At 48.1% G+C, this 72,089-nt stretch overlaps 2 non-coding genes across 2 annotated transcripts; one reads left to right on the top strand and one right to left on the bottom strand.

Annotated features, from left to right (window-relative positions):
- Positions 1-56,018: 56,018 nt before the first annotated feature.
- TRNAG-GCC (transfer RNA glycine (anticodon GCC)) lies at positions 56,019-56,089 on the top strand. Its single transcript has one exon. It is a non-coding gene; the product is annotated as a tRNA-Gly (tRNA).
- Positions 56,090-56,617: 528 nt separating this feature from the next.
- Positions 56,618-56,688, bottom strand: TRNAG-GCC (transfer RNA glycine (anticodon GCC)). Its single transcript has one exon. It is a non-coding gene; the product is annotated as a tRNA-Gly (tRNA).
- Between the last annotated feature and the right edge of the window lie 15,401 nt (positions 56,689-72,089).

Genomic DNA, 72,089 nt, shown 5'->3' with positions numbered 1-72,089 from the left:
CAAAATAGACACTTGAGACAAGATTAAAAGAAAAAAAGGAATCCGTGGTACAGGTTAAACAAAAATTTTATAAATTCCCTTGTGCGACATTTGCAGAATGTCTATTTGTTTTTCGTCCAGTCCATTGAGCGCATGCGGTATGGCGTGTTTTAGTCGTTGTTTTCCGTACATTGTACGGGAAAATGGAATGAGCCATGGTGACTGATAGCGAAATGAATAGGTATTTGTTGGTTTTTGTAGTCTAGCTAAGGTCAGAAATGTCTCAGATTTTCCTTGTATTGCATTCTTGTACTTACTTAACAGGTTATAAGAGTACATATCTTCCACTTTTAGAATGCGATGTTTGAGAAAAAGGGGTCCTGTGTGTTCTAAAAATGATGTGTTTTCAATAATGCGGATGACCCGTTTTTGTATTAAGGCAAGTTTATTGATGTTTGACTTGGTGGTATTTCCCCAAAGCAGTATACAGTAGCGGAGTTGTGAATAGAAAAGGGCATTATATAAGAGCTTTCTTGTAGCTAGTGGGAGGGTGTGACGGTGTTTGTTTATTGTACCTACAATCCTACTTAGCTTTGTCGACAGATGTTGAACATGCTCGTTCCAGGACATGTGCTCGGAAAAGAACATGCCAAGCGTTTTCACACACGTTTCCAGCCCAAATGTATACGGACCGAAGGTAATGGTGGGAGATATTCCAGGTAGGACTCCGGGTGCACGAAAAAGAATACATTTTGTTTTGGATTCATTTAGTATCAGGCTATTTTTTCGGCACCATTCCTGTAGATTGTTGTAGATTGTAGGATCCCAAACAGTGCATGCATGCTCATGTTTTGGCCTAATCATGGTGTAATGTGTCAAATGTTTAACGTTAGGGGGAGCTTCTTTTAACTTGTGCCTAAGAAAACAAAGATTGCGCAACGACGAAGAGCATACTGTTTAAATATGTTTATTCCAACTAAGATTATTCGTTCGTGTTACTCCTAGGTACTTGTATTCTTTGACTCATGAAGGGTGCCGAGTGGGAAGCTTATATAAGAAATGACTTTCTTTTATTAGTGATCCGCATAAATACTGCCTTGTCAGCGTTCAGTTTCATCCCCCATTTAACGCACCATTCACAAATATTATGTACATTATAATTAAGTAAAATCGGGTCACCTGGAACTTTAACTTCATTCAACAAAACACAGTCATCGGCAGTCATCGGCAAAAAACCCAATCCGAACAGGAAGAGTGATGATGTCGGTGATGTCATTAATATAAATAGGAAACAGTAATAAGGGACTGGAAGTTTATTAGAAAAATGAACCTCGATACCAGCATATTTAAATCGGTTAGATAAATAAGCCAACCAAGTTAACAATAAAAGAAGGAAGAACTAGTTTCAAGGTTATGGGTAAGTTTACTGTGCGGAACTAAAACAAAGGCTTTCTTAAAATCTAGAAATATTACATCTATTTGGCCGGAATTGTCAAGAACCTGAACGAAATTGTGAATTAAGGATGTGAGTTGGGTGACCGTAGAAAAGTTTCCGAAAACCATGCTGGAAAGCTGATAATTTGTTGTTGTGATCAAGAAATGTTTTAATGTAATTCGCTACGATATGTTCAAGAAGTTTGCACGATGAAGAGGTGAACGATATAGGACGATAATAAACAAAGAATGCGGCATACACCTCCCATACACCTGCTTTGTGTATGGGAACGACACGGGCCACCCTCCAATCGGGTGGTAGGCATGAAGACAAAAGAGAAGCACGAAAAATGGTAGCAGGAAAGTGCGAAACCATCTCAAAATAACGATGTAAAAATGAGTTAGGTGTTTCGTTTTGGCTCAGGAGTTGCTTTTGTTTTAAGATTCAATAGCATTGCAAAAATACCATGTTGTGATGCAATATCGTGCACAGGCTGGGAACAAGAATCACGAGTTGTAAAATTATTTGCAGGTTGAGAAAACACACTGTGAAAATATGAATTGAACTTGTCAGCAATATTTATTTTGTTGGTAAGCAGCGTGTCCTCAAGCATAATCGCAGGCAGGGTTTTTTTTTTGTTTGCTTAAAAAATTCCAAAATTCTTGAGGAGCGTTACGAACGAAATTTCGAAAAATGTTTTGAAAGTAATGTCGCTTAGCAGGTGCAACAGCTTTGGTCAAAGAAGCCCGCTTCATTTGAATGATGCTGCGAGGGACATGTGCTCTTCTTAAGCGTGCAAGTCTTCTTTTGAGATGCAAGATTTCTCGCGTAATCCAGGGATTAGATTTGCCATTTTTTATGCGGACCATATTAACGTAGGTTTCGGGCCTTCGCGCGACGCCCGGCGGTGGCCACCATTGACCTTGAAGTGATGTCACATGATGTGACGTCACGTGATGACGTCACACCGGCTGCAGATGGGGCCTCATATCGCGCCGTCGGACGTCGCCCGGCGGAGGCCTCCACGCTTCGGTTCGCGCCGTCGCGTGCGACGCGGCGGCGGCGCCACCATCGCTGCATCACGTGATATGTGACGTTACGCCAGGGATGAAGCGGCGCGCGCCCGCCGTCGCTTCAGTCTCTGTGCCCGCAATCGCGCCAGCGTCTTTGCGCCGGGCGTGTATGCGGTCAAGATGCCTCCAAACGCTAAGGACGTTAATAATAAGAATGCAAAACGAAGGGTGCTTCTCATCCACTGGGCTTAACCTTGATAAGCCTCCAACTTTTTGGCTGTTGTTGAAATAAACTGGTCGATACAATGTGTGCACATGTCTTTAAACTTAGACCAGAGTTCAGATGTGTCAGTTCCGCCAAAGCTCCTGAGACACAGGTATAAACAATCTAATACACTCTCATCCCTGGCACACGAGAAATCTTTTGCAAGCACGGTTTTGGACCGTACGGCACATTTATCAGAGACGAAGTCGCAAGTGAAATACACCAACTCATGATCAGACAATCGTTGATGGATAGAAAAAGAAAACGTTTCAAGAGAGCGGGTCACAAAAACCAAGTCAAGAATGGAAGCAGATAAGCCATGAATACGTGTAGCTTGTCCTACTACTTTTTCAAATTGTGACACAGCATAATATCAAATAAATGTTCAGCATTTGTGCAATCTCGTGAGTTAGATGAGGCCAAATCCTAATTACTACCGGGTAAGTTAAAATCACCTACAGGAAATACGTTTTTATGTTTGAATGATATGTGTTCTGACAAATCGCGCAGAAACTGATGAGGGGAATCTGGAGCTCGGTAAACAGCGAATAGAAAGATGTAACGGCCCCTAAAAGACACTTTCAGGGAAATGCTTTCATGGTCATCGATTTGGCGAGTTAGAGTCGCATGAATATTGTTTTTCACGCCGATAGACCTGATAAGTTGGAGGAAAAACGTCTTTATTATCTATTTCATCCCGGAGCCACGTTTCAGTAATGATGATGATATGTGGATTGTAGCCAAGAAGTGCCTCAAACTGTTCGCTTTTGTTGATTATGCTCCGCGCATGTATGTTTATGTGTTAATTCCTTCTTGCTCCGCGCTCTACGTCATTCACTCTTTTGTGTGCTCCGCGATGGCAGTTTCAACCATGCGCTAGTGGTATAATCCCAAGAAAACATTTGGCCAGCAACGATCAACTTATCACTGATTAAGATCACCTCCATTTTGTTGTCTCTCTCAGTTTTAGCACCATTGCATAATAGTTTTCGCTTCCTGAGGGCTTCCTTGGAGTAGTCATTCTGAATAGATACATTTTTTCTTTTGTCAGTTGTCAGTTCCAGCTGATGGTATGCTGCTTTCAAATCCAATTTCGACAACCTAGTTGCACCTGCCAGCTGATGCAGCAGTTCTTCTGTGTGAGGAAGGGGGAACCCACGCATTATGACGGCCTTGTTCACCTCTCGTAGGTCAACACAAAGGCGTATAGTACCATTACGATACTCACGACGACGATAGCAGGCACCCATTCTGTGACGATAGCAGGCACTTTTTCTATAATGCCTGACAGTCCCGTTAGGCGCAATTCACCAGACACACGTTGACGTAGTGTAAGCGACGATTTTCGTAGCTTTACAGCAAAAGGCTTTACCGAAGGATGAACTTTGACTAGGTGTAGAAAACCTTTAGCTAGGCCAAGTTTCATTCATTCATTCAGAATTTATTTCAGACAACGGACAGGTGTCCAGGGTGTAGAAGTTCATCAGAGAACAGGTATGAAAATTCACCACGCAGGCGGGCTGGGAGCAGCGATGAAGGCTGTCACTGTTTGCATTCAAGACCGTGTACTCCCTTCAATACAAAGTTGTAGATTCTGTTTGGCATCAAGTTCCAGAAGCGATGTACCACGCTTCATGACATGGAAACGCGAGTACGAACCTTCTTGAAACCCACATTCGCCAGAAAGCAACCCTTCACCACAATCCGTTGCTTCGAGTAGTCCACCAGCCGCACTTAGGCATCCGTAAGTGGACAGCCGGGGAAGAGTTCTTGAAAACTTGCTTCACTCAGCACGGAGACAGAACGACCCAGTGTCGATGAGGACGCTCAGAGTAATATTATTCACATTTAAGTCGATGCAGATGCCTTTAACACGCATGTCGTCAGGACTGAGGTTTAGAACGGAAATTGCATTCGTCACGTCAGACGTGGCCTAGCTCTCCCGGTCCACCGGAGACTAGCACTTGCCTCTTCACCGGCACAAAGATGCAAAGTACCCACCCGATTCTGTCGCACTTTCGACACCTCGCCTTTTCAGTTCGGCATTCTCTTGCACTGGTACGATGATCGGTAGACCCGCAATGGTAGCTTGCCGAAAAGCGACTAGTCCTCCCACGTGCAGGCTTCTCAACTATTCTGTGCACGACCGAGTCAGTTGACAGCTCCTTGAGTTCATGTCGTGTCTGTTCGTTGTGTTTGCCAAGTTCCATAGCTCGGCTCAGCGTAAGGCTTGTTTCCTCGAAAAGCAGACACTCACGTATTTGTTGTGATGTTACAGCTTCAAGTATGTAGCTGGTCTCGTACAGCCTTCTCAATTTGGCCACCGAAGTCACAGCTTGCAGCGAGCTCGCGTAGTGCAGCGGCATACGCTTCGAAAGGCTCACCCGGCAGGTGGTGGCGCTGCCGAAAGCGGTGTCGCTCCATCAGCTCTTTGGTGCTTGTAGCGAAATGCAAACAGTGCAAGTGCCTCGTCGAAAACATCGATGTCAGGCTCGGTCTTGACATTTACGTTCATGAGCTCCGACGTGGTAAGTGGCGGGAAACTGTAACATATGCGCTGCCCCTCCAAGCCTAGTACATTCAGTAAAATCGCTTTTCTGCGTCGTTGCGTGAGGTCCTCACCCCCGATTGGCTCTAAGTGGTTGAGGAACGCAAGCCTTCACTGTCTCCACGGCACTGATGCAGGAGCCGGCGTAGCAAGAAACGGAGACGGTGGAGGGTTGTAGTTAAATAAGGCAGCCATGGCTTACCGGCGTAGAGCGAGGCGCAAGCGTCAGTAAAGCGGAGGGCGACACTGGCAGCGCACGAGGCGTAACTTGACGGTGCAACGTGGCGAGCGACGGAGACCGCTGGCGCGGATGACGCAATTCGAGCTCGCATGCTTAAACGTGACGAAGCTTCGGGCCGATGCCGCCAAGCGTGTGCCGTACACAACTGACTGTCTTACATCGTCGCCATTTATGTTGTATCGCAGCCAGAGGAAAAAAGGGCGCGGCAATAAGAGAAGACACCGGGTACAGAGCCGAACCTACAGTAACGGTCAACAAAAAAAAAGTTTATTTGCGGTAAGCGGCTTAGATACCCTCGGCTAGGGGCGCACAATTATAACTTGCACAGAACTGAGTTCAGCAGGTTGCCAACACGCAACAACCAAAAAGCTACACATGAACACATGAGAATGCCACATATTTCATGGCAATTTAGCTTAGAATCAGTTTTATAAAACGTTTATTTAGAACTTTCACAAAGTTTAGATCAACGATAGCTCCTTTAATTAATCGAAAGATGCGCGAAGTGGTATGTTGGGCTTTGCGCTACTGGTACTCAAAAATGCGCCAGGAACATAACTCCAATATAATTGTGCGCTCCAACATAGACAGCCTGTCCGACATGATGACGACCTCCGAATTTGACCTAGGTCATTCCCAAAATTTGCAACACGGTAAGTTGCCTGGCGAGTTGGTACATGATTTCAACGAAAACAGCGTTAGAAATATCGGACCGAGAATAGGAGGCACGCAAACACAGCACTAACAACTGAAGGTCAATTGCATTGCTCGCAATAAATACCAGAATAAAGAAATAATAATGGAACAATGTGACGGAAAGGGCGGGTCCATTTGTCACTTGTTGTCGTCATGGGTTTCCAAGATATCCAGTTTTTTTTCTTGTCACGGCCGTCGACGAGGCGCTTACGCACAGGCCTGAAGGACCGCCGCTTGCTAGGCTATTCGATGAGCTGTGCGCAGACCCGACTTTTTCTTCCGCTTGCGCTATGCTTGATATAACTGCCGCAGAAACCACCAGGGGACCCCCCAATGAAATCGGCGGATTTAAAAATTTATTGATTTGACAAAGTGGCAGCCTGATTTTTAGGCTCATGATGGAGTGGGACACAAAAGTAATAGAACGCTTGTAGCGCAACATGTAAGTTGCATAAAGAGCCGGACTGCTTTCAAGAAACTATATGACCAATCCGCACACCGCTAAAGCAAGCGAGATTGCGAGTAATAGGCCGCTCAAAAATTGCGACGAGATTTAGTAAAAAAATTTATACGCTTTGGGATGAGGAAGCAGACTCTTAGTTTTCAATATAACAGCAGTAAATGGACCCTTCTAGTAGACGTTTCAGTTTGGTTTTCGTGCTCTGTTCCTGTCGGTGATGGCGCCATCTCTTAAGGGCACTCTTCATAGCGCCTATAGCTACTGCTCTTTTTGCTAAAATTGTGCGGAGATGACTACAGTTGTAGGCCTTTCTTGGACCGTGGAGCACAGCACCAGCATAGGTGATCTTTGGTTACGAACAACCATAATTCAAGGTATTGTAGCTGACCCTCGTCTGGCAATTTTGTCAGTCAAATGTCTCCCATGTTTTCGGAGAAGAACTTGAACATGGCACCTACGTCCTTGACTGGGTCCTGTTAAGACATTTTGTAGATCACACGAAAGTCGTCGACAAAGCGAAAAGGCCTGATACGTTTGTGGTTGGCAAAGCTTCTTGCAGCCGACCATCAGAGCTTGCAAGGAGAAGATCGCTGAGTAGAGGTGCGACACAGGAGCCATTGCACACTCCCTCTTCATTAATTTTGATAAACTTAAAAGGAAGGTAGAAGGCGAGAACTTCGAGGAACCTATCCGTGCTGATTCCGCACGCCTTCTGGAACCTCACTGTACCCACTGTTTGGATGCCTTCTCTGATGGTTTCAAAGATGGAGGCATACAGTAGCGTATAGTGCAGAACTTTGCAATCAATGAAAAAGGCACTCCTTCGCATGTGATTTAGACGAAAGCGGAGACTTCTCCAGGCTTCTTGACCAGGAATGGGTCCTCGACGGCGAGCATGCAGAGAAATTCTTGTAGGTACCGCCCTATGGAGTGGTGCAAGTGCCCTTTTTAGCCACGATCACCCTGAAAAGCCAATACTCCTTATGTGTCTTCGCCGAGAATAAAGCATTTAGGTGCAGCCCTTTGCTTTTCGCACAAAGCTTCTCTGCTTCTTTCTTCATGACTTGAGGCTTGAACTTTTCCAGCTTGCGGATGTTCGTCAAGACGGCCTCACGTGCCTTCTCTCCGATCGTAGATGATGGCAGGACAAGAATACCTCCTTCTCCTATTTCTTTTCTTGTTAGTGCCATCGATGGGGTGCTTGTCGCACCTTTCTTTTCTATGGGGTAGGCACCATATAGCTCTCGCTTGTGTTGGCGAATGTATCGCCTGTGAATTTTGCATCGTCGTGAAGAAGGCGCCTAAACTTCGAAATTTATTTGATTCCTGAAACATGACCGGAGGGCTTGCTGGCCAATGTAAGTAGTGTTGTGATCGGGGTCCAGCCAGCGGAGACAGGCGAGCCCGGCCGCCGCCATATCGAGCTACCATGACAGAAAGCGCTGCTGTTCGGGGAAGACGGAAGAAACACTGGCGTGGGGCAGCTACTGGCGACGGCTGTCGGCGTGAACAAAGGCGTCTAATCCCCTTAGCCGGGGATGCTGAATGCGGCTTTGGTACCGAACTGCGCTCTCCTGTGGACTAGCAGAGGAGACAGCGAGCAGCGGCGGCGGCTCCAACCCATCGCCCGTTTGTCCCTGTGCGACCCGAAAAAGCGGGGGTGGACACGGCTGATTTGTCCCTTCCACCCACCTGAAGAGGTCAGCGGTGTGAGCCTCACCACTCGCGTCTCCGACGATCAGGATCGCCACACAGCTGCCAACGACCTTTTGGGCCTAGTCGGCCCGCGGCAAACCAGACTGCAAGGCGCCAAGTTACTCCTTGCCAGTGTGTCTGTGCGGTGTGCGCGGTCACGTGCTGAGGGCGGAGCCTAAGAAGAAGCTAAAGACCCTTTGGCCGCTCTACCGACGTCCGGATTCCCTGGTTAGGTGGCTAGGGAATATCAACTGTATTTAAGCAGCGATCTGTCGCGTGTGAAGGAGCTTCTTTCCTGATGTTACGTCTCGCTTTCATCGTGGGAAAGGAAACGGCATGGCTGCAGCGGAACGCCGACTAACCCCGAGACGCGCGTTGGGTGAGCGCCTGGATATCCACGGAAGCCGCGTCCGTCTGCCCGGTTGAGCGAGCGTTTCCCCTACACCGAGTGTGAACGCGCGTTCGAAATGCGCGGGAACGCCGCTAATGGACATTCCGGCGTCTGCGCTCCGTGTATGGCATCGTTCCCCCTCTCCCAGCGCGTGACGGCGGTGTGATCCCTCCGGAGTGAGAGTGTGTGTGTGTTGCGATTGGTGCAAGAGAGAACTTCTTTACCCTGCAGGCCCGGCCCCCATCTAGGGACCCTAGGGAAAACGAACTCTTTAAAAACCTCGGCAGCGGCACAGCCGAGGGGCTTTTTTTCATCGAATGGTCTCCTCATGAGCTGCCCTCATGCAGCGATCCTGCAACTCACTTGTAAATAGTGTAAATTTTGTATAAAGTCCTCTCTCATTGTCTTTTCCCGCAGCCTCGTCTCCGACGTCCCTCATTCCCTCTCCGGTACACGACCATGCTACCTCGTATTTAACAAACTGGTTGGCTGCGGTGGGATGCGAAACATCGGACGCCAGCGGAGAGTTGCGGACAACGGGACGCTGAGCAGCTGAACGGTGAGTCGGGGTCAGTGCAACGAGCCCTGTGTGTTGACTGGTTGCCTGCAGCGGAACGACTGCGCTGGATTCTTGGCTGCGAGGTTTGGTGAGTGCGGGACTTTCTTCTGCTGAGTTTTGCCAGGCTTTTGTTAGTGTCAGAAACAGAGCTGGTAATTGGGTTGTCGTTGCGGCTGGGTTAGTTGCAGCAAGACAATAGCGGGCAGTAGATAAGCATCACTCGGAGCAGCTATGGATTTGAAGACGCTGCGCAAACCAAAGTTACTGGAGCTTGCAAAATAGTTGGGTCTGGAGGTATCAGACAAACTCAGAAAAACAGAACTGCTGAAGGCTATTCTTGCGTTAGAGGCTGAAGATGACGAGCTTGCGGAATGCCTTGAAACCATTGAGGAGTTGGAATTGGCAAAAAGGGAACAAGAGGAACTTGAACGTAAAGAAAAACAAGAGAAAGAGGAACTAGAACGTAGAGAGCTGCGGGAACAGGAACGCGAAAGAGAGCTGCGGGAACAGGAACGCGAAAGAGAGCTGCGGGAACAGGAATACGAAATAGAGATGCGGGAACTCACGCGTGAACTTAACGCGATCAGAAGTATGAGAACGCGATCTCGCTTAAGTGTTTTCAGAAAAGACGAAAATTTCAGAACTTCTCTGGAAAATTTTGAGAGAATTTGCATGGAGGAGCCGCTAGACCAGAGTTATTGGCCAATTGTGTTGATGGGATTCCTCCCATGTGAACCCAGAAATGTCTGGGCGAAGTTGTCTTACGAGGATGCCCACAACTATGCGATAACTAAAAGTGCGCTCCTCCGATACTTTCGAATTCCCGCGGAGGCAGATTTCGAAAGCCAAATTGACGGTGGTAAGCTACACCGCGAGAGTGTCAGGGACCGAGTTAGAAGCTCCGCTCAGTCGCCGGATGACACGAGTGCTGTTCAGAAGTGGCGGCATAGGACACGTTTGGTCCAGGAAAGAAAGGCCACTTCGGCAGCGATGACCGATGAGTTCGGTCGAAAAGCAGCGAAGAGTGCAGATCCAAAAGCCGTGAGGGCTGGGGGATAATGTAGACACTAAGGCTAGCAACGAGGAAGAGTGCAGATCCGCCAGCCGTGAGGGCTCGGGGGATAATGTAGGCACTGCTAAAAATAAGGAAAGGGGCAATGCGTTGGTTTTGAGCCCAGAGAAGCATGCACTTTCCGGGAAGGAGGCTGATTGCTGCGATCGAGAAGGTAATACCCAAAACAATAACGCTACGTTAGCCGAACAGAGTCGCATAGGTCAAGTTCCGGGCAAGAGCGTTAGGGTAGTAGGATCGATTAGCAAGCTTCAGGAGAGCAAATTGTTATGCCCAGCAGAAAGTAAAGGGCAGTCGGGACACTTAACTGTTGCGACACGCAGTGACTCATCGCAAGAGCGAGCCGATAGTTCGAATTCTAGTAGAAAAGGCGGCTCGCTGCTGAGTAAAAAAGCTGATGAGAAGGCTGAGTGCCCCGCGAGAAAGGGAGACGCGCAGGACGGAACAGCTAGGAAAGTTTCCGGAAGGCAACCGCGCGCAAGGAGAGCCATGCGAAAGGGCAGTCTGGACAGAAAGGACAAAGGACGGGCCCAAAGCATCGTAAGGGTGAAGGCCGGTCAACCACGTAATGCTCCAAGACTGTCATCGCGGCACGCCAGATGCGATAAGCGCCGTACAAAAGCCAGGTTGGCTAGGCGTGTACAGACAGTGCGAAAGCCACCTGACGCATTGTGGCGACGCTGCGGTAGCAGAACGCGTGAAACTTGGAGCAGCCCACAGAGAAGAACGCCCTGCTACCTCACGAGGGAACGCAGCGGAGCGCGCTCCAGTCAAAAAAAGGAGGGAAGTGTACTCATGAATCGAGAGAGTACACGCAGGCGTTTCTTTCATGCGCCACCGTCAACCCCTCGCATTGAAATGTTCAGACGCGGCTCAGGTGTTGGAGACGTGCGGCCGGGGTGCGGAACAAATCAATGTCGCGTGGCGTCTAAGGCTAAGCCCTTCGAATTTTGTGAATTGGCGGCTGCTAAAGCCACTGTTGGTGTGCGACCGCGCAGGGCGCGGTTGAAGAATAGGCGACCCCTTTGAGCCGCGGCGCGGCTCGTTAGCAGCGGATTCCGAGGATGTCTCTGCTGTTTGCTTTCTCTTTTTTTAAACCATTCCAGCAGACAAAAAGTTTAGCAGAAAAAAAGTTTTGAGCAGGAATAGCTTTCCGACGAGTTGTTTACATTGTAAGGGTTTCATTTGATATGAAATTGTTTTGAAACATGCACTAGTGGTGCCCATGTGTAGCAGCGTCTGCTAAAACGCGAAGTGCTAGCCAGACGAACCATTGTAGGCCACTAGAATAACCGCCTGGAGTTGATTTTGTGGCATTACGGAAATTTATGGGTTTGTCTCTCATGTTGAGCGAAGCTTATGCATGGTTTGCAAAAAGGGGAAGTCTTAACGGCAACGCCGATGGCTCAAGTCGAGGTTCGTAATGCAAGAGTCAGCATCATAGTTGCAGTTTGCTGGTAGTTTTTTTCCTGGTGTAATGTGCCGATTTGTGGGCATTTTCTCAGTGCTTCTGAACTACTCCCAGGGATTAATTGGCTTTGTAAGAGGGAAAGAGCCTGGCATCGCTTAGTGGGGATTGTGTCGTGCTTGCTGACTGAGCGGTTGGGTTTTCGGCGTGGTTCTAACGCTAGCGGAGCACGAGTCACTTGGCAGTGCCCTTTGGGAGCCTGCACATGCAAAGGAAGCCTTCGGGGTGCGCTGAGCTCCAGAACCGCCGAGAGACAACCGACTGCGGTTCAGACCAGCCTCAAGCGACATCCCTCCGGACAGCGGATGTTGTCCCCTGTCCATCGGGATCTCCTTCCCCCGGCGGGGCAGTCTGTTATGTCTCGCCTTCATCGTGGGAAAGGAAACGGCATGGCTGCAGCGGAACGCCGACCAACCCCGAGACGCACGGTGGGTGAGCGCCTGGATTGCCACGGAAGCCGCGTCCGTCTGCCCGGTTGAGCGAGCGTTTCCCCTACACCGAGTGTGAACGCGCGTTCGAAATGCGCGGGAACGCCGCTCATGGACATTCCGGCGTCTGCGCTACGTGGATGGCATTGTTCCCCCTCTCCCAGCGCGTGACGGCGGTGTGATCCCTCGGGAGTGAGAGTGTGTGTGTGTTGTGATTGGTGCAAGAGAGAACTTCCTTCCCCTGCAGGCCCGGCCCCCATCTAGGGACCCTAGGGAAAAGGAACTCTTTAAAAGCCTCGGCAGCGGCACGGCCGATGGGCTCTTTTTCATCGAATGCTCTCCTCATGAGCGGTCGTCATGCAGCGATCCTGCAACTCACTTGTAATAGTGTAAATTTTGTATAAAGTCCTCTCTCATAGTCTTTTCCCGCAGCCTCGTCTCCGACGTCCCTCATTCCCTCTCCGGCACACGACCATGCTACCTCGTATTTAACACTGACCTTTGGTCTCTCTGTTTATACTGTAAATAATGTAAATAAACCCCCAAGTATGCTGCGACTCCTGAGGACTTCCCTCCGTAGTCTGCCTACCTCATCCTCATGCGGTGAAGACCTCGGTCCCTACCACCAAGCACATCAGTAGCGAGAAAGTTCAATGCTTGGAGATGGATCTCGCGATAGAAGCTTGCTGCCTGACGCGTGCTCCGCAAGACGGAGTGTTCAAGAACATTCACTACAAGTGAACGCTGTGGCCTGTAGACTTTTGACGAGGAGGATTGGGGGGACTGCTTGTTGATCAGCGCCATATTATGTACCAAATTGCTAAACTCACTGAGAATTGACACATGCGCAGAAAGCACAAGAGTGAAGGACCGCCGGTTGCTGGGCTATTTGAGGAGCTGTGCGCAGATCCGACTCTTTCTTCCGCTTACGCTATGCCTGATATAACTGCCGCAAGAACCACCAGGGGACCCCCCAGTGAATTCGGCGGATTTAAAAATTTATTGATTTGACAAAGTGGCAGCCTGATTTGTAGGCTGATGCTGGAGTGGGACACAAAAGTAATAGAACGCTTGTAGCGCAACACGTAAGTTGCATAAAGTGCCGGACTGCTTTTAAGAAAATATATTACCAATGCACACACCGCTAAAGCAAGCGAGATTGCGAATAATAGGCCGCTCAAAAATTGCAGTGAGATTTAGTAAACAAATTTATTCGCTTTGCGAAGAGGAAGCAGACTCTCAGTTTTCAATACAGCAGCAGTAAGTTGACCCTTCTAATCTAGAGTCTATCGAACTGCGTTTTACGTTTTTATTGTTGTGGTCCCAAATTTGTGCGGCCACTATTATGGGCGTGCGAGGAAAACGAAGAGAGGCAGAAATCTCATGACTCCGCTGTTTAGTTGTGGATCTGGTGCCGTAATCAATGAAGTGCTATTATATATTTTTCTTTGGTTTTTTTTATTTGTTCCTTCTCTTCAAAGAAAGCCGGTCAGCCACAGAAATTGCAACGTACAGGACCCCACGTCGACGATATAGAATTCGCCAACCGCTGCACGCACCGGCTAGCAATCGGCTGCGATACGTATACCTTGGGGAGGTCCGGTCGCCTATCAGCCAATGGTCTGGTCGCTTCTCATGGACACACATGAAACACGCGACTGCACGGTCGAACAGCAGCGACCCCTTCCAGAGGACCAAATGGAACCAAAATGGGTGAAGGACCTTTATAGACTATACCTTCGGCTTGGCGCATGATGGCCTTAGTTGCCTATGTGTCATAATACCCAACACAACATACGACACCTTTATGGAGTACGGCCCCTGACCTTCATCGAGCAGTTCTCGAGCAGGTATTCTACACCATGCAATACCCACTGAAAATGAGCACTGCCTAAATTGTCATATGAGCTTAGCAGACATAGCGAGCGCTTTTCTCGGAGCGCGTCGACTCTTCTAGTCATTTTATATTATGTGGCATCTGCCGCATCTAGAAAAAAGGGATGAAATTCGGTGACCGCGACAGAAGGCCCGTACGGCTTCGAGAAAGCTTTGGTGTGGGCATGTCGGCCGCCAGGGTTACACTGCGAACTTGAAAAGAGAAACATTAGGCTGGCGTTGCGTAACATGTTGAACTGCATTCAGGTTTAATTTAAAACACTTTTCTTTGAGTATTATAGCACAAAACTGAAAGGCCTGTTTCTTTGGAGGGTCGCTGTCGTCCAAGGCCGTCGGCAAAACCAGCGGGTAGCAATCAGGGTAATCGCTTGATTACCTTGGCTGATTACCTTGGATGTAGCAGCCTATGGCGTGGTAGCTAGAAGCTCAGCAATGAGGCAGGCAAGCAAACGCGAAACGCGCGGCCCGAGGAAGGGTGAGCGGTGGACTATAGAGGAGTGGGGGTCGAGCGCCCGTCCTTTGAGCTGAGCGTCGCCGTAGACTGTTAGCGCAACGGGCACAGCGAATGACGTTGACAGTGCAGTGCGCATGCTCTCTCCTCTTGTGCATTGATGGTTCGCCTTGAGCAGTACTGTCTGCATATTAGTGATGCAGCCAGCGTAAATACTTCGTTTCCCCCGGCTGCTAGCTGCACCGCCTGAATTGCGGCTCCGTGCCGCTGACTGCGGGATCCAGTGGTACTACATGCCGCCGCCGAGGGGATCCAGGAGTGCGGACTGTGCAAGCAGATGCCCAGCGGCTCTGCCGAGAAAGCCGGTCGTCCGTGCGGCAGATACTGAAGCCAAATCTAAAGAAACGCTGGCAGAGATTGCGTTTGGAAGTGAGATTTTTTTATCTGTACGTACATTAGACACAATTCGGTTTGGGAATGCGTATCTCAATTTTTATTTCAACTTATTCCGAAAAAAAAAACAAGCACTTTGACAGCTGCTCTGAAAATTCGAAGTGGAGGGTATTGAAATCGTCCCGTGGATTTTATTTTTCGCAGTGTTATCATTCATGCGGGCTACTTCTGCTCTCGTAAACACATGGGAACAAAAAGAACAAGCGGAAAACTTTTTGCAGAGGGCAGAAGACTGGACCGAGGAAAGACGGCGTCCGGTCGAGGTTAGCATACCTACTGAATAACTGTCACTGCGCGCATCGTGCACCATATGCTGAACTGCACAATAAAGTTCAGAACTGCGTGAATTGTACTGAATAAATATTGTTAGCCCCAAAATAATCTATGCTCCAAACTTATTTGCGTTCTCCCTGAATAGACAAGGTTCTTAGTTCACATCGTGGTTAAAGAGAAATCCTAGAGGTTTAACACCGGCTACACCCTAATCGAACGATCACCGTAGATTGATATATTTTCGGATTCAACTCGTCGAGACTTTTTCAGCGGTATATGAGTCGACAATGCAGCATAAAGTTCAATTTTTAATCACAATAACTAGCGGTGATTAATAATGACGTCTAAATAACACAGCCCAGTTGGACTAGACATAAGCTATACAACGTCAACCAATGGGGAGCGATCTGTGTACACGCGTCCGGCTACCTTCCCGAGCTAACGAGCAACCCATCTTTTGCCCAGATTGTCCTGCTGTACACTACGCATCTTGCGCATCGTGAACTCACTTCGTGACTGCTGGCAAGCGCGCAACGAAGGCACGTGCATTTGTGCTGCTAGCGTTAGCACACGGAAGTCCACCGCTGCCACGAAGCGCCACCATCAACCCATCTTTTGCCCCAGTAAAAGGCACATCTTTGTACCCACTTTTCAGCAAATGTGAATTTTAAGCCGCTAGTCTCAGATCGCTCATTTGGTTATGGCTCCCACTGTTGCTATTGTCGCTCAGCAACTCGAGGAACCTAAATTGTCCTTCTAAAGAAAACTGCAAAATCTCACTGATGTACTTGACACTGTGAAAAGTTCCGTCGCCTTGCGCAGTGATGATACTCTCAAGAAACTTCAAAATAAGGTTCATGAGCTGAAAAATCTCTTGAGTTCATGAGCAACGAGTTTGAATCCATAAAGAATCGAAACGCCAGTCTTGCTGCCGAGAACAAGAAACTACAGGAGAGCGATGAGGCCCTCGTGCGCAGGGTTGCCTTCTTGGAACAATATTCGCGTCTGAACAATCTATAAATTATACGTGTCCCTGTGACTCAGGGCGAAGATTGCACCAAGATCGTTGAGGTTCTCTGCAGCAATATTGACTGCCCCGTAAATTCAGAAAATCTAGATACCGTGCACAGGGTTCCAACACTAAACAAGAATGAACAAAAAATAATTGTTCGTTTCCTCTCCCGAAACAAGAAAGCGGAATTCCTGGCAAAAGCTAGGAAAACACATCTTACAACGACATGCATGTATTTCACTCAAAGGCAGGAGGCTCCTGTTTATGTCAATGAGCATCTTTCACCTGACAAGGACCTTCTTTCGAAGGCGCACAAGCTTAAGAAGGATAACAAATGGGCCTTCTTGTGGATATCGAACTGTGCTATTCTGGCTAAGAAGGAGCAGAACAGCACAGTGTTTCGGATAAATAATGTAGACGACCTTGAAATTTTCTTTGAATAGACATACTGGGGCGGACGTTCTACATCTTTCTAACCGCCATCATGGCATCATTTTCTCCGGAAGATGCTCGTTCGATCTTATCCGAAGCTAAAGGTGTGTCTGCCATACACTTCAATGCCCGTAGGCTACGGAAGAATCACGATAACTTAACCGCTTCGCTTTCTTTCCTTCAGCATCAATTTTCCATAATCTCATTTTCTGAAACTTGGCTATCATCCCTTGATAAACATTTGCGTGCTTTTCCTGACTATTCATCCGAATACGCACACCATGTTGATAACCCTACGGCGGTTGAAAGCACATTGCTTATAAAAGACGTTTGATTTGTGTTTTAATGTGAATGAATGCGAATCGGTTTCGATAGAAATTGATTGCCGATCTACTCGTGACACAGAGAAGGTTATATGCCTCTATTTATAGGTCCCATTCAAATGATGCGTCTGAATTCTGCCGGGCTTTTGAACTAGCACTACATAAACTATCACTAGAAAAAAAAATGTGTTCATCATGGGAGATTTTAATATCAATATGCTAGACATGAATAATGACATCTGCGTCCACTACACAACCTGTTTCTAGAGCTATGGCTATGCATGTTTAAATAACCTCTCTACGCGTTGTAGTGACCATGGCTCGCATTCATTACTTGATAATATTCTCTCGAATTTCACCACTGCTCCTCCGGTTGGTGTGATAGAGTGGGATGCCACTGACCATTTTCCAGTATTTCTTTACGCAATATCATCTCGCTGTAGTAACTACACGCCTACGAAGCAGTCAGTTTTTGATAGCGGAAAATATATTGAAACCATGTCTAATACTGATCTTTCATACATTTTGGGACTCTCGAACACAGAAGTGGCTATACATGAGTGGTCGAAAATAATTACATCAGCAATCAATAAATGCACATCGCTCCAATCATCCACGAGAAAATATGTTACCGCCATTTCCCCATGAATAACTACTGCTCTGTTAAACTCTCTGAAGAAAAAAGAAAACATGTTTAAGAAAACTAAACCACAGCCGATCAATCAGCGTCTGAAATTGAGATGTAAAAGGTATTCCAGTGTACTAAAATCGCTTCTAAAGAAAGCTCAACGATGTTATTATGAAAATCAGTTATCCAGACATACTAACAATTCTGAACGAAAATGGCAGCTTCTTGGCGAATTTCTGAATATTCGTAAGTCACCTAATCTTGTTCAATCTATTTTTCACGGTGGTGTTACATTATCTGATCCCGAGGAAATGGCGAATACATACAGCAATTATTTTTTCAATTCACCTAATTATCCTTTCTCTTCGTTGTGCACACCTCCTCTTCAGCGCTGCCCTCACTCCTTTTTTCTTACCCCCATGTGTCCAGACGAAGTTCTATCCGGAATTTCTACTTTAAAGACGACCTGCCCCGGCGTTGACAATATCGATGGAAAGCATGTGAAATGTATCCGATGATTGCTTGCACCAGCCCTCAGCCACATCTGCAATCTCATTTTTAAAACTAGCAATTATCCCAAGCAGCTCAAGATAGCGAAAATAATACCGGTCTTCAAATAAGGTGATCCAGCTCTGCCAAATACTTATCGACCGATTGCAATTCTTCCCTTTTTTGACAAAATTAAAAAAAACTAATTGAAGTAAGGTTGTCTAGTTATATTGCAAAATTTAACATATTGACAGGTAGTCAGCACGGCTTTCGGCGCTATCTACAGATACTGCAATAGCGTCTCTCATAGATTACGTTAGGCTGTAAATTGATAAAGGAAAGTTGTCAGGAGCAGTTTGCATAGATTTTAGCAAAGCATTTGATTCCATTGATCACACCATCTTGTTTCACAAACTGGAATCCTATGGTATCACTGGACCTCACATAATGCTCTTGAAGAGCTTTCACTGTGACCGAGAGCACATAGTCTTTATTAATGGCCATGCATCTAACATAGCTTTAATTAACAAGGGTGTTCCACAGGGCTCAATTCTACGCCCTGTATTTTTTTTACTCTACATTAAAGGGGTGGAGACACAAATTTTGAAGCTATAAAAAGCCTGATATCGGATTCCTATGTATGCAAGGGCATTCACAGCCAGGTGTTGGACACAACAACCGTTTAAAAACTATATTAATTCGGTTCCAAAGATTACCTAAATGCTCTCTTACGATTTAGACCCATCGCTAGCGGCATCAACGCTGCCGTCACAAGGTCGCTAGAAAAATTAAAGTTTTAGTGGCGTCATACCAAAATACAGTGACGTTGATGAGCGGGGCACAGCCGCGTGAGCGCAGTCGACGCACCAGCGAGCCGCATTTGCTGCTAACCGCCACTCACTCGGTTAGTTTTTATCAACGTATTGCCGGGGACACATGTGCGAAAAGTGAGCGCGATCTGCGGCGCGCCGTTGCGAACAGCGTCGCAACGTCCGATCGCAGCTCGTCGCCTGCGTCCGGCCAGCTAGATGTAAACAGCGGGCCGCTCGCGGCAAAAGCAACGACGGGAAGCGGCAGCCAATGCGAGTGCGGGGAGCTGCAGCGTCATGATGACATAGGGCGCACTCCTTGGAGCCGGGCGGCCTGCCAGTCTCCGTGCCGACATCTGAAAAACGCGACAGCATTGTTTGTTCACGTTCATAGCAAGCCCTGGGATATATGAATATCAAAAATGCATCGTTTCTGACGATCATTGGCAAATAGTTCCTGGTGGAAGTGATGACTACGATGCAAGCAAATTTCATCCCATAGCCGCTTTTATGCTGCTGCTACCTGGTGCGGTTCGCCTGCCGTCTGCTAGCTCCGTTGCTGAAGGCGTCGTGGAAATCGAACATATCTTTTATTATGGGACGAGTTCACAGTAAAGGGGCGCCGAGCGGAGCACGTTTCTGAGCGCTGGCCAGTCGCGAAGCGCCCTCAGCTTCGGTGTCGATGCGAAACCAGCTAGGCCTAGCGACGACTAGGGCAGTCTGGGACCAGCGCGCAGGTCGTCGCCCGGCGTTGCTGCAGGCACTGTCGTTGCCGAAAGATCCACTTTTCGCACAGCCATGCTGTCGTAGCTTGAATCTGGTAAGCATCCTTTCTGGAAGAATATCTATTTTTTATTTTCTTCTGCGGACGTAAAGTACGCCGAGCCTGCCGGCCGGTCGGCCAGCCTGGATCCCGTCTGCCGACGTTGTAAAAACGAGCTAAGGAATGTTCTGGGCGTAAATAATAAACCCTGGGACAAACAATGTGAAAAAAGTGACATACTGAGCTGCTGGTAGAGGTAACAACTGCGATATGAGGAAATTTCTTGCCACAACCGACTCGCAGCTGCCGCTGGCCCGACGTTGGGGTCAGGCTCGCCTGGCGCCCGTTGGCTCCGCTGCCGAAGGCGTCGAGAAGATTGACCATACTATTTTATTGCGAGATGATGCTGTGGACACTAACGCTATATGTGAAAAGTAGGCCTTTTATTATAGCGCAGGCGACTTCCGAAGCGCCGGCCGCTTGCGAAACAGACTATAGGCCTAGCGACGACCAAAGCAGCCAGGCAGCAGCAGAGCTCGTCGCCCGGAGGGCCCGCAAGCGGTGCCGTTGCCGAAAGCTCCCAACATAAGCAGGCATGCTTTGTCGCTGCTCGAGTATAGCTGGCAGTTCTGATAACAAGGCGGTCTTGTCTTTACTTGTGATAATTGTTCATAATCCCAAGCAGCGCTCAGGTACTGCACGGTGGCAAAGTGTGACACCGGTTCTGGGAGCAGCTTCGGTAGAGCAGCGCAGTGATGCTTACTGGCATTTTGCAAAGTGCTTCGCATCCTCACGCGAACCCGCGAAGGCGATATTAGCGTGCGATAAAAAAAAAAGTCGGTGTCCTCACTCATTGGAATCAGATCCGTCAGAATCCGAGCTGCTCAAATTGCGCACAGTGCCACACTCCAGAGACTATTGGACACCTTCTTTGCGAGTGCCCGAACTATACTGCTGAAAGAACAACATTGGAGGCGACCGTGAAACGACTGGACTCTCGCCCTCTCTCTGAGGAAACTCTTCTGGGCGCCAGGACGAGACGTTCTGATTGGTGCCGTGTGACAAAGGCCCTGCTCACCTTTTTGTGTGAAACAGGCCTGGATACTCGTCTGTGACCGCCTGTGCACAACCTACATGGTTAATGACATGTGTCGGTGTTTGTATTGCTGACACCAGTTTTATGAGTTTTATGTGCGTCTACTCACCGCGATGCGAGTGCCAGCCAGTGTGGTGTGTGTGGTGTGTGTGTGTGTAGACATCACCCGAGAAACTCATTGTATTATGCCATCATCAGCCTTCATTCGCACTTACCTTTTCCTCCTCTTCCCTTTCCCCTGTGTGGAGTAGCAGGCCAGGGCCATGTTACCACCGGCCGACCTCTCCACCTTTCCCTCATTAAAATTCCTTTCTCTCTCTCTCGAGCTGCTGGGACTAGCCGTGCCGTTTTTTGTTTTCATGCGCTGGTCAGCATGTGTGTGAGAAAGCAGACGATGCAGCAGTAGGTGCGTCACAACTTTTGTGGGCCCACGTGACCAAGAGAAGTAGTTGATCTTCTCCCTCTGTGACATCACTGTCCAACTCTGCCTTCCTAAACCGAAAATCGTTTACCTAAAAATGCGATAATAAATTATTCACTGAGAATATATGAATCTGAGTGTGCATCATGCTTCCTGGAGCCATAAGAAACGTTAGAAACTAAGAACGCGCCAACCACAAATTTGGTGTATACACCCGTTTAATGATTTACGATCCTGTTTAAAGAATTGAAATAGTATACTATACGCAGATGACTCTACCATGATATCATCGCACCAGGAAGTAAATCAACTGATACTTAATCTACAGAATGATCTTATTTATCTTGAGCGCAGGTGTCACATTAACCGCCTGTTCGTAAAAGTCTCTATGACTGTTTTAAGATTTTCCATCCCCCTCGGAAGCCATTCTTCACACCACTTCTATATCTCAATTCTGCTGCTCTTTCTTCGGAAGATGGAGCTTGTTTTCTGGGTCCTATTATTGACCCTCACTTAAAATTCCATCATCATGTAGCTGAAACGTGCAAGAAATTTTTTATCGGTTACGCGTACTAATTAAAGCCAGAAGCTATTTCCCAGTCCAAACTTTATCTCTTTACTACACATTCATCCACAGCCACTTAAACAACAGTATCTCATCTTGGGGTAACGCCTTTCATATTCATCTCTTCCCTTTAATAAAACTGTAAAAGCAAGCCATGCGCATCATAACCCCTTCCCCTCAGAAAAGTCGCTCGTTTGTAGCGGACAGGGCGCGTGTTGAGCGGAGTTGCCGCATAGAGGAGAGCTATCGGTCTGAAAATGGGGGATCTTTAACCTAGCCAAACCCAGTTGACGTGCTAAATTGTTTAGCCTAGTTAGATCATGGTTTTGATTTGCTGAGTGCGACTCGGGTTCAGTGATTGGCAGCAGTGATAGCAGAGAAAAGTAGACCGATATTTTATTTGTGGATTCAGCGCCGGTGGTAAAATCATGGCACCGTGCAACACACTTCACGACAGCAAAGCAATGTTGATCGTGCGGAACAGTTTGGAGACATGTCTACCAATCCCATTATCGCTTCTAAGAAGTGTGTCTGGCTGCTTCCCTTGTGGAAAACTGAATACTAGTACGGGTCAGAGTGACAAAGAAAGTGAAACAGTTTTCTTCAGGCCAAGGACTAAGAAATAGTAACGCTGCTTGAGAACCTGTTTAACACCTTTGGTAATACTTCACATCAAATACAGTCCATAAAGATCGTAGCGTATACCGAAAAGAAAAAAAGCCGCCATAAAGGCAAATGCAAGCAATGCACCCTAAAAAGAAGCGAAATGCCGAATTAAGTAAAGTTATGTATATTTCGAAAAGTCATAACAGACAAGCTTCCGGATGGATATGCAAAAAAGGATGAAAAAATTCCATCATTTAAGCTGGATAGCCAAAGGAAATACTTGAATAGCGATTTAAGATACGCAGAAGTAAATGTTCGGGAGATGGTACTCTTACACTCTGCGAATATTGTTGCAAGCGGCAATTACGCAGGTTGCAGATATGTGACACTCTACTACAATCACTTGTTAAGGACAAAGGAACAGCCTCTACAAGTCTTAGCCATGTCCGTGCCTCACCATATTTTACACATCAAAGAATGAACATTTCTTCACCGGATTCATTCCTGATCCTTTTCTACAGCCGTACACTTGAGAGAAAGTCGCAGAGCTCTGCACCATCTTGTTACAATCGACCCCAAGAGGGTTCTGTGAGCCCTGCCTCGCGCATGTCATAAAGCAGAGCGTTAGGAAAAATACCTTGTCTTCTGGAAGATCAGAACCTAGTGGAAGATGCTGCATACCGCCGAGAAGACGGGATGCTTTGAATGCGGAAAATGTGGTCTCAAGGGCAGGTATCTCCGGAAATATGCTTTTGTTGCCATTGCGCTCGGAGCATCTCTCTCTGGTGCGATACGACTGAGCAGTGGACTCGGACAAGATGGAGGGTACGATGCTTTTGTTGGGCGCCCATTTCAACCCCTCGTCGTCTATTGATCTCACAAGCTGCAGCGCCATGAGAAAACCGAGGCCACCGTAGAACATCGCGGCCGTTCCGTCATGGTAGTACGCAGGTGGGGTAGCGGCACCAAGAGCGATTTTGACATTGTTGAGTAAGTAGTCATAGGCAAAGTACAACGGAAAGTTGCTGCCGAGCAAGTCCTCGGCTGCTTTGTAGTCCTGCGTATGGTTCATTTGCGATGTGATATTGCGCGAGGTGACCCAGAACTCAAAAAGGGATGAATTTTCTGATATGTTCGAGTGGGTCTCCCCTAGCACAATATCGCTCAGCACTGAATCCGGAGGCCACATCTGCATCTGTACGAGTGTCAGTTTCTGGGCGACCCGCTCCTTGCTCTCGTTGTCCATCCAGCGGGACACATTGACCTTGCCCATAGCCGCGGAAACCAGGTTGATGAACGCTGTGCTGATTAGCTGGCGGTCTTTCAGCGTGATACGTGACACAGTGGCGAGGGACAGGACCAGTACTTTGAACGACGCCTCCACATGGTGTGCACAGTACAGCGGTCGAAGAGACTCCGCCTTGTGCTTGCTCCCGAAGCGTGCAGTCATGAGCGCGATCTCTGCGAGTGGGGAGTAGAATTGAACCAGCTGCCACGCCAATAGTGCCTTCAAATCCTGGTCGCCGTACATGACTACGAGGCTGTTGAAAACCTGAAGCAGCACGATATCACTAAGAAGGACCTCGTCATCGGGGGTCAACCGGCGCTGCAGCTGAAGACCTTCCTCAAAGCGTGGTAGCCAGTAGGCAGCAGAGGCGTTCGGGACACGCCTGTCGATTTCGCGAAAGGAGAACACGGACGGAGATCGCGTGAGAGACGTAAAAACGTTGTTGAGTTTGGAAAGCACTGTGTGCTCCAAGACACGCATCTCGTCGACGGCGGTCTCGTTCACACCGCTGTCCGCAGAGTAGGCGGCGTAGTACGATTGGTAGTAGAGCAGGTAGACTGGCGCCACGCGCAGGTGGTAGTTCAGGAGGATGGGCACGTAGGTACCGGGTCGCATGACGACGCGCCGCCGTCCGGATGAGCTGTCCTCGAACACGGTGACTGTGAACCAGAAGGGCACCTGCCACCGGTAGGCGAGTGACAGCGCCACGCTGAATGCTGTCAGCGTCGTATTGGAAGCTTTTGGCCACGCGAGATGTAGGTCCTGGAGGAAGGCTTCAAGCAAGGGAAGCTGGGACCCGTGGACAGGGCGGTGGCCGAGGCACATTTCGTACATGGCTATAGGCTTTCTCCCGGCTCGAATCTTCGTCGTGCCCACGCGCAGGGTCTTACCAAATTCTCTGTACCAAGTATGGCGCAGGCTCTCTATTGCTGACCTGGCATGCTCGCCAAACCTCGCTTGCAGAAATCCGGAACAAACGAAAGCTGAGAAATCATCGCAGGGGTCGATTGTTGTGTTGACGATTCTTCCGAGCAGACTGGCGTGGTAGAGACAGTCGGCGGTGTTGCAATACTTGGCGCCCTTCATGAAGTGAACGAGTACTGTGATTGAGACGGCGACGAGGGCGAGCATTCCTACGGCCAGGATCGCTCCTCCACCGAGGAGTGCCGGCGCTACCTTCTTTGGAGCTGTGATTTCGGCCTTCGGGCTTCGTCTCTGCAGTGAAAAATAAAGTAGGTGACAATCTTACACGAACATTTTAGTTTTTTTTCGTAGCCTTTCTGCGCTCAAACTCGATACCAAATTTTTCAGTGATTCCTTAAAATATGCGTAGAATGAGTTACCTTGTGCGGACCTCTGACTTTTTTATGGCTTCTCTGTAGACACAAGAGTGAGTAAATTAGGAAGACACTTCGTATATAGAGGGGAAAAAAAATTACGAGGAACTTTAGCGACTAAAGTGGTGAAAGGCGAAAGCCTGAGTGCTGCATTTGGTCAACACTGTTCCCACTTCGAGTTATAGATCAATTCGCTCTCGCCCTACCATAAGCTTGCCGTCCCGGTTAGCATAATTGGTAGAGCGACTGCTCCGGTGTGGCGGTGGTCCCGGGTTCGAACCCCGGACCAGGACGAATTTTTCTTTAACTACGAAGTTTCTGTGAAAGCTGTATAGCTTTCCTTTGTGGCCGTATGGCTGCGCTCGGGTGGACGTCAATGAGTAATTACTCCCTTATTACAAATCTACTCCACCTTGGGGGATTCCCCTAAAAATATTTGGTCAATTCTGCTACGCGATTGTTCACTGCACATTTTGTTGGTGCATTAATTAACTGCCAATTAATGACGCTTAAGCTTCGCCTTTAGGAGTGGAACGCGACAGCGTGTTGTAGCGCTGCCACGGAGTCCAAGGAACGCCACCGCCCGTTCGGCGCGATGCGTTGCCCTTTTGAACGCAACGCTTTTTGACGAAAGGAAATGGGGCTGGAATTCTCTGTAATGAAGAAAATGAAAATTGTATTTGAGGAAACAAAATTACATATTAACTGTCTCACATACCTCATTAGACACTAGTCGAAAATTGTATTTGAGGAAAGGATGTTGCGCAGTAACTCTCTTACACCCATCAAAATTCGCCCGCGCTGACGTCACGACAATTTGGACCAATCTGAAACGCGGACAAATACGCCTTGCTCGTCGGTAAATTGGTTTTTGAGGAAAGGAAATGTATCTGTCTGTGATATCTCGGTGGACACCTAAACCTCGCCGTAACGGGAAGGGAGGAATATGGAAGTGAATGAAGACACCGTATTCACTAGACGCACCTTTGTTCATTCCAAACCATCGAGCTGGCATGGCGGAGTGGTAGCGTGCTCGACTCGCACTCCGGAGACCGGGGTTCGATTGCCAAGTTCGGCCAATTTCTTATTCGGTTTTATTTATTATGCGAAGCGTACTCTTTAGCTACCACTTCAGCCCTTCACCGTGGTTATGCGCCTCCAAATCACGTGATACATGACGTCACACCACGTTACACGATGACGTCACGGCAGTGGAGAAACGGGAGCCCACTTCGCGCCGTCGCTGTGGTAGTGCGCCTCCAAATCACGTGATACATGACGTCACATCACGTGACACGATGATGTCACGAGAGTGGAGAAACGGGGGCCCACCTCGCGCCGTCGCTGTGGTTGTGCGCCTCCAAATCACGTGATACATAACGTCAAACCACGTGACTTGATGACGTCACGACAGTGGAGAAACGGGGGCCCACCTCGCGCCGTCGCTGTGGTTGTGCGCCTCCAAATTACGCGACACCATGATGCTTCGCATTCTCTAGGCTTAACCAAGTTAAGCCTCAGCCATTTTTTATCTGGTCTGACTAGAAACGTTAATTAGACTAATCGGTTTAGTAAGCAATTAACTCAACTCATTCCCACTTACTAGGAGCATCACTATACGATCCCTTTAATTGGTTGCATGGTTAGTAGCCAAAGTACAATTGGCCCCTTTGAAATTCGCGCACTGTGACGTCACGACATTTCGACCAATTGAATAGCGTGACATTTCTGTCGACAGCTCCTGCTTGCAACGATGAGGCATTAAAGGCTTCCGCCTTAATAGTGAGTGCCAGTGCTGCAGCTTGACTTTATTTGCTATTACTTATTAGCAATTATTTATTATATATTTATTAATTAGCTATTACTTCTTCCTCTCGTTAGCCAAGACTCTTCTTCTCGTTCATCAAAATAATCTGCGTAAGTTCTTTTCCTACTGACTCCCCCAAAAGACTAGTTTACGCTTATGAAGAAGTGGGGGCTGCATGTTGTTACGCGGGGGTGCTGCATATTAAGGCGGAAGCCTTTAATGCCTAATCGTTGTTAAGCAGGAGTTGTCGACAGAAATGTGACGCTTTTCAATTGGTCGAAACAGCCTTAACGTCACAGTGCGCGAATTTCAAACGGGGCCGATTTTACTTTGGTTAGTAAACATGCAGCATCATTGTGTCACGTGGTGCGACGTCATGTATCACGTGATTTGGAGGCGCACGACCACAGCGACGGCGCGAGGTGGGCCCCGTTTCTCCACTGTCGTGACGTCATCGTGTCACGTGGTGTGACGTCATGTATCACGTGATTTGGAGGCGCACAATCACAGCGACGGCGCCAGGTGGGCCCCCGTTTCTCTACTGTCGTGACGTCATCGTGTCACGTGGTGTGACGTCATGTATCACGTGATTTGGAGGCGCATAACCACGGTGAAGGGCTGAAGTGGTAGCTAAAGTAGTATGCTTCGCATAAAAAAATCTTCCAGGGTGGTCCCCTTCTGGTCAGGAGTCCACGGGCTTGTGCTTCACGTAAAGCCCGATCCACCAGCCATTTCTGGCCGGCGGGCTGAGCGGTCCGTAAAGCAGCCCCCCCGGATTGGATTGGATTGAAACAAACTTTATTTGTGCCTGCAGTTGGGCGCTCGCGCGCCCCGACGAGGGCCTACGTCGTCTACGAGGCTGCCGTTACTCGGCGCGGGTCTCCGCTCGCCGTTGCCGGCTCGCTGCCGCCGTTGCCTTTCGAGCGCCCCGAGGACCTGCTGGATGGCCCATAGCTGTTGGTCATGGTCGTTGCTCTTCGCGGCTGCCTCCAGCCGCGGCGGGATTGTTCCTGATCTTGCTTCCATTGGATTTCTGATGCAGTCCCACAAGATGTGCGTGTGATCCGCCGGCTCCCTCCGGCAGACTTTACACGTATCGGTCGGGTAGGTCTCGGGGTACATGCGATGCATCAGTCCCGGGCTCGGTAGCGATCCGGTCTGGAGCTGTCTCAGTAGTACCGCCTCCGCTCGACTCAGCCTCGGGTGCGGGGGTGGGAGAGTCCTGCGAGCCAGGCGGTAGGCCTTCGTGATTTCGCTGTAGTCGGTCATGCGGTCCTTGGCTCCAAACCACGTCGGTCGGTGTGTTGCCGGGGCGCGGTTGGTTAGCGCTCGCGCCGCTGCGTGTGCCGTCTCATTGTGGTTCGCACTGCGTTCCGACGCGTCGCCCGCGTGCGCCGGAAACCACTTGATTCTTACTCTTCTGTCTTGCAGTTTAGTCGCTCGTAGTACGCGCTCGGCCTCCGTGCAGACTTGGCCTTTGGCGAAGTTTCGCACTGCCTGTCTCGAGTCACTCAGCACCGTGTAGCAGTCTGCGTCGGCGATGGCCAGGGCGATGGCCACCTCCTCCGCTTCTTCCGCTCCGGCGCTTCTCACGCTCGCTGCCGTCCTCGTGGCGCCGGTCGACGCTTCTATGACGACCGCTGCGAAGGCGTTCCGTTGGTATTCGGCCGCGTCCACGTACCGCGCGTGCTCGTCGTTGGCGTGCAGGTCGATGAGAGCCTTGGCCCTCGCCGCTCTTCTTCCCTTGTTATACTCGGGGTTCATGTTCTTGGGTATGGGGTCGATTCTGACCTGGCGTCGGACCTCTTCGGGGACGGGGAGCTTCGTCTCCGCCTCGTTCGAGTGTCCTATTCCCAGGTCGTCCAGTATCTTCCTCCCGGCTTTGGTCGTGGACAGCAGCTCCAATTGAGAGGTCCGCTGCGCTTCGGCTATTTCTTCGAGCGTGTTGTGTATCCCGAGTTGTAAGAGGCGGGTCGTGCTCGTGGACTCGAACAGGCCCAGCGCCGCCTTGTACGCTCTCCTGATGATCACATTAATTTTGTTGCGTTCGTGTTGCAGCAATCTGTGGTAGGCTGCAACGTACGCGACGTGGCTGATGATGAAGGATTGGACGAGCCTGATTAGGCTCTCCTCTCTCATGCCAGCCTTCCGGGAAGTGACTCTTTTGAAGAGTCGCATAGCGTTGGCCGCTTTTGCGTGAGACGGGCGATGGTTTCGCCGTTTCTTCCATGCTTTTCGATGATCATGCCTAGGATCCTGATTTTGCTGACCTCGGGGATCACGTTGCCGGATTTGGTTACGATTCTGATTTTTTCGCATTCGCGTTGTCTGGTCTTGCATCTGCCAATGTTGGTAGGTGGGAGTATGAGGAGCTCCGATTTGCTCGGCGAACAGCTCAAGCCGGTGCCTTCCAGGTGGTCTTCTATCGCGTCGACGGCGGCTTGCAGAGCGCCCTCGATGTGGGCGTCGCTGCCGCCGGTCACCCACAGTGTGATATCGCCCGCGTAGATGGTGTGCCTGACGTCTTCGATGTCCGCGAGCTTCTCGGCCACTCCGATCATTACCAGGTTGAACAGCATCGGCGAAATGAGCGATCCCAGGAAGAATGAGTGGGATTGGGGAGGGGGGAGGGGGTACTGCCTTTGGGGAAGGACATTCCCAAAGGTAGTGGAAAAGTGTGGATCTGGGCACGCCACAGGTGGTACAATCAGGAGGAAGGGTGGGGTGAAAGCACGAGAGACGGTGGGGGGAAATAAAACAGCCTGTTTGTAATTGTTGGACTCTCTGGCAGCGTTGCAAGACGCTGTCGCGCTTCACTCTTAGAGACGAAGCTTAACATCTTAACAACACATCAGTGACAGAAGCAGTACCACCGCGCTTAAGTCTTTCGCCTCATCGGACTGTATGTCAACAAAGTGCCCCCCTGAATTTTTTATCGAGGTGAGGGGTCAACATACCCAAAATGTCTTCAGAAAGGGTTTCTCAAGGAAGAATGGTCGCTTTCAACGTATGTGGTCATTGAGACAAGGATGTTACCTAGCGTTTTTTGTAACCAATGCCCCGCAGTGAGCTTCAATAACTCGCACATTCCAAAGCCTTGACGCTTTCGGGTGCTCAATATTGCCTTTCTCATTGTAGAGAGTAGAAGTGAGCATTGAAACCATTGCAAGAACGGCCTAACGTTTTGTGTAGGACAAGCTTTTTTTCGTCGTATCCGCGCTCGGGTGGTAGTGAGGCGTTTTGGGTGCTGAACGTGCCCCGCCTTCATCCATTTGTGTTCTGCGAGCCGGGCAGCGTGTTTGCTTTACCTCCAGGCTACTTTCGCGGCGATGGGAGCCTGCAACGTCAGTCGTTATTCAAATGTCATCGCGAGGCTCCCTAAGCCGTACTGGCGACGTTACATGCCGCCACTTTGAACCGAATCTTTCTCAATGCTGCACAGCGCGTTTGACGTCTGTCGCTGATTCCGCTCTTTGACAGGCCGCAGCCATAGCTAGCTCTTCAGCGGCCTGAGACAAACAACAAACATTCTCGTCTCAACATAGGGATGAACGACTGACCCAAAACATTACATGGAAGACTAACAGGCAGAACACGCAGTGTGAAAGGCTGTAGGAATAACCAAGCTGTTCGAGGCATCGAGAAACGACGCTGTGCTGTTTACGGTGCTGCTACAGGTCTGAGGGAAGGTCTGGATCAGTAGTTTGACGAAGCTTGCTTTGTTTGTAAGCAGTCTGGCGGAAACGTTTGGAAAAGTTAGGCGTGGTTTATGGACGACGTTCCCCCTAGTTCAATGATTACGGCAGCTATAAGCATTTCATTGTGAAAAGGTACTTTGTTATGGCATCTTGAAAGGGCTAAAAATGCATTAGTTTTCTGATGCAGAACTATAAGGCGTAACATCGCGCTTTATAACACATATTAATCTTTATGGGGAAAGCTGGAGGTGCAAATGAGTAATAGATTGCAACAGAGAGGGAGCGAAAAAAGAGCGGTCTTTTTCTCTCATACTTCTCAACTTTACCTATTCGATATCTTGGGACAACGCATACAAACCTCATCTGTCGTGGATCCGCCATCCCAATTACATTAATCATCATAATCCAAGCTTCGCCCACTGAAGAGCCATCACCCCTCCATATATTTGCCATTAACCCTGTTCTATGCCAGCAGCGGCCGCCTTATGCCCGGAAACTTCCTAATCTTATCCGGCCGTCTCACTTTCTGCCACCCTCTGTCACGCATGACTTGTCTTAGAATGCACTGCGGTTTCCATAACTCGATTCCGAAGAAAACTACTATAAATTAGTGCTGGCAGTAAAATTGGCTCTGTGGCTTTTTCAAGGGATGCTATCGTTTCTCCTGCTGCAAGAAACCCGCGTATTGCCGAGAAAATAGTTTAGAAATTTCCCGCGCGTGATTCAGACTCGAACTCCATAACAAGGATGACTGGTGTCTGCGATTATGTGAATGGCGGTATATAATGGCTTTGGAATCACCCGCTAAAATTCAGTGTCGGCACCCACAGTTTAGTTGCGAAATTTTCCGGATTGGAGCATTTCGTTTTTATGATTTTCTAACTCGTAAAAGCTCTATTTTTAATTAAAATTGTCTGCTCGTCGTTATACTAGCATAGTCGATCAACACAGGACAACTTCAGTTCGTCCTCGGTGTCCCTAAACGAGCATCGTTTATCTTGCCTTCGGATTACACGCCCTGCCCAAGCCCATTTGTTCTTTATTTCGAATAGCACGTCTTTAAACCGCGTTCGTTCTCCGATCTACTGCGCTTTCTTCCTGTCTCCTAAAATTACGCCTATCATTTATGGTTCGCTGCGGTGTCCTCGATTTTAGCTCAACCCTCTTCGCAACTGCCCGCGTTTCTGCCCCATAAGTGAGTGCCGGTAAGACACAGTTGTTATTGAGTTTGCTCTTGAGGGATGCTGGTAAACTCTCATTCATCATCTATGAGTAACCGTCAAAGCCGCTCCGCCCCATTCTTATGGTCGTGATTTCCTCTCGTGGTCCGGATCTGCGTTTACTAACCGCTTTAGGTGGATGTATTGCCTTGCCACTTCCAACGCTTCTCTCCCTATAATAAACTGCTGCTCGCTTCCGAGACTGTTTAAGTACCATCATCATCATCATGACTACGTCCACTGCGGGGCAGTCCTGCAAGGGAACAGCAGTTTGCAATTGGTAGCGAGGTGCTGGGAGTAGTAATTCAATATGTCTATTTAGGCCAGGTAGTAACCACTAATGCGGTCCAATATTCCTCAAGACAAAAGTATACAACAGCTGCACCTTACCGCTACTCACACATGGGGCAGAAACGTGGAGGCTAACGAAGACGGTTCAGCTTAAAGGGGCTGCGAAACACTGCTTGGGGGGATACCGGCTATACTTCAGGTGGATTCTTTATGTCACACAGATACTGACTTAAAAAGAATTACAGGAATCGATGCAGAGGAACCGGAGTTATTCTATGAAGAAATTTCAAAATACAAGCAAACAAAACGCTGCCCTCAACTCGATTTTGGCGGGGCTTCCCACTCCTATTTCGCTCTCCCAATGACGGCACCTGGCGCAACCAATCAAAACAGCCTGCCAGAGCACGTCGCGGAAGTTTGCACTCCATGATTGCCTGCTTTCTGTAACTCGTTCTTGCTGAGACTGGCCACGTCGTTTCCATGCCAGAACCCCTGGCGGTGTATTTTGATTTTACTTGCTTTGCAGGGCTTTTATCTAAGACGAACAAGTTGTTTTTGTTGATCCAATATCAAACGCAGACAGGTGACAAAATCTCTCTATTTGTTCACACAATTTGGAGTACATTTACTGTTTGTCCAGTCATCTCGCTCGCGCCAGGGGGTGTCAAATCCGCTCTTAAAACCCGCAACTGTTTGGGGACACCATCAGAGCCATAAATTTGTTATTGGGAGCACATAAAATATTAAAAAACGGAATATACGCGGTATTACCGACGCTAATAGCTCCATTGTAACTCACTATATGCGATCAACAGGCAAAACAGTCAACTAAGATTGTGTTTCGGGGCCCCTTTAAGGACAGCGCAACGAGCTCTAGAAAGAAAAAAAAACAGGTGTAACGATAAGAGACCGCAAGCCGGCAAAGTGGGTGAGGGAACAAACCCGGGTTGATGACATCCTAGTTGAAATCAAGATCAAGAAATGGGCTTGGGCAGGGCATGTAATGCGAAGGCAAGATAACCGCTGGTCCTTAAGGGTAACGGAGTGGGATTAGAAGAGAAGGAAAGAGTAGCAGGGGGTGGCAGAAAGTTAGGTAGGCGGATGAGATTAAGAAGTTCGCGGGGATACAGTGGCCATTGGAGAGACATGGGAGAGGCCTTTGTCCTGCAGTGGGCGTAGTCAGCCTCATGATGATCTTGGTGCCCTGTCTTGAACTAAAGTTTAATTTGTTAACATCATTTCCTATAGACAGCATTTGCTGCACTATGATATTAGTAATGACTAAAAATGTATCGCCATTACATTTTATCCCCAACGCCTCCCAATTAATATTTACGAGCACCCCTTGTAAGTGCACGGCGAATGATATAGACAGATTGCGTCCCCCTGCTTGACACTCCTCCAGGTTGGAATTCTTTTTCCCTGCGTGACTATGGTGGCTGTGCAGCAGCTATATATATATTACAGTACTTTCACATATGTGCCTTCTACACCCTAGATTGATGCATTTCGATGGAGGCGAAATGCCTGAAGCCCGTATACTGTGCGATGTCAATGCTTGTCAAGAAAAACCAGGTGTTCTAAATTATGCGTACTCCTCCACTACGGCGTTCCTGATGACCTAGGTAACTTTGGAACATTCAACACCCTAAAACATAACACTAGTTTCGCAAAGCCTGTATTGCTGCTGAGGCTTCGACTGAGTCAAAAGCTTTATCGTAATGCATAAGGACTACATACAGAGGTTGGTTATAGCCTGCTCATTTCTGTATGCCTTGATTGATGCAGTAAATAGAGTCTACTCTCGAGGAGCTTTTCTTGAAGCCGCCAGTTCCATCGATTGATTCAAGCTTAAGGTAGCTGTCATCCTATTCACGTCTACCTTGGTAAAATAGCTTGTAGGTCAATGGAAATAAGCAGATCGGTCTGCAGTTTTTGAAGTCCTCGATTTCACGATTGTGGCTGCCTCGATGCCTTGAGAAACTGTGTATTCAGGGTGGCCAATTTTTCTAGCGCAATCTTGCCGCCCCCTTCCATCCTCCTCCAACAAATCTCCAGTAATATTTTAGCGCACATTTGTTTTAAGAACATGCTGGATTCTCTAGAATTACGGTTACTTATGTCAGTTATCTGCCTATTGCATTTTATCAGTGGGATTAGAAGTTTTCCCTCTTTGGCGTTTTTAATAGCTGCCTTTAGTCTTTTGAGAGAGCTTGCCGGTATCCTTTGTAAACACCCTGAATTGCTGTTCAATCTTACCGCTGACTGTGTTGATGGTGGGCTTCGGTAGTAGCCTCTTCATTGCCTCTTCAGGCCTCTGCTATTGGTAGCCTTACCGTCCTATGGTACATTTCACCTTGCCGAGCAGCTCCACATCCTGCACGGTTACAGGACCCGCGCACAATATAAAGGCTATTGCATTCTCAGTGTCGCTATTAGGGCTATCTACCGGCCACTACCGGTTGTCCGGTTCTCTCGTTAGAGGAGGAAAATACTGATCCGTAAATATTTCGTTCTTAGAAACCTACTTTGAGAAAGGTCGCATTTTAATTAAAAAACAAGTTACTGTCTTTGGAAACGAACTGTTATGAACTAAAACGGGTGAAATGACGGAATTCAGGTATCGTCAGCCCCAGCCGTCCTCGCATGCAATCTGCAGTAACATGGAGACAGTTTTGCGTGCTGAGATTTCTGAAGCTAGACTGCGCTGCCGTTCACTTCTGAACGGTTACTGCCAAAGCATTTTGGCGCTGCTCTCACGGGTTTGAATCTACTGGGCGAAAAAAACTTTCTTATTGTTAATCGACTTCCCTCAGCAATAACTGCGCCTTTGCTGCTGTGAAAACATCGAAATGTAACGCTTTAATGTTCTTCTTTGCATTAAAGAAAATAGCTTTAATGTTCTTCTCATCATATCATTTAAAAAAAAGCAATGAAAGCCTCTTTTTGAACGCATGGTATGTGTCGCTCGTCACGAAGTATAGCCTTCATGATATTATCTTTATGGAGGGGGGCTCGTTTTCTTTCGTTGGCTGCTTAAGTTGACGCAGTTTACTTAGACGACGGTGTACAAACATTGAGCCTCTGAAGGAGTGTGGGCAGCTCTTGAAGGAGGAGTCTGGGACAGGCTGTCATTCCTCCAAAGAGATATTTGAATGCGTAATTACAAGGATGGGGTTCAAACATTTGGAGACATTTGCGAGTAAGTTGCTAGAAAAGCATCAGAGCACTTACGATGTTAATCTTCTCAAAGAATGATTCGTCTAGCTGTGGAGGTGGAGGTGCCTTGATTCCAGGCATCTTGGAACGTCTGGACTGCCGACGCTTGACGGTTCTTTGTACCTCCTCCAGCGGGGAAGGAGACGTTGTCGCCGGTGCACTAGATTGTGCGAAATGGCCCCCCTTGGATGACGCAGGCTTCAGCCCACTCGGCTCTTGCAGCCCACTCGGCTCTTGCGGCTCTCGCGCTGTGGACGATGAAGCTGGTGTCGGCGACACGGATGTCGCGACTTGAGCCACGTCGACGTCTGGATGTTCGTTGGCCGCCTCGGTATTGCCAGGGCCCTTCGCAGAAGGCGGGTCTGCGTTTGCAAGAGCCGAAATCATGCTTGGGATTGATGTCGGATTCGCTGGCGATGTAACGGCGGAGTCAGCGCTTGCTCGGTCGTTCATGGGCTGTGCTGTTCCTTTCGCCGTCGTGGACTGCGAGGTTTGAAACGACATGTGTGCGGTGTATTTATTAGAAATGCGAGCATTTAAAGCGAATCAGCCGGAAGTGTGCTCATTCATTCATTCATTCATTCATTCATTCATTCATTCATTCATTCATTCATTCATTCATTCATTCATTCATTCATTCATTCATTCATTCATGCATTCGCGCTTTCTATTCATACGCCAGGGTGTACAGGAGGCCAAGGAAAAAGCCGTTCTACGATGGCATGAGGAGCCCCTGGTCTCCAACAACACAGTGGCAGCAGAAGCCACAAGGAGGGAGTGAAAAAAATTATTTCAGCCCATAATGGTAAGAAATAAGACCAAATTGTAAGCGCGTAAGCATGCACAAGTATAACAAAAAACATAAAAAGTTCTAAACACACAAATAAGGACACAAAGAAGAAAAACATCTAGGAATGTACAACCATATTTTGAATAGCTGTTTGAACTAAGAGAGGGTTAATTTCAGAATATCAGTGCCTAACCTATTGTACTCGTTTAGAAGGCTTGATGGCATATTTGCTAGCATTGATTTACCGCAGTTAGTACGATATTTAGGAACTTTCCAATGCTGTGTCCTTCTTTCCGGGATACGTCAGAATATTTTGTGATAAGCCTGCTATGTTTGAACGAAGAGAAATCGAGTGTTTTGCACTCACATAGTGCGGGCGAGACAATATGTAGTTGTGTGAATCATGTGATATGGTTACGCTATATTGTTTCAAAAAGGGGCAGAAGGTTCTGTGTATTTTACACCTGCTGTGACACGTAATTTTTTTTTTATATTTAACGCCCTGTACAAAATTTCCGCCGAAGTAGTGCCCCTGAATAAATAGCAGTAATGTAGGGAGGGCGCAAATTAAGAATTATAAATCATTAGTTTGACTTATTGTGCAAGTGATTAAAGTTGGTGATAAAGCATTCCGGTGACACAGCCTAACTTCTGTAATAATTTCTTCACATGATCGTCCCACTGCAGGGCTGTGAAAAACGCCGAGCACTTTAACAAATGCAACTATATCTATTTTTGAATTCTTAAAGATGATAGCCTAAATCATTAGTAATGCGTCTGCACTTGGAATGAAAAATTGCCGCCTTTGTTTTCTTAGTGTGCTATTGGTACACTCGCTACTGGTGTGCGAACATTAACATTTTTGTAATAGCGACTCGAATGCCATCTTTTCAATTCACTCAACGAATCAAGTAGTAGATGGTCAAAATTACTGGACGCTATTTGGACGTATGAAACAAGTTTTCAAACAATTTTGCATGAAGGAAATGCAGTAGTTTTCTCCTATGACTACTTCGAAAGCAGGGCCGATGCCACACACCATGCTGCTGTGATCTGACTGCGCAGGAAAGAAAGCTTAGTTCCTCGACACGTTCCCATTATGTACAGGCGCGGACAGAAGAAAACGGAGCGCGCCGCACAGGAAAGAACTGCGTGTCAGCGTCGCCTAGCCGAACCAGACGAAAGCTCAAAATCGCCGCGCGCATGTGCAGGCCCCCCACCGGCGCGACCCTCTCATTGCTCCGCTTGCCTCGCATTCGGCCCGTGCGATGAAGAGTCGCGATTTTAGTGACTACTACCAGAGGAGCAGGAAGCATTTGTTGGGTTGCAACGCATGTATTGTAAAACCGACTGACGTCTGCATGTAACCGGCAGCACGAAGTGATATAACTCGCACAGAGGAGTTAGGATTGCTGGCCGGTGTCTGTCGTAGCTCATTCTCTGATTAGTAAGCGATCACGGGTGCTTATATGCCGAATTTCGCATGCGCGGCTCGCACCAATGGCCGCATTTGTTTTTCCAGTCCCGGACTACTTGCTGACAGGTCTTGGCTGCCGCTCTGATAGGAAACAGCGTCAAGGTCACATGACCTACTTGCCATAGGCTGCTTTCGAACTCGGCGCCAAAGCCGGGCTGCCCCTCGGTTACCGTACCTGGACGCTGTCATCTAAAGCAGACGACGCAAGCCATGGCCACCACGACGCCGAAGCAACGCCCTGCGCTCAATTATGATGCTGAGTCGATTTGAAGACCGTACTGTGAGCTTAGCTTAAGTGCATTACAGAACTCAGCTTCGGAGGTGCTCGCCGCTACTGCTCGCCCCGAAGTTTCCACAAAGTAGCCCAACTCGTTGCTGATAGGCAGATCGACGAAAGCTTTCGCAAAAAATGTTGACAGCAAGCGCTACAGGTGCTCCAGTATACGAGTGGTTCACCTGCGATGCTTTGAGGTAAGCGCGCAGACAGCATGTCACAAAACAAGTGAACAAGGACCTCTTGACGACACGAGCAAACAATACGCGTTCGCAGCTCCGAATGCGCGTCCGTCTTCGGTGGATTTCAAGAAAATAGAACGAAGATGCAAAAACAAAGTCACGATGGCTCAGAGAGCAGCTACGGACCTCATGTGAAGGTTTAACGCACAATATCGTCCTCCATGCATGAACACGAAAAGTACGCAAAATGCGTGCAGCTGTCGTCTGCTGCCTCCCCGCAGCCCCAGGTAGCCTGCGAACTGCCATAGGCGAAAAACGAACGCGTTGCCATGGCGATGCAGGCAGGTGGGCGGAGCTTTCGGGCTGCCCGAGAAAAACAAATACCGGACTCGAGTCCGCAAGTAGTCCCGGACAGTCCGGGACTGAAAAACAAGTGCAGCCAGTGACGCATCACTGTCGCGGCATTCACGTGTGCGAGTCAGCGACTGCTTGTAGTCGCCCGAAGATCAGAAGGTGCGCGCAAGGTGATTACCCGAGCTTTGCTGCGCAAATGACAGCGCGATACGAGCAGGTTCCAGTACAGCGGCAGCGTGCTTCTCGGGAGACAGCGTGCCTGCATTGGTGCTGCGTCGGCGCCTCGCAGGGGCAAATTCAGTTATAGATGATAACTGCAGGAAATTAACAGGAAACTGCGGCACTGCGAGGAGTGTTTAGAGCGTCTTTGGTTGCTAGCGAGATACAGGTGAGTCCAAGAGGCAAAAAAAGTTGCGAGTTATTTGCAGCGTAAACGCGCCTCCAGCTGTCTCAGATCAAGCGGCATAATGGTAGAACCGTACCCGCGGAATCTACCTTATCAAGGCAGCGGTCTGTGCATTCCGAAAGGCCCGCTCGCTACACAGGAAGCGGCCATCCGATCGCGATCGTCATCAGCGTAATATAGACGCGGGCCGAATGCGAGGCAAGCGGAGCAATGAGAGGGTCGCGCTGGTGGGGGGCCTGCACATGCGCGCGGCGATTTTGAGCTTTCGTCTGGTTCGGCTAGGCGACGCTGACACATAGGTCTTTCACGGGCGGCGCGCTCCCCTTACTTCTGTTCGCGCCTGTACCGGCGTTCAAAAATCCCCCACGCGCACATCGGGCATTCAAGAGCGGTAGATGCGGCAATGTTTGCCAGGTTTAGCAAAACCCTGCCTCAACGTCTGACACTGGAGGCCTCGGCTGTCACCACATTTGATGTATTGAATTTCGATCAAGTGGTATGGGGACCCTCATGCACGCCCTCTCTACATTTTTGGTAATCTCGGCGGCGGTATACTAGTTCGCAAACAACGATATTTTCAGTTCGCGTGGTTTGAACCGGTATCTTGCTGGCCGGCAAAAAGAAAGGTGGGCGGATGAGATTAAGAAGTTTGCAGGGATAGGCTGGGTGTAGCTGGCAGAGGACAGGGTTAATTTGAGAGATATGGGAGAGGCCTTACCCTTCAGTGGGCATAGTCAGGCTGATGATGAAGGTTCGCCGTACTATTCGTATTCAATTGGGCAGCACAGTGTCACAAAATTCAGCATACTTTTGAAAAAAAGAAAAAAACAGCGCCGCGCGGACGCCTCTTGCCGGTGCGCGTCGTGAAACAGGAGAGAAGGAAACCACGGAGAGCGACTAACCTTGTGTGTGGCTACCCCGTCCACCTCCGCTCACCGACGCGAAACGCGAGGGTATTGCGTCATGACGTCGAACCTTCTCGAATGTCGGAGACGTTTCTACTCGATGTTGGCGGAGAGAGGGCGTAGCCTTGCGTGTATGCTCTCTCCCTCTTCACTCGCGCGTCGGCGGCGGCGCCAGACCAGAAAAATCTCGAAGCAACTCGAAGCCACTCCCGGCGTTTTGACCAATGGGGACGCGTACCCGGCGGGAGAACGAGAGGAAGACTGCACAGCCGATACTTTGTGTATGCGCGCGACTGCCTTGACGCGAACAACAGACAGACGTGGAGGAAGCCCATTTAAGAAGGGCGTTGACCGCTGCGACTAGCCCGACCCGCCGTTTAAGCTTCAGTGAAGCGCCAACTCGACTCCCGGGACAACACCATTCGCACAGCCGCGGTTCAACAAGGCAGCGCGCATCAGTCTGCGTCACGGCATCATCGTTAACCTCTGGTCGTCGGACTGTCGTAGTGCCCGGTGAACAAATTGTGTTTGCTTTGTTTGCCTCTCTCTCTTGTGTAAGTGCTCTTTAGGTGCAATAATTCTTTACCATTTTAATCCCTCTCGAGTGTATTTATGCACGAGTTGCATCGTTTAGTTAATCACTTTGTATGTGCTTGTACTACTGATTGTGAAATACTCTGCATCGTCTCATTGCTGTATAAAGTTTGTGTTGTTTCGGAACCTTTGGCTCCGACCCATTCTCTGGCTTGCGACCGGCGAAGGCTGGGCACCCAGCGACCAAAAACCTCTTAGCCCTTGGTAGATGGTCCCCGCTGAGCTTGCCACGCTGAGTCGAGGGATCTCTGAGTCCGAGACCGCTAGCCCACAAGCTCTAAGTGTGCCTGGGAACGCTCTCTAAAGTGCGCCAAGAGGTGACACACAGCTGCACTACTCGTGTCTGATTAGGCGACAAAAATGTCCTCTGGCTTTTAATGAAAGGTCACAAAAACTGCCTGAAGATCTATCGATGAGATACGCTAGATATGCCAGGTTGCCAGGAAAGAGCAACCAACACAGGTTTTCAAACCGCCGGCTGTGAGGTCAAAGACGACAATGCTTCGCTGTACATTTCGCCGAAGACTAGAGTTGCTGTTGGTGAAGTAGGAATTGAATGACATGTACCGTCTTTGTCAAAAGTAACCAGGCTGCATGGTTTGCTTCTAGCTCGTACAGTGGAGCCCTTAAAGCTTCCCTGAAGCTGAAATAGTCGTTAAAAGTAAGGACTGGGGGTCTTCTTGCCTGCCAACACGTTTTGATTTTTAGGAAAGCCACAAGGGCTCCACTATACAAGCTAGAAGCAAGCCATGCAGCCTGGTTACTTTTGACAAAAACGGTACATCCAGATATCAACCAGCGGTCAGCGCGATAATCGCCATTCATTACATGTCGCTCTGTAAATGCTCACTGAGATCGAGGTGCAACCTCCAGCAGAAAAAAGCCTTTTCCAAAGTTTGTGCACGCGCGGACATGGCTGTGTTCAAAGCTTTACCCTAAATAGATGGAAAGCATTTCTTACCGCCCTGTGCGCGTCGTGTAGCGACGGCGACGTCTTTGTAGAGGTGGGCTTGCAGGACCTTGCGGCCGTGGAAGTTGAAGGCTGTCCAGCAACATCCTCGTCGCGCTGCCCGGCCTGCGTGCCTGTGTTGGGCCAACGTTGGGGCGAGGACGTCGTGGTGTCCGACGACGCCGGTAGGGGAATCCACGGGGTTGAATGTGCGCCTGGCTCGCGTTCTGAAGACTGCTGCACCGTAACAGGAACATGCTCATGGATGTGCCGTTGCGGCTGCTGCTGGTTCCATGTGTCAACGGACGGGACAGCAGCTGGTGCTTGCCTGGCAGCCCCGTGAGCAGGAGAGCCAGTGCCTGACGGGCCGCTTGGTGTGGCCAGTGCGCTTGCTTCCGAGGCCTCGGTCCGGCGAGGGTGTTGTTGCCGGGACCTCCCGCCGTGCGTCTGCCTGGCGCTTTCGTTCTGCATCGCAGCCTGAAGGTCTTCGGAACGTTCAAAAGCACGTGAGGTCGGACCTCCACGCAAAGAGTGCGCCTAGGGTAATGATTAGACAAACGAGCCGAAAATAACGCTGGACGTCGTATCTCAATGGCGGACAACGGCGTTCTGCAGCACGCGCTCGCGGTTCGAGCTTGGCAGGCGACGAGAGCTCGTGACGGCCCGGACATGGAGGAAAAACTTCGTCGTCACCGCTGCACCGGTTCTGGGCGAACGTTGAGGGAACATTAGTAATAGTTATACCTGCTTAAATATCTCCATGTGTTAATGCCTGCAGCATATCTTATTTATTTCTTTTTATCTCGGCTGGGAATTCATTTCTCTAACTTACAGAGCAACAAAGGCAAACTATCATAGGGAAGAAGTGTGGACGAGTTAGCCAGGTTTCTAAAAGATGATAGCGAAGAAGGTTTTTACTTGTTTAGCGCAATAGCATTTATATTGGCCATTCCCCGCATTTGGGCGTTGTGTGTTTGTATGTCTTTTTTCTTGAAGCCGGTTTAGCGGCAGGCTGCTCGCCTGCCCGCCATGTCACGTGACAGCCCATTTAATCGTAAGAGGCTACTCGGGAAGAGCAACCTGGGTCACTACCCAAGCAACCCAAGTCCCACCGGTGACAACACCTGCCATGGCACCTGCCTTGCGCCACTGCTCACCTGCCCACCGGGTGTCTTACTTGCCAAGGTGTTGCCCGTGCTGACTACGCGAGAACCTGGGGCGCTAATTAGGTGGCACCAGCCCTTAGTGCGCCAAGCAAAGCGGAATGAGCAGCAGCGGTTGTTAGGAGGAGAACGTGATTGGAATGATGCTTGCATGGTAGCTAAACGGAAGAAGAACTGGAGTGGTAATTAGATGGAAGCGTTGTGCCACCTAGTAGGTCGTAGTAGGTCGGCATTGTCCAAGCAACACACATGCTGTTGGTTACCAGGGTATCGCTCCAACGCTTCCGCGCGTACCTGGCGACAACAGCTATGCTCTTCTCTGTCTGGACATGGTGCGGGGAAGGGGTCGGACCCGGAGGGCACGTCTCCAGGGTTCTGGCACTCCCTCCCTTTCCTCAATGTGGTAGTTGTGTTTGATGAGCAGCCGGTACAAGAGGCGGCGACCAGAAGTGGCCTGGGCAAGACGCGTGTATTGGTTGGCTAAGTGGGCTTCTCGAACCTCCCGGAATGTGGTCACCACGCCCAAGGCCGGAAGCCTCTGGTTGGACGTGGCGACCGGGAGGTCGAGAGCCCGCTTGATGACTTTCCGGTGGATGACCTCCAGTTGGTCATCATCGTGTTTGCGCAGGTACAAGGGGTTGAGTAGAGGATTCTATTCGTTATGGAAGCATGGGCAAGCTGCAGTGCATCCTTGCTTCGTAACCCGCCCTGCTTATTGGAGACCCGGCAGACCATGCGGCTCACCTGGTCTCCCACCATGCGAAGTTTGGCTAGGGTGGTGTGGACCCTACGTTGATGGTGCATGAAGAGGCCAAGGACGCGGATCTCCTTGGCCTCCCGGATCAGTCCCGAGGGGAGGCTGATGCGAAGCGGAGTTGGTTCCCGGAAGGCAGGGGCGTACGTGCACAAATTCTGATTTAGCTGGGGCGCACTGGAGTTCGAAGTAGGCCGTGGAGTCGTCGACTAGGGTCGCCGCTGCTTGCAGGCAGGATTCCTAGTAGCCCCGGTTGCCTTGCGTGGCCCAGATTGTAACGTCATCCGCATAAAGAGCGTGATGTATCCCGGGTAAAGAAGACAATTTGGAGGGAAGATGAAGCATTGCCAAATTGAAGAGCAGGAGAGACAGGACCGCGGCTTGTGGTGCGCCCCTCGAGCCGATGGTGTATGGCCCGTGTTCCGCATCTTGTATGCGTGGAGACCTCTCAACAAACCCGATGCCATAAACGCCAGCATAGCTTCCGCGCTGAACGAACGGGCAGCAAGCCGCAAGCTTCGTGGGGAACGCGCCTCGGATGTGCGCTGCGTTGTTCGCCGCTCACCGCGTGATTCTTGCGTCCCCGCCTCCCCGCACGGCCCCACTGCGCCCGAACGTGACGAGCGGGAGGCAATAGGAGGCGCTGCCGTCGTGCGCTATCTCTTGGGGCAGTGCGTACATTGCGTGGTCGAGGTTTTAGCTGGAGCCGTCTGATGGCGCTACGTGCGCGCCGAGGGCAGAGGAAAAGTAGCGGGCTTCTGGAACTTTTCGCTCACGGCCAACGCCAACGACACCGGCTTCTCTGCAACACGGGGCCGTTAACGCTGTCGCGTTAAAACCTGTGCAAAGAAGAGTCTCAAACCCGGTCTACAGCGATGGCAGCAAGCCAAGGTATAGTGGTGCCGAACAGCCCTGGTGTAAAATGATTAAACCAATATTTTGCGGACCCAGGAAACTGCATTAGATACTTAAATGCTTTGGCTTATAAGCAAATCCTTCGTTAAATTTCGTAATTTTATTGCAGCATGCTTACTGTGCTCGGTGTTATAACGGGGTCTGCAATGTTTGCGCGAATTTGCAAGCCTTGTTGCTGTCGCTGTAGCAGTGCTCACAAAACAGTTCCTTATGCTCAGCTCAGCCTCTCTCCTGAAGGATTGCTGGTTTTTTTGTGCCGCCTTTTTTGCTAGCCGCTTTCGTGGGGAGACGGCTGCACACCGATTGCGGGGACCCGCGCACATTTGAGCGGCAAAGGTTGGCGTGCGCTGAAAGGCAACAATCCTCAAGCCAGACAGGGACTTGGCGAACCCGGGAAAATGCTTGATAATCGGCATCAAAAACGCACGCAGTCGTGACGTCACAAATTAACTGCCCCCCCCCCCCTTCCAATTACCCAGGTGCACTGGGGAGCCCAATGAGCCGCCATGTCTTGAACATCGAGAGCCTAGAGCACGTATGGAAGGAATGTAAACAGCCAATAGGTCTTCTGATCGCTCAGAATATGTTCTTGAGTTTGTGGTGACCCAAGCGGCTGGCTGCAGTATTTTTTATAAGCGCGGTGGAATAGTTGCGGCCCCGGCTGTGTACAGCACTGCCTCTTCTAGCGAAAGGCTAGCATCTCTCTGAGCAATTCTTTAAGCATATTCCTCTATCAAGGGAATGATGGAAACAGGAGCATCCTTAAAGGATTGCACTAACTGCAATGCATGAGTTCTGGCAGAAATGCGTTTAGAAGAGAATAAATTACTTTAAAAAATACCTGCATCAACCGGGAATTGTACCAGGGCCACCCGCGCTGCGGGAAAGTACTATTCTACCACTGAGCCGTCGTCGCCCACGGTCCAGTTCGCCGGGCGCAATGAGTGCGCAGCGAGTGTTCCTACGGAATTCCCCTGCTTTATGGGTCACACGGCGGCAAGTGGGCGCTTCTGTACTGCGGACACCCGCCTCTTTGTCTTGCGAGAACAGCAACGAAGCTGTTACCCACGGCAGGTGCAATTGGCGTGAGTATAAATGCAGTTGGTGGTCCTTCACCACTCGGAGCGGATCATGCCGGTGTTTGAATGGTTCGTTTCAGCTTGAAGTTCATAATCGGAGCCTTCGAGGGAGGTGTGCTGTGTTAAACTGTCTTTCAACGCCAGGTTTTAAGGGAATGGTACAAATTTACCAAACATTTACAGTAAGGAAAAGTATACCAAGTGAACAGGATCTGGAGGAAATTGCCGCTAGAATAAAGCCTGGTTGCCTCCCGGCTGCGAGGAAGCTGCCGTTGCAGATTCAACCAGGTGGCTCTAGTCACTGCTAAGGTTGTTGGCTGTGTGGTATCATTATCATTATTTTTCACTCGTACATCATAAGAAGTCAAACTGTCGGAAGAGTGGAAAGCAGCCATAGTAATCCCAATAATAAAATCCTGAAACCACCACTGGCAGATCTATTTGACACTTATTGGATGCACATGAAAAATACAGATTTGGCAAATTCACGCAGAACCACACCTGCCTCTATGTGCTCTATGACTGACAAAAAATTTAAGACGTCTTGAACTTCACCTTGGCACATATCGAAAACTGTTGTGTTGGCAGGAACGTGCCCCCGTCTATTAAGATTTCATAATAGCTCTGAAGTTGAGACTCCGCTGCTTAGCACTATTTTCTGGCACCTTTGCAAGTCCTATGGCACCGAATGCGATTTCCGAAGGCAGTGTACAGTGTGACGCTATATCTTGTAGAGATCAGGCCAGTAGGCCTATCGATTTTGTGCTTTCTTCTTCACTCTATCATAGGTGCAGTGCTTAAAATCAGGGGGGGCCGCGGGAAGATTCGGACCCAACGCCAGTACTGACAAAAGATCTGGGAACTCCTGCGCTAGATGGTGGAGACTGCATGAATCTTAAGCAGGCAGCCATTTTTTACTCTTCTTGTCAGTGGTGACCGAAACGTTTCCTCAGTATCGTCTCGAAAATTTTGCCATGATTTTTAGTAAGAGTCAATAGCATATTTTCCAAAACTAGAGATGCATCAAAATGAAAGGTCGGCAGCACTACACGAAGGCTGATGAAAAAAGAGAAAGCCGTCACCTCGCACCACGAGTTAGTTCAGAGCTGGTCATTCAGTTGTAAGGCTACCACATAATAACGCAGAACGGAGTGGTAAGTGTCCACCAGGCAACTTTCATGAGTAAAGAAAGCTTCATCGTCATCACTAGCCTGTATACGCCCACTGTAGGGCAAATGCCTCTCCCATGTTCCTGAAATTAACCCTGTCCTTTGCGAGTTGCGTCCACCGTATCTTTGCAAACTTCTTAATCTCGTCCGCCCGCCTAATTTTGTGCCGCCCCCTGCTACGCTTGCCTTCTCTTGGAATTCATTCCGTTACCCTTAAAGACCAGCGGTTATCTTGCCTTCTGCGCTGCCCAAGCCCATTTCTTCCTCTTGATTTCGACTTGGCTCGTCTACCGAGCCGGAGTACCCGGGGTCGAACCCGACCGCGGCGGCCGCGTTTCGATGAGGGCGAAAAGCAAGAGGCGCCCGTGTGCTGTGCGTTGTCAGTGCACTTTAAAGATCCCCAGGTGGTCGAAATTATTCCGGAGACCTCCACAACGGCAAATCTTTCTCTCTTTCTTCTTTCACTTCCACCTTCCTCCCTTGGCTTACGGCGCTGTTCAGGTGTCCGCCGAGATATGTGAGACAGATACTGCGCAATTTCCTTTCCTCAAAAACCAAATTATTAATTAAACGGCGAGAGATCGTATGACACCACGCGGAACGGTGAACGACGAACGGTTGACTCAAAATATCACAAGAAAGTGGGTCCAAGGGAAGGAAATTGCTCAGTAACTGCTTACAAGGACACCTCAAGCACGCCTTAATGGAGGAGGTAAAGAGTCTGGGAAGGCATGCAGTTGAAAGTGCATATGTCGTCGATTCGAATTGGTGTCACAAGCTAGCCTCCAACCTGAGTAGCATATGTAAGCTGTATGCAACGAGAAATCGCAGGACACCACCGCGAACGCCGTGCGACAAGCGTTTTCTCGCTATTTTTTAGGAATCTAGTCGGGACACCTAGCGCAACATTGAGTTCGCCATGTGGGGGCACAATGATCGGCCAGAAAGCGACAAGTATATGATTTTTTTAAATGGCGATTCTCGGTTTGCTGTGTGCTTATTACGGCCGCTTGTTGACGTCACCCTAGTTTTCTTGCCATCGCTGAGATTTTCTCTGTCATCTGCGAGTACACACACTAACTACATACACACACCGCAGTTTTTCTCGTAATGGGTCTAGTAATGCTTTCGCATTCTTAATAAAAGTGGAGGGATCCCGCACCTGACGGATTTAACGCGGGCTATTGGGCTATTTAATGACTTGTTACGCGTACAATGCGCTTGATGACAGATTTGTTGGTATTTTTGCTTTCTTTTTTTTCCTACCACTCCTGTAATGACCCTTCAGTAGGGTTAACAGTATCAATAAACAAACAAACAAACAAAGGTCGATTAGGCCTTCGTGGTTCACGGCTCGGCCTGAACATCAAAGCTGTAATGCCGGGACTCTATTAATCATTCCTCGCATCAGATGCTCGGCAGGCATCTCCGGTTCTTAGTCTAAACAGCGAGTAGTTTTATCTCTCTATGGAGTCGAGAATACGACTTTTAGCACTGACTGGTGTACAGACGGTCCTCTCAGTGCCGGGAAAAATACGTGAATCTGTCCTGGAAGATGATTGCCGGAAAACCTTGTTTCACAACGAGCAGCCGCGCATCTCATTATGGTGAGAAACTTGCTCAGGAATGAGGAAGCCACCTGTAGCTTCCAGGTAAGCACACTAAAAGAACGCACTCGTCACCCGATGCGGCGTAGATAATTGTCGAAAATAAATTGGGAATTATTTCCTTAAGTTTTCACATGAAGTCCAAAGCAATTACTTGCATGAATTTAGTTTTTTACTTGGTATTTTGTACTGATTACATCCCCCGTGCTTCCCACTTTTAATGATCAAAAGCGGGTATGAGTGCGACATAAATTGACTGTAATAGCTATTATATGCGTGCTGTATGAGAAAATAAGTTCGTATGATGATCAAATTACGCTGAATAATGATTTTGCGTAAATAGTTTCTTGGTGTGAGAAGTGGCAAATATCAATTAATTTTGAAAAAAAAAGTATTTATGAGAATAACACCTAAAAAGAATCCTCTTATATATCACTACACTGCTAATAATAATTTTCTTCATGAAGTTACAGAGTATAAGTATCTAGGCCTATGGATTTTTGAGAACCTCTCTTGAACCAAGCATGTCGACTGTGTTTCAGCAAACGCTCCCCGAAAGCTTTTTTTCTTGCGACGAACACTTATGTTAGCGACCCCTTTTACACGCCTCATTGCCTACAACACTATTATTATACCAATCTTAGAATGTGCAGTAATTACCTGGGACCCTTTTACGAAGGTATACATAAATAAATTTGAAAAATCCAAAAGAAAGCAGTAAGGTTTCTACATAACACTTACGGGCAAGCATCAGTCAGTGACCTCCTCAAAAAAAGCGGCTTACCCTCTATTCCTAACAGAAATCGCCTATGTCGCTTAAGCGTTTTCTTTCAATGAATAAATAATAATTCCATTGTTGACTCCTCTAATAACCTTACCTATTCCTTGGGGTACCAAACTAGAAATCGCCATTCTCTTTCCATAACACCATTAAATTAGCGAGTTAATTGTTTTAAATCAGGGTGTCGAACCGGAACCGAACCCGAACCCGAAACCGGAACCGAACCCGAATTTTCGCCCGGAACCGGAACAGAACCTAACCCATATTTTTTTCGCCATCTTGGAACTGAACCCGAACCGGAACGATTCAAAGGAACCGTTCCGAACCGGTTCGGGACCCGGTTCAGCCCCACTTTTTTGCATCCCGGCATACCTCATATTTACGCACAAAATGAGATGATCTAGCGCATAGATTTACCCATCCGTAGCTCTCTGCACTGGGAAGTGCGAAAATGGTACCCACTATATGCGACAGCAAACTTACAGGAAGTCTGGTGCCTGGGAAGAAGCCTAATTGACGTTTCTGTAATGTACTACCGCCAATTCTAAAGACTTGTACGTCAGGTTTATGTGAAATCTTGAGTTATTACCCCTCCCTTTTACATATTTGTTTAAATATTTAATCAGGTTGTTAGGACTGCTCGAACTCAATAAAGTACTATAGACAAGAAATTTTTCCTTGCGTGATTTCTTCTTTCAAACGATGCGTTAGACATTGGGGTACATGGAGCACCCCGTGGTATCCACCAAAGACATCATAGATAATTTATATTTGAATTTCTTCTTGACCCTGTTTCGGTTTAACCAACATAACGGTGGCTGTGACGTGTAGTGGAAATTAGGTGGTGTGAGGGGAAATAAAACGGCAATATAACTGCTGATACGTCGTTCGTTGTAATTATAGGTCTTGGAGCCGCCGGCTGATTAAAGTGCTATAGTCAGTCTAAACAACGTATCAGCGTTTGTATTAGTTTTCCCGTGCCTCTCGTGACCTAATGTTGAACTCAGGTCACAGCCATCATTTGGTTGATAAAACCGAAACAGCATGGGAGAAAAAATTATTTTCTGAATTATTTATTGGCAGTAGGGGAATACCACACGGTGAACCATGTATTCTAAAAACTATGGCGTCATTTGAAAGGAGAAAACACGCAACAAAACTGGGTGTCTATAGTCATTTCAGCACCGATTGAGAATGCCTTCCTTTTCTTTGCGTCATTTCCCACAAATAGATGAAATATTAGCGCGAGGACCCAACAACGTTGTGATAGTGGTTTTTGAGGAAAGGAAATGGCGCAGTAACTGTCTCACTTCTTGATGGACACCTGACCCATGGGTGAAAGTGAAAGAAGAAATACAGGCGCAGTAGGGGAGGGCTCAGCAATAATTTCTACCAGCTGGGGATCCTTAACGTGCACTGACATCGCACAGCACACGGTACCTTTTGCGTATCGCCTCCATCGAAACGTGGCCCCCGGATCCGGGTTCGAACCCGGGTACACCGAATAAGTAACCGAGTGCCCTAACCACTGAACCAGCGCCGTTGGTAGTGCAACATTTACTTTTATAAGCGCTCATTGTCTGACAGCAGGTTCTAAATAAAACCCCTCACGATGGGTCTGTAGGGCAATAAAGGAAAAAAAAAATGGCTCAATGGCTGTGGAGCTCGGCTGCTGATTCCAAAAATACAAAAACCAATGTGTTCTGTCGCACGTTGCAAATCCCCAGCTGGTGTCGTCAATCTGGAGCCCGCCATAACACCGTCTATCCTATAGCCCCAATGTCTACTCGACACGTTAAGCCCGAGATATTGCTACTAGTGTTAACAAAAGAAGAATGTATACATTGGTGCAGTTTCTTTTTTTTTTTAGAATCCGCATATTCTTGTTTGTGCGCGACGGAAATATGCAACGAAAGGCGGGCCCTTGGCAACGGTGGAGATGTACTAATAAGAAAAAAATTAAATACCGATTGCATAAAAGGGCAATGCGGAAATACATGCGCTTGCTGGCATGCGATAGTGATTACGCCCAGAAAGATGCTGCAATGAAATGTAACTGCGATGAAGTGATTTCGTTATGCCGATTCGCTGAAATCGTTCTGCTTCTAAGAAAAAATATCTGCCAGTCGCCAGCGCGCGGCTCAAAGCCTCATGCCAGCATAACTCCCTTTCTCCGCCCGCACATGGAAATTCCAGACGGCTCACACGTCAAGAAAGGGGAACCAGTCAGGAGGTTGAACTTGCGCAGCGTATTCCTCCTGCATTAAAGTGCACTGTTATCTGAACAGTGACCTCGTTGGACGCGGCGGTTCTGCGTGTTCATCCATCATGCGGGTTTTCCACACGCTAAACAGTCCTATGAACATGAAGAGTTCGCACGGAATTCAGAAGTTTTTCATCGCAGCCATAAATGTTATAATAAAATGTATGATGTCATTGGGTTTTTTAAGAGACTGCTTAAGTATGTCCTAAAAGAACACAGCATCGCGACAAAAATATCATTTTATTGCTCAAATTGATTCTCGTTGCTCGCACAGGTAGAAATGCACTGACCACGGCACAAACGTCCATTTGGCGTGAAGGTACTGTCTTTTGAAAAAGTTTACAGCCCACCACACCATTGAAATAAACGGCGCGGTGGGCTGTAAACTTTTGCAACTGGCGGTACGTCCTAACATGTAAGGCCGATGTCTGAAGCGTGAAAAAGGTTTTTGTGGCCGATTGAATCTACAGTCGAGGCCAGTTCTAACGAACCTGACGGTCATGCGAGTTCAGTTCGTTATATCTGATGTTCTTAGCAAGTGGATGCTTCTTACAACAGCCAAAAACACTAAGGCCGCTAAAAGTGGCGTTTATTTCTTATAAAACTGCGGCGTACTTGTGCAAAGCAGAGACTGTCGCAGCTCTTTCCAGGCTATCTAGGGCGGTCATTTAATCCTCGTCGAGACCTTGCTGCCAACTATCAAATTCAGGGACGGGGTATCACTAATCATGGATGAAGTGTGCATGGAAACTGGTGGCAGGTCGGCCACATAATTGAGATTCCTGGCAGTAGGGAGAGCTCGCACTTGGTGTTCAACGTCTCCGTCAGAGCAGGAGCTTGTGCGATTTTGTGGTCCGCAGGAACGTAGTTATCCGAGGAACTATCTGGTCGGCCATGGATCCACGAAGCGCGTTGCCACAAATCTGCATGTTCCTGGTCACGCGTGTTTTCGAGCTTCTTCTACCGTTCCTGGGTTGATGCAGGGACGAAGTAGCGCAGCGCTTGTGGCGCAGAATGCATCCGTTGCACTGTCCGCTGTATGACAATGCCTGCACATAGTAGCGGCGCTAAAGATGGAGACGACTGGGCAGGCTATGCTTGCCACGGGACCGGCATGGCCAGCAAGGATTTCAGAATTGTGAAATCGTTGCTGTTAGTTGATCCGCGACCATGGTCAGCAGCTTCGCTTTCGACGATGCCCCTTTCTCACGCGCACCGCGGTTCTTCCATTCGGGATGCTTTGCCCAGCAACACGTAATGTTTGCCCTCGTAAGCCATCGACGCGGGTTTGGCCGGCGGTTACTTACTATTTCAATAGAGAGTTATAGCATATCGTTACCGTGTTTACTTCACCGTTTACATTGCTACCGGATGCCGGACTTTCCGGTTAGCGCTGCGCACGCCAGTGCCGCCTTTTAATTCCATTTCTGGGTTGACATGTTCTTTCCGGGGCGGTGTCGTGAAGGTTGAGAGGCGCTATTTCATCTGCGTGCTTAGCGGAAGAACTACCTCTACAACTTCAGGGTAGTTCACCGCGCCACCTCGTTCGCTGTAACCCAGTGGAGTGACCAGAGTTGTTCGCTGTATCTGCGATGAATTTGCGTTGCCCTTATGCATATTTTCACAGGAGCACCAAACCCGCTCGTAATAAGCGAGCGTTCGTTATATGTGCGGCCATTAAAGTGGGCTGCACAGTATATCCGGAAAGTCTAGGTAAGGCTGTATATGTAAGGCTAGAGGAAGTAATGACCGATCGCAACATTTGCCATCTGCTTTGTGGAGAGGCCGTACAGATAAGTAAATGCGAAGAGTGAGAAAAGCGAATGAATCAGCACAAAGCTTTCTCGCGAGCATGTCCCGGAAATGTAGGCGAGCACTTAGTCGCCTATTAAGCACAGCTTCCAGAAAGGGGTTGTTTGTAGCTTTGAAAATGAATGGCTGAAACAAGTTGGTAGAAAAATGGTGCAGGCCAGATTAACCACTCTATATTACTCCATCAAGGGCGCCAAAAATTCTGTTGGCACAAAGGTTGCCTTTGATAGCGCCCCAGGAAAAGTCACAAACATTCTATGTAGTGCAAGTATATCTACTTCCTCGCACAATGCTGCACTTGCAAGAATGTTGCAGCTCAACGTCGCAATGAAGATGTTGCCAATTTGTGTCAGTGCAAAAACGAAGCTTTCTCAACCCATTCAAGCGTGTGTGTTTTTATCATACACTTGTTATCAGAAAAAAAGAGGTTGACGTCACCATATAAGCCAATGTCGTAATTTCTTATTGCATTATAGTGAGAAGCTACGATTAGCTGCGTTTTTGAAGATACTGAGCTATAGAGGCCCGGGATATATAACGTTAGTCACAAAGGTGATGTCGAATAGGTGATTTAAATAAAATATATTTGCTAAGTTGTGGATGTTAGGGAGAGCCAGTGCTCCCACGAGGCTCTCGTTGGGCGGCGGATGGGCGGTGGAGGGACTCTCGCACATTTTTTTACCATGCTATAGTGAAGGAGGGGGGGACTGACAAGTCGGTTTCGGGGCGACGGAAAGGTCTCTGTCTGTATGTAGGTGCCGCTACATGACAGTTTCGTTTCTCAGTAGTGCGCGGGAACATACAGGGCGCGTGCGGCGGAAATTTTGGGGCCCTGTAAGTAGGCTGCAAACAATAAGGTCCCAACTGACTCAAGCTTCAGGGGAAACCTATTACTCGCGCGACGGGGTCTCCCAAACTGCTCAAGCGGGAGGGCTTTGTAGATGCAAAATCCACCGTCTTTTCGCATTGCACCTCATAAGGTGGATTATAACGTATACATAGCCGATTTTCATTAATTTAGAGTTCATTTCATTTGGCGGTTGTTGCCGTAAACTCATCCTTTTGCTGCGGACAATAAAATAAAATGGGTAAATTGAGAACATCTCGCATTAAACAATTTATTCATGCTTAAGTAACGCACTAAACACGGCAAAAGGAAGACGGGAGACGACACGAGCGCTGACTAACAACTGGTTACTTTTTCTGGGAAAAGTACATAAAGGCGCAGGACACAGTGAACAACCCCAAAAAACAAAAGAACAAAGGTTAAAACTTAAAAACCATACTGCGCATGCACATCACAGTCGAGTCATGATGTCTTTTTCAACGAAATTCGAAGACTATCTTCCATAGTAGACAGCGCTCTCCTATCTCCTGAACCTCACACAATTGCCAAGAAAGCCTGACTCCTTATCTACAAAATTGACAGATGATGAAGCAACACACTCATCTGCTTCCTTCCTGATCATAAAGGCCTCGACTAACTCCCTACAAATGCAAACAGGGTTATTAAACAGGACACTTGTCTTCTTTACTGAGGGAAGCAATTGTGGCACTCAGGGCAATGCAAAGCCAAGTTGTACGACACCGCTACTTTTTTCACCCATCTGTGATGTTCGAAAAATGTCCACTGCTTCCCCACTTAGAAAGACGTCTTCTGTTTAATCACCCTGATCGAAATTGTAGGGAGGTGGTGGAGGCCTTTATGATCAGGAAGGAAGGTGGTGAGCGTGTTGCTTCACCATCCATCAATTTCGTAGATAAGGAGTCAGGCTTTCGTGGCATCTGTGTGAGGTCCGGGAGATAGAGGAGTGCCGTCTACTATGGAACACAGTCTTCGAATTTTATTGAAAAATATGTCATGACTCGACTATGATGTGCATGCGCAGTATGGTTTTTTAGTTTTAATCTTCGTTCTTCTGTTTTTTGGATTGTTCACTGTGGCCTGCGCCTTCATATAATTTTCCGAGAATGTAATAACCAGTTGTTAGTCAGCGTCTGTGTCGTCTCCAGACTTCCTTTTGTCCTGTTTACTGCGCTGCTTAAGCATGAACACTTACCAACTAGCCCAGTTTTATGTTCTCGTAAACAAATATTTGTATACCTGAAACCCATATGCGTTCTATTTTTTTTTGTCCTGAACCCTTTTGAACCCGTTTGAACCGGTTCGAGACGGTCCGAACCGGTTCGAACCGGAACGGAATGGCCCTCTGGAACCGAACCCGGAACTGAACCCGAAAGGCGTGAACCCGAACCCGAATCGAACCCGAAAAAATGCCGGTTCGACACCCTGTTTTAAATATACTTTTTTTTCCCAAGAACTATCACTGATTGGAATAACCTAACTGATGGTGTTGTCAGGCAGACATCATTGCATTTGTTCGAAGAGCACTCTAAATGATTGTTGGTGATGACTTTGCCGCGTTACTTTCTTGCTGATTTTCTATGCGCAATTTTGTTTTCTTTGTATGTGTCTGTATTTTTGTTTCTTAACACACTGCTTCCCACCTGCTATGATCTTGTGTACAAGATCACAATGTCCATAAATAAATGAATGGATAAATAAATAAATAACTGCGGTGTCATAGTTTAGTGCACTGCGAAATAGAAAGCTTGTCGCGCCATATTTCAATGTCACTGGATAGCGACACTGTCATGCATGTTGATGTTTATTTCTTTTCCTTGGTGCGAGTGGTGTATGTTCGTACGGTACTGCCGTTTACCCGTTTTCACGCACGCTATCATGCAGGTACGACGTGCTGTGCATATTCGCTGCCAGTTGGCGCAGCCCAGTATTGCTTTAGCAGGTCTGGGATATGTTGGTGTAACCTATATTCTTATGCTGCTGAAGTGTTATTGATATACCCACTCACTCATAGTGGAATGCACTTTCGGGCGCACCGTTCGTGAACGTGAATTGATTATCGCAGCGAGAGGCGCGCAAATATTAGCTTGTTCTCACATCTACACTCTAAGCAGAAATGAGTAAAGAAGTAGGCTGTCCTCTGCCGTTCTCCCTTTTTGTGAAAGGGAGTGCTCCAGAGGACAGCTTATTCCATTTTTACTCCCATATAGGCGTATTCGTGTTGCTGCCGCAAAACAACGAGGCGGGACTCCCTCACCAGGCGCTCGCCGCCGCAGTGACCCACATAAAGACCGGATATTTCGCAACCGGCCTCGCTATGTGTAGAATGCGCTTGACCGCTCCTTTCCATCGGCGTCGGTGGTTCAGTGGTAGAATACTCGCCTGCCACGCGGGTGGCCCGGGTTCGATTCCCGGCCGACGCATTGCTTTTTATATTTTTTGAATTCGTGCTGCTGCCTCTTTCCGGCGAAAGATTTAAATTAAGTTCCACCCGCACTCACGCATGCCCCTGTTTTGAACTAAGGCACACATATACCTTTTTTCATCATATCTCAAGACGAGGCGAGAAAAACTTTTTTTATCTGTTTTTGTGTCCTCCGCTGAGGGGCCCATCAAGGGCTGGAGAAAAAAACACAAAAACAGAGGAAAAAAAATATTTTCTGGCTCTGTTTTGAACTAAGACACGCATATACCGTTTGTCATCATATCTGGAGAGCAGGCGAGGAAAACTTGTTTTTGACTGTTTTTGTGTCCTGTGCTGAGGAGCTCAGCAAAGGGGACACGAAAACAGATAAACAAAAGTTTTTCTCGTCTCCTCTCCAGATATGATGGCAAACGGTATATGCGTGTCTTAGTACAAAACACAGCCAAGCGTTAGTGCGGACGGAGCTTAAATTAAAACTTTCGCGTTAAAGAAGCAGCACAGGGAATTTAGAAAATACAAAAAGCAATGTGTCAGCCGGGAATCGAACCCGGGCCACCCGCGTGGCAGGCGAGTATTCTACCACTGAACCACCGACGCCGACGGAAAGAAGCGGTCAAGCGCATTCTACACATAGCGAGGCCTCTTGCGAAACTCCGGTCTTTATTTGGGTCACTGTGGCGCCGAGCGGAGTCCCGCCTGCTCAACTTCCCCTTGAGTTATCTCCTGCTCTAATCTGTCTTTAGTTTCGTCGTCCAGACGCGGCATCTCGGCTAGAAACGCCTCCTTAAATGTGATAGCATCCACCGGATGCGATGCGAAGAGCGCCTGGTAATGCTCGAAAAAAGCTGCTTTGATGTGGTCGATGTCCGTTTTTAAAACACCTCCCCATTCCATTTCGTTAATGTGATTTCTTTCGGCACGGGCCTTTTCTAAACCAAGCGCTCGTTTCGTTGACGCTTCCCCTGCAGCCATGTCTTCTGCCCTTGCCCTCACCAATGCTCCCCGATAACGTTCTTCTTCGATACGCTCTAGCTTTTGTTTGGTTTTTCTTATGTCTTCAATCCATTTACCAGGCGCTCGGCATTCCTGTTTTATCATCTTCTGAAGCAGTGCCTTTAGCTCCATTTCCTCTTTTTTTTCCCTCGTGACGTATACAGGTGGCTCTTTCTATGGCTTTTAATTTTAAAGTTTCTTTAGTGAGTTCCCACTACAAACTGGGTTCAAGCTACTGGGTTCAAACTAGACAGTTTGAACCCAGGTAAGTCGCCTGGACCCGACGGGTTCTACAAAGAATTTAAACTTGTAATTTCCCCGGTCTTGAAGGTTATCTTTAATGAAGCCTTTAAAATAAAAGCACTGCCTCCATACTATGGTTCGTCCCATACTGTGCTGATTCCCAAAACGGACGACATAGACAGATTACGTTTGGTAACAGCATACCGACCGATAGCACACACGAACGTCGAGTACAAAATATACATGAAGGTTCTGGCGCGAAGGTTGCAGACCGTGATTCATTACTTACTTGGTCCGCGTCAGACCTGCGGGATTAAAGGGCGGTCTATTTTTACAAATATTCACGTTGCGCGCAGTGTCTTAGAATGCTGTGATGACACTAGTGGCCAGGTGGCAATTCTCCAGATCGATTCAGAAAAGGCATTTGACTGCGTCGTCCACGAACTTTTGTTTGCAGTATTAGGCCACGTTAATGTAGGTTCTGTTATCCGCGAGGGGGTGGCCCTGGCATACCGGAACTGCACGACGAGATTGATCGTTAACAAGAGTTTGGGGCCCTCATTAGCGTGCAGCGTTCCGTGCGCCAGGGCTGTCCCCTCAGCCCCCTTTTATTTTGTATTTATGTGGAGACCCTTTGTTTGAAGATACTGAAAAACAGGAGTATAAACGGATTCAGTTTGCAGGCAGCCGAAGTTAAGCTCTTAGCGTACGCTAATGAGATTGCAGTGTTTGCCGTGGACGAGGGAGGCATAAGCGAGGCAGTTAAATGTGTTCGCGATTTCAGCCAAGCTACGGGAAGCGTGGTTAACTGGTTGAAGTGCCTCGGGCTGTGGCATGGCGGGTGGGCGTCTACGCCTGAACGGTTCGCCAGTGTGCCTTGGACGACGACACCAGATAAGTACTTGGGCGTTCCGCTCGATGCGTACCGTGATAGCGAAACAGTATTGGGCAGGGCAGGTCAAAGAGATACGGGAGAGAGCTGATAAGTGGAAAGGGACGACCTTGTCAATTTTTGGTTGGTTGGTTGGCCTCAAGTAGAATGGCACATACCCACTACGGGGGAGTGGCCAAGACACAGGCGGTGAACTGTTGGAATGATTAGGAGCTTTAGAGGAAAAGGAGAATTAATAGGGTATAGGCTGACAGATTGGACGACGCAACGAAAGGGGTCCTGTTAGATGGGAGATCGAAGATGGGACGACGGCTTTGTGTGCAAATTTGAATGCATCATATGGAATGGTTCAATTTTGTATTGACTGAAAGAGACAGAAAAAATAAAATAAAATTAAAAATATAATAATAATAATAATAATAATAATAATAATAATAATAATAATAATAATAATAATAATAAATGAACTGTTTAATAATCAGAAAAATGAAAACAAATAGAAAAATAAATAAATAAAATTTACATTAGCATGGGAGTCGCTGTGTTTCTACAAGAAATTTTTGAACTGCACAGCGCGCACTCCTGTTGCTTCGTCCCAGCGAAGTAGCGCCAAAGGAAAGAACAACCTCAGTGGTCACAGGCAGACCCAGCTGGTGAAACGGAATTTCTAATAGGCGCCTCCTCAAAGAAGAGAATCGGCGGCAGAACAGCAGGTAGTGATCCACTGTCTCAGGCTCGGCACAAAATGGGCACAGTGGAGAAACCGCCAGACCAGATCTGTGAAGGTAGAAATTTAGCAGAGGAACTCGGCATCGCAAACGCGTGAAAGAGACCTCCAGTCTGCGCGAACTCCAGTCTTTGCTGCTCCAAGGGTGCAGAAGGTGGTTATATTCGGGAGATGAAGTAAGCGCCGAGGCTGAAAATTCCTGAAATATTGTGTAACTGCGAAACCTCACCGCAGCTGTATATGCGCAGGTTGGCAGGACAGCAATTATTGGGCCACAGAGAGAGGCCCTTGCTAATGAATCAGCAACCTCATTTAACTGAATGCCCACATGACCCGGTACCCAAAGCAACCTCACCGAATTTAGATGGAGCGGGATCAGCTGCTTAAAGAGGCGTAATGCCCGAGACTCAGAGGGTGATGATAATGAAAAGCAAATAGAGAGTCCGTCATAACCATGACTTGGGAAACGGCAGGATCTAATTTACGTAAGGCTAGAATGACAGCTAATAATTCGGCCAGATAAATTGGAGTGAAGTCAGGGAGACGGAGAGAAAAGGACCATCCCAATGAAGGTGAAAAAATGCCCACACCTGCCTTTTCACGATCCTGCGAGGCATCGGTAGCAATGAGAATATGAAAAGGAAAGGACCTTAGGTGGTCATGTAACAAACCGTGAAGGAGAGGAAAGGGCGGGAGCTTGGCATTCGATGGGAAAATGTTATCAAATGCAATCTCGACTGAAGGTGAGATGTTATGCAGTGGATGGATATCTGTGAGCTTAATGTTTAAGGGATCGAGGAGAGACTGCACGAAACATATCTGCGGAGTATGCAAACGAGACCAGGTGGCATTTAAAAAGACTGCGGGTTGACTAAGAAATATTACATTAGATGTGTGGAGAGGAGAGTCGCACAATTTTAAAAAGGTTTGGACTGTTAAAAGGCGAAATCTGGCTAATAAAGATGGAATTCGCGCCTCAAGGTGCAGGACAACATTAGCTACATACTTTGGAAGTCCCAAGCAGAGGCGCAACGCCTCACGCTCCAAAAGCACAAGCGGTCGAAGTTTATAGGCAGGAGCTCCTGAGAACAAAACACATCCGAACTCCAAAATTGGGCGGACGTACATTTTATAGATCAGCAGAAGTGTGTGCCTTCTCATCCCTGACCTAGCGCTGCAAAGCCGACGCAGGATGCCAATGGCCCGAACTGCTTTTACAGAAACTTGCTCAATGTGAGCCCGCCAGGAAAGAGTAGAGTCATATATCACTCCAAGATACTTCACTGTTTGAACCTGAGGAATTATATGATTTCTATAAGCAACGCAGATATGTGCAGGATGAGAAACCGGGAAGACCAACAAGGCGCATCTGTTCACATTGAGGGACAGATGAATACTTCCTAACCAGTTGTCAAGAATATTGAGGTAATCCTGCAAGATCTGATACAGAGAGTGAGTATCTTTTGCAGAAGCAAAAAATGCGATGTCGTCAGCGTACACGTAAGTTGTCACATTATGGATGCATGGAATGGAGCTTAGAAAAATGTTAAAAAGAACAGGGGAAAGAACTGAGCCTTGCGGTACACCTCTTGTCTGTCGAAATTTCCTTGAAGAAACACCATTTCGGCAGCAATAAAATTCTCTGTTTTCCAGGAAAGCAAAGATCCAGGCTACGAAATAGTTTGGGAAATTAAGGACCTGTAATCTGTGTAACAGCATCGAGTACTCGACGCTGTCGTAGGCTTTACTGATATCCAGAGTAACAAGCGCGGCAAACTGTTTAGTGCTGCGAGCTAATTTAATACGGCTCTCAAGGTCAGTATGAGCACACCAAATCGAACAGCCCGGCCTGAAACCAATTTGACAAGGATTCAAGATATCATTTGCAGAAATGAAATACATGATACGACGAAGCAGGACCCGTTCCACCAATTTCACTAAATTCGATGTTAATGAAATCGGGCGTATGTTGGCAGAAGTGAAACCCTCCCCTTGTTTTTTAAGTAGTGGAACTATTTCCGCAAGACGCCACTCATGGGGAATCCATGGACCTTTAAGGGAATGGTTAACAAGAGCCAATAGATCTTCAGGAGATTCGGTAAACAAAATTTTAATCATAGATGTAGTGACCTTATCGGGGCCAGGAGCCGCTGGTGATAAGCGCAGAAAGATTTGCGAAAGCTCAGGCATTGTGACCTCAATGAAATCACTTGAGATGCATGAGAATGTAGGTGGAGAATGAAGTGCAGATGTGAATCGACGTTCTAGGCCACCCGCAATTCCCTCTAAGGCCTTAGCGATGTCAGCAGGGGATTGAACGAGGGATTCAATATTGACAGCCGGTGGAATCACTTTCCTTCTCCTCATAAAATTAAACAAGGCCCGTTTATTCCCTGACTGAGAAAGGAAATCATAATGACTTGTAATATACTCCTCATTTGCGCGGGAGATAGTGCGCTTAAATGTTGCTGCGGCATACTTATAATCTAACCAATTTTTTGGGCATTGATTTAGGAGGAGTTTCTTCCAGGCTGCTTTCCGCCGTCTATAGGCACGCGTGCACTCTGCATTCCACCAATTATTGGTGAATGCATCCTTGGATCCTGTGAGAATGAATTGAGACTGTTGTCTTGCGCGTTCCAACACTGTGCATATATGTGTAGCTTTACATTCGGAATTTGTAGGGGTGGTTCGGTCCGAATCGCTTGTGAGAGCTGATTTGAGACTGTCTTTAAAGCGACTGTAATTTATGAAGGTGCGCTGTTGTCGTTCGGGAAGAGTTAAGTTACACGCAACCCTGAAACTAATCGGTAGATGATCACTGTTTGTCGCGCAGTCAACAGGCGCCCAAGACGTGACAGAGACTCCTGGGGAGGAAAAAGTTAAGTCTAACACAGACCGGCACATACCGCGTACAAATGTAGGCATTCCTGAGTTGTTGCAGACTATGTTGTTGTCGCAAACCCAATCAAATTTTTGCCAGAGCCACTGTTTGCAACCTCTTCTTCATCAGCAGGCTCTGGTACGTCATGCAGGTGTTGCACTGTTCACGGTTAAGCATTCAAAAGCTGCACAGAATTTTCGCCGTCTTCATCTGGTCGTCTGACTGGGAGTGCTGCAGCCGGGCCTACCTGTTCAGACGGGTACAGGAAGGTGGGCTGGGACTGGGCCATTTGTTTCTTCAGCAGCTGGTGATTCGTTTCTTGTTTTTTCGGGACACAAGAGACCCATTTTTGCGCACCGTATGCCAAGTTAGGCTGCGGCGCCTTCTGCCGGAGTACGTAGTCTGAACTGCTGAGGTTTACAGTTGGGTCAGCGGTTTTTACCAGGAAATCGTTGCCAGTGTAAGGTTTCTTTCTGCGCGGTTTTCGAATGACTTTCTGTCCACTGTGAAACGAAAGAAGCTGTACCGTGCTTTGTGTGATGTAGTTTTCGCCGTGCCCTTGTACAGGGCCTTGTACAGTGGAGGCCCAGGCAAAGATGTTTTAACCCTTTCAGCCCTGAATTTTTTTTGTTAATTCGGGAATTTTTCTAAAGACTTATTTTGCTTGACTGCCACCCAAGGAGCACACTAAAGCAAAAAATTTCTCTGGGACTCCCTTGGTTTTAAAGATGGCGTCGTGTCCTATATATAGGACACCAGGGCTTAGTGGTTGCAAGAACAAAAAAAGCAAAGTTTGACGTTACTCTTTATTTCAAGACTTTCACAAAAATTCAAATATTGAGAACAAACATGCTGGTTGCCTTGAGGTGCAGCTAATACTGGACGTTGATTAATGCGTGTGAAAAGTTTTGAAACAGCTGAAATGAGATCAGTGGATGAACCTTGATAAACGAGGAAGTCGTAGAAAATCCCCAAGGCGCCGTACAGCTTGAAAACTTACATTTCGCATGTATTTGGTTTCCATTTTATTTATTGTTTTATGTCTCGCTGTCCTTTGAACGGAATGATTTGCTCATCGCTGCAAAGATGCTCCTCGAAAGAGGTTTAGGTATCTTTCACGAAATGTGTCCAAATCTGTCCTGACCTTCCAGAAAGGATCATTGCTGGTGTGGTCTTGTTACAAAGCTTGTATGCGCATTGCGCGTGCCGTGCTCCCATGGAACACAAACGGACGCTCGGGATAGAAAGAGCGTTTATTCATCCCGATCAGCCAGCTCACATAGCGTGACCGGGCGAGGGTAAAGGGAGGAAGGGACGAGGGAAAGCGTGAGGACGTGAGGAGCATGCGCTTGGCGTTCGCCGTAGTGAGGCATAGCGTTCGCCGTAGTGAAGGCATAGCGTTCGCCGTAGTGAAGGCAGAGCGTTCACAACAGGTCTCCGTTCACGTCTACAATGTGCAAGCAGATTCTAGCCGTGGCTAGCGAAAGACACCCATCGCTAAATGCTGTGAAATCAGCATTCTGATTTCTTCGTAATCTCAACGGATTTTCCTTCTTGATAAATAGAATACATGTTTGTTTCCTCGGCAAGAACAGCAAAAAATACTCTTCGGCACGTACCGAGAAAAATACGCATACGGGGTCGGTATACCATCAAGATCATTCTCATTCTCGTCACCAGATTATTGAGGGTGGTACGTGGCTGCTAGCTTATTGAAAGCTCTCCTTGTTGTTGTTGTTGTTGTTGTCCTCTAGAAAATGGCGCATACCCACTGCGGGGGATTGGCCAAGACACAGGCGGCAACTGATAGGTGTACAAAATGTTAAAGAAGAAAATAATGGTGGGGAAAAATAAAATAATCATGATAATAATAGCAATTAGGAAATAAATGAAAGGATCTCAAATGTGTAATTGAAATAGGTTAAACAAATGCTTTGAGATCGGTGACTGAAATAGAGAACGGGGCTAAATATTCCACGTTTTAGAAAGCTTTCATTCCAGAGAAATATTGATCATGAGAAAGAGCAGAGCTTAAGACGGCAGCCGTTTAGTGTCTGTAAGGAAGTTTTGCATGGCGGAGAGCACATTCCAGTTGCTGTGCCCGAGGGAGGAAGCCCCAAGAGACAGAGCAACCCCAGCTGACAGACTTAGACCAAGCTGTCGTAACGGAAGCTCCAGCAGGCGGCTCCGTAAAGAGGAGAAACGGCGGCAGGTCAACAAGAAATGATCTATCGTTTCGGGTTCTCCGCAGAACGGGCACAATGGGGAGACCGCCAGACCAGATCTATAAAGGTAGAAGTTTAAAAGAGGCACGCGACAACGTAGACGAGTGAAGGAAACCTCAAGCTTGCGTGATCGCCATCCTTTACTGCACCACGGGTAAAGGAGATGACGGAATTCGGGAGAAGAGGTCAGAGCTGATGCTGCGAATTCTTTCAAGAGCAGATACCTGCGAAACCTGGCCGCGGTAATATATGCGCTGGGTGGAAGCACAGATACGACTGGGCCTTGAAGAGATGCCTTCGCCAGGGTATCAGCAACCTCATTCAAATGGATTCCTCTGTGCCCAGGCACCCAGACCAACCGTAATGAACACACGTGGGGTGGAACCAAGCATTTGAGTAACCGAAGTGCCTGAGATGTTGTAGGCGCGGTGAGAGAGGAACACAACGATAATGAATCTGTCATAATTATGACAGAAGACAAGGAGCTGTTTAATTTGCGCAACGCTAAGGCTCTCCAGATCGGTATGGGCACACCATATAGAGCATCCTGGTCTGAAACCAATCTGGCAAGGGTTCAACAACCCAGCCTCTGAAATAACAGACATTATTCTACCATGCAACACCCTCTCAATTAACTTAACGAGATTCGAAGTTAAAGAAATTGGCCTTATATTGTCTAACACATAACCATCTCCCTGCTTTTTAAGCAACGGGATAATCTTTGCTAAACGCCACTCATTTGGAATCCATGGCCCCTTAAGAGAGTAATTTATAAGCGCCAGTAAGTCGGTGGGAGATTCCTCGAACAAAATTTTAATCATAGAAGAAGTCACACCATCAGGGCCAGGGGCCGCGGGTGGAAGGCGGGATACAGCGTTCGAGAGCTCAGTGAGGGCGACCTCCTCGAAATCGTCCAAAGTGGCAAGAAATCTCTGAGGAGAAGGAAGAAGAGCCGTAAACCGGCGCTCAAGACCTCTGCCTATCTCTTCCAGGGACTGTGCAAGTTCAGCCGGTGACTGAACTAGGGAGACAGCGTTCATGGTGGACGGGATTAGTTTCCTGGATTTTAGGTAATTGAATAGAGCACGCCTATTACCAGATTTTGAAAGGAATTCGTAGCGTTCAGTATCGTGCAACTCCTTTGCACGAGATACGGTGCGCTTAAACGTAGCTGCAACGAACTTATAATCGATCCAGTTTTTGGGACACTGATTATGGAGAAGTTTCTTCCAAGCAGCCTTTCGGCGCCTATAATCGCGAGCGCACTCTGCGTTCCACCAAAGGCACGGCGATGTTCCCTTATGTGCCTGAACCAAGAACTCCGTTTTTTTACGAGCTCCATCCAAAATTGAACAAATGCGGATGGCATTATCTCCACTGTTGGAATGAGATAATTCCTGAAGGTCTGCTTTGAGGGCATTTTTAAAACTGTCGTAATTTATGAATGTGCGCCGTGTGCTGTTAGGAGAGGTCAACTGGCACATAACTTGGAAGCTGATCGGAAGGTAATCACTATTGGAGGCACAGTCAACTGGCGCCCAAGAGGACACAGTTATTCCGGGGGAAGAAAATGACAAGTCTAACGCTGAGCGAGCCTGACCACGGACAAATGTGGGGAGACCCGAATTTAAACATATGAGGTTATTCACACAAGCCCAGTCCCATAAGAGCGTACCGCAGCGATCTGTACGAAATCCCCACGAAACATGATGCGAGTTGAAGTCTCCAACAATTAAAACCTGTTTCCTGCAACTAGACAAAAACGAGTCAAGAGGCCGAACGTCATGCACACCTGTTGGAAAATATACATTAGCCAGAGTGAGTGGCTGATATCCAGGAATATTGAGATCAAGTGCCTGAATTTCGCACTGCCTGTCCATATATTGAAATGACACAGTTGCCCTGTGGCAAAATTTTGTGGATACGAACAATAGCAACCCACCACCTCTTGAGGGCCGGTCAAGCCTGAAAGAACGATAATTTTGTAAATTGTACCTAGAATCTTTAGAGAGCCACGTTTCCTGAAGAGCAATTAAATCTGGACTTAATTTACTGATTAAACAAACTAAATCTGTTGAAGCAGAAAGAATAGACCGGCAGTTCCACTGCAACACCTTCAACGACCCTATGTCGCCGAAAGGGCCGCAGCGGAGACCGCCTGATCCAAAATGCTGCCTTTGGGTGTAGATCTAGGGTGATTCTTTTTATTCTTCGACTGAGAGCAAGACGGACTAGCACCACCTATCGGAGACGCACTGCGCTTTTGAGCACGCATCTCAGTCTCCATATCAACGCACTCTTCAGATGAGAGTTCTGTCTCACTGTGATGTGAATAACTGGTTGTAGGGATAGACGAAGGCTGTGATTGAGTCTGACTCAGTGGATTGGAAGTCACGGGCACAGAAGGTTGGGGAGGTGCAACCAATGGAGAAGTGATTGTGCCACAAAGGGGGGCAATAGAAGCTTGCAATAAAGTGGACATTTGGGATGCCATGACCTGCGAAATGCACGCGGACAGATTTTCAACTATGCGATCCATGGCACTTGCCATTGCTTTCTCCACCGCCGCCGCAATCGCTTGCGACAAGGAGGAATCCACAACGGTTGCATGCCGCGCTGCCACACTTGCATAGCCAGATGTCCTATCTTTGATGACTGCAACTGCCTCACGTCTTGAGCACCTGCGCTTGTCAACCAACTCTAGTACTTGCACTTCCTCAGCCCGCGCTGGGCATTCGGAATGGCTTGCTGAGTGTCCACCGCCACACAAACAGCATTTCTCTTGTTGAGCAGAACACCCAGCGGGGTCGTGGCTCTCTCCGCACCCACAGCAGCGAAAACTCGATTTACAGGCCTTGGCGCTATGGCCAAACCTCCAGCAATTACGGCACTGAAGGGGCCGAGATGTAAATTGATCCACACGGAAAATCAAAGGCCACACCTTAACTTCAGATGGACAGGACAGCCCCGCAAATGTAGCAATAACAGTCTCCGTCGGTATCTTTGTTCCATCCACCACACGACTGCATCGGTGAATGGCGATCACGCCAGCCGAAGTGAGCTTTTCTAATGTCTCGGACGCGCTTAGCCGTGGGTCTACGCCACGGACTAGCCCTTTCGAACACGCCAGATGAGGAGGTATGAACGCGCTCACCGGGTGATTGGCAAACGACGAACACTTCAGCAGGTCGGCTACGCATGCCTGGTCTGGCGATCTGCATACGATCCCTCCACGGCCGAACTGCCGGACGTCAGTAATCTTCATGTAATGGGGGGTGGTAGATTTAAGCGCAGCCTGAACAGCCTCGGGGTTATTCAGCTTGATGGAGCCCTCATCCGCGGGGACGAGAGCAACCGGTATGCTGCTAACTCCGCCACGGAGGAAACAATCAAGAGGCAGCTCATCTGGGGCGAGACAAGCTGACCAGGGGGTGTTCCCCTGGCCGGGAGAGTTTGTGGACATCAGTCCACGTTCCCGCGTTCAGTCACCCTGGAAAATAGGAAGAAAACACAAGAAATCAAGCAGAAATTCGAGGATTAACTCAGCACCGCCTGGTACTTAGCCGCAACCCAACAGCAGGAGCCGAGCCGAGCCGGAACACCTCCTTCTTCTTCTTCTTCTTCTTCTCCTGCACCACGACCTGTCTTCCGGTGTTGCTTTGTCAACTTCATCACCGCTGGAGGCAGCCGAGAGCTCAAATCCACGTCCTCCTCAGCGTCTTCAACCTCCTACACGTAACCATCCTTCAGTGCAGCAAACATGACATCTGGATCCTCGAGACGCAGATGTCTTAATTGAGGCCGCTTTGCCGTTGAGTAAGGTCACAGTATTTGCCTCTGCAATAAAACAAAAACAAAAATTAGGCATTACCAAAAAAAAAAAATGTCCCGCACTTGCATGCAACACGCGCCGGTGGTTTATAACCACTGAAGCCGGGTGTCCTATATATAGGACACACATATTGCGGCGTCCTGTGACAAATGTACTAACCGCACAGAAAACGTTCTGTAACTGTTAAAGCCTTTAATGTCTTTGAAACAACCTGCAAAATTCTAATCGCGAACTCGCTCTTAGGTATGGAGTAAAAAAATGGCAAAATAGCACTCACCATTGCAGCCGGCGTTCCCATCTTCCGCCATTTCGTTTGTTTACTCTCGGTGCTACGATGAGGAAGACGAAGGAGAAAGTGATGTCTGTGCTTATAGGGATGTCTTGGGAGTCGTCTTAGTTCTTGTTTCAGATTATTGGGCATTTTAATCATGACTTATAGCCGTTTTGCTTCGTGTCCTTTTTATAGGACACCAGGGCCGAAAGGGTTAAAGAGAGTGAAAAAAATGCAGGTGCCGCCAGGAACAAAAATCTTCTTTTTTAAGCTGCACACCGGAACCTTACCGGTTAAAAAATTTTTAGAGGGAAAGGAATTATTTTTACACTGGGGATTTCACTGTTTGATTTGCAGGAAGCCGGAAACAATAGACCATGTTTTTTTACACTGTTGGGAAGGGGTTTATTTTTGGGATGTGTTGCAGCGAACCTTAAAGAAAGAATTTCCGCTAGACCCGTACGGCATTCGGTACTTATCTGTTGAAAATGAGGATGGGGTGTCTTTCGACTTAATAATGCTGACAGGCCTCCACTGTATATGGCGCTCCAGAATGGCAGGCTACCATTGTGACCGAGACGCAAGACATGCCAGGATTTACTTTCGCGAAAATATGGACATGTTTCTGGCGATTCAGAAGGCCGCTGCGGACCCTCCGGAGTGGCTCTCAAAATTAGAGCCGCTCTGTACATTGCCTGAATTTTAATTAGACGAAGCCAGATTCATGCCGGCTGACCATGAGTCGTATGTACATAGCGTTTATTGTGTTTTGTTGATTGTTTGTTTTGTCCAATTTTGTTTGCAAAAGCCAGGCAATAAAGAAAAAAAAGAGCGGAGTCCCGCCTCTTTGTTTTGCGGCAACCGTTGCGGCGAAGCCTTCATTCAACTCACCCTGCCGCTCACATAGATTACTCGAGAAACGCAGCTCATTGTGCTCGGCCGCTACACGTGGCATTAGAGAAAGGAGGAAAAAAGAAACAGTGGGCAGAGCACATGTGATGTGTGACAGCTGCGTCGCCGTTCAGACACAGCCAGATCCACATCTGCCGATGAAAATCTGTCATTGCTACATAGCACCTGTCTATAAATGAACAAGTGGTAGGTTTTGTTGCGCAATGCAAGGCGATACCTCGAATTATTTGAGATGTTTAATTTTCCGCCTTCTAAGTCGAAAATTACTTTCTGTGGAGGGATACCATGGTCAGTACTACATATGCGAAATGAGCACTTTGGAGAGAATTTTCCTCTGGTGCGACCTCTAGTGGCCTTTGCGATAGTTATATGCATGAAAAAATGTTATACATTTTTACCATGTACCAGTAAATACTAATAAAATAAACAACGTTAGGGATGCACTGCGCTTATTTGTATCTAGAAAATAAAATAAATGTAGAAAGGTGGCATTTGTGATTGTCACTATTTTTATTGTTTTTTTCTCTGCTGGCAACCACACTCCAAGGCTCTAGCTATAGCATCAGCATGGCCACAAACATTCCATGCCACCGCGCCTATGACGACGTGAAGTGATAGCTATGAGTGGCTGCTCACGTGTGTGGTTCATCGATTTCCTTCAGCCTACAGGCGAACCGAGCCCGTCCAATCTATCTTGTTTTTCGATGCACGAAGCTTGTCGTCTCAAACACGATGACGGCATGCCTACAATCAAGAAGCCCAACAAAAGCATCACTCGAAGCAAAGGCGGCCTTCGAGTACTTCGGACGATATAGCCGCAAACGCACATAACCCGTGCTAGCAACCGCTTCGGCACCTGCCGCTTCTACTGTGTCGCTTGCCGCTTCCAAGCACAGCGCAACTGTGAGATCGGACATATTCTATGACAGCCATGTTCACCATGATTAACCAGTGATTGCTGACCACGACACCAACCCAGCCGCAACACTGCATTTTGTTCTTCCAGAGGCTGTACCGGCCGTTTCTTCAGGAGTGGAACAGGTGGACAGCGGCTTCGAGTGCTCTTCTCCAAGTTTCGACAAATTTTCAGCTTATGGGTATTTTGCGTATTTTTACATACGATACTCTCGAAACACATTGAGAATAAAGAAAATTTTAAACCTGGCCTTACGTGTGATGTTTCTAGGCTTCAACTTTATGGTATAATCTTAATCTTGCCCGATGAAATCGAAAGTAAAAAGATTACTTTAACTTATCTACTTAATCGTTTACGTATAGAGCTCTACAAGATATACCTAGAATGCACATGCACAAACCATATTGTGGTGTATTTCTCACGACTTTTCTATGAAAAATATATGTTTAATAATTTGAAACACCCGGCATAGTTTAACCAGAGAGCGGCGGTTATCATAATTAAGACTATAGATAGGTACAAACTGAAGGTGCCACAGGCGTACGCGCCTACATTCAGCCATTATGACCAGGTTGTCAGAAGCTTCTATGAAGACGCGAAATCTGCAATGAGCAAAGTAAAAACACAATACATTGTACTGATGGTCGGCTTTAATGCCAAGGCAGGCAAGAAACAGGCTGTAGGCAAGGCAGTAGGCGACTATGGCATAGGCTCTAGGAATGGTAGAGGGGAATTACTCTAGATTTTTGGAAATAATTGCGCAGATGCCAGACAGGACACGAAAAGGGACACACATATGCCCTGTCTTGTATGCAGGCGATTATTTCCAAATGTATGAATGCTCACTAAAATGCAACTCTTATTAGCAGAGTTCGCAGACAGAAATAATTTACAGATCATGAATACTTTCTTCCACAAACTGGAGAACAAGAAGTGGATGTCGAAGAGTCCCAATAGCCAGACTAAAAAATTCAGGGGGACACTTTTTTGACCTAAAGTGCGTTGAGACGAATGCCTTTATAGCGCGGTGTTGCTGCTTGTGTCACTGATGTGTGGTTAAGATGTTAATTAAGTACACAATTTTTGGGAGTCTTAAATGGTAGAGACACTGGAGGGCGTTTGGGAGGCATTCGTCTGATCCGACGCCTTTCTGCAACACTCTCCAGCGTCCTAGACAAGAACAACTACATATGCGTTGGCAGGAAGTAGCGTAGCCATTAAGGCCGTTGTACGATCGCTTTTAAGCGGATCCGCCAGGCAGGCGGACTGGCGGACCGAACGACCAGACAATAGGCATTCGCCCCGTTCGGCAGGCGGAAGGAAAGTTGGTGAACTTCAACTTTGGGGCGGACGAGCGAACCGCCCGGCGACCGAATTGCAGCGATTGGCTGCTTTTTACGTGACGTAGGCATCCGCTCCTGCCGGGCAAGATGGCCGTCCGTCGACTGAACTGGGGAGCGAGGCATAGGTCGTGGCTGTAGTGGTGGCACCTATGCCGCGAGGCATACTATATTGGCCACATGTTGATATTACGAGTGTTCAGAGCGACTGCGAACTTCTCCGCGTGCAGCAGCGGCGAGCAGCGACAGTTTCCCGAGTTGAAATCGACGCTGATGTAGTTGACAGAGCGCCTCTTCAAACCGACGCAAGACCTACGCGTTGGCTGTGTCACGAAGTGTTTATATGGAGCTGTTTGTGGTTGCTGCAAGGGTTCCTAATTCCTGCGAGGATCATCACGCACAGCGGCGAACAACAGCTGCTCACGGTGAACTTTTGTGCGTGCATGAGCTGCGTAGCACAGTGACTAGTGTCCGCGTAGTGAAAGTGATTGCGATCGAAGCGAGTGCTTTTACGTCAAGGCAGTGAAATGTGCGCCTTCGAGAGCTCACTACGCACGCCGTGCTTTCCGAATGCTGAAATGAGCGTGGCGTTGTGCAGCTAGTCGCATTCGTTGCGATGGTTGCAGTGATCGCGACCGAAGCGTGCACATGACGTTGTTGCTGGCTACGCATTCGTTACCATTTTGTTCGCGATTCGTGTTGGCACTGTGCTTGAGAATTGCCGTGTGTGCGACGTGACGCGACACGAGCTTGGCTACACGGC

Source organism: Amblyomma mixtum, chromosome 1 (assembly GCF_055824585.1).
Source record: "Amblyomma mixtum isolate Tamu chromosome 1, ASM5582458v1, whole genome shotgun sequence".
In the NCBI taxonomy this organism is placed as follows: domain Eukaryota; kingdom Metazoa; phylum Arthropoda; class Arachnida; order Ixodida; family Ixodidae; genus Amblyomma; species Amblyomma mixtum.
This window is presented reverse-complemented; position numbering and strand designations above follow the sequence as displayed.